The 72089-nt window shown below is 32.9% G+C and overlaps 4 protein-coding genes and 1 long non-coding RNA gene across 13 annotated transcripts in view; 3 read left to right on the top strand and 2 right to left on the bottom strand.

Moving 5' to 3' along the window:
- The window catches only part of LOC148609258 (tetraspanin-1-like), a 6974-nt gene extending 5562 nt beyond the window's left edge, over window positions 1–1412 (top strand). For both annotated transcript variants that reach the window (XM_088542299.1, XM_088542298.1), the window contains exons 7-9: window positions 1–64; window positions 674–757; window positions 1195–1412. The exon at window positions 1–64 is cut by the window's left edge and continues 29 nt beyond it. In XM_088542299.1, coding sequence (XP_088398425.1) covers window positions 1–64; window positions 674–757; window positions 1195–1254 — 208 coding nt within the window. In that variant the 3' untranslated portion in view covers window positions 1255–1412. The remainder of the gene's footprint in view (window positions 65–673; window positions 758–1194) is intronic.
- A 1720-nt stretch (window positions 1413–3132) lies between these two features.
- Window positions 3133–9626, top strand: LOC148609257 (uncharacterized). 7 transcript variants are annotated; one of them, XM_088540636.1, is made up of 3 exons: window positions 3348–3534; window positions 5889–6077; window positions 7781–9626. In XM_088540636.1, exon 3 carries the CDS (start codon window positions 7854–7856, stop codon window positions 8727–8729), a length of 876 nt encoding a protein of 291 aa, XP_088396762.1. In that variant the 5' UTR covers window positions 3348–3534; window positions 5889–6077; window positions 7781–7853; the 3' UTR covers window positions 8730–9626. The 7 variants fall into 7 exon arrangements, with proteins under 7 accessions (XP_088396766.1, XP_088396762.1, XP_088396764.1 ...); XM_088540640.1 differs by lacking the exons at window positions 3348–3534; window positions 5889–6077 and adding an exon at window positions 3133–3198; XM_088540638.1 differs by lacking the exon at window positions 5889–6077.
- Window positions 9627–25432: 15806 nt separating this feature from the next.
- On the bottom strand, window positions 25433–26243 carry LOC148609256 (U7 snRNA-associated Sm-like protein LSm10). Its single transcript, XM_088541952.1, has one exon. The coding sequence runs from the start codon at window positions 26169–26171 to the stop codon at window positions 25710–25712; it is 462 nt and encodes a 153-aa protein (XP_088398078.1). The 5' UTR covers window positions 26172–26243; the 3' UTR covers window positions 25433–25709.
- A 1563-nt stretch (window positions 26244–27806) lies between these two features.
- Window positions 27807–55654, top strand: LOC148609254 (uncharacterized). 2 transcript variants are annotated; one of them, XR_015914426.1, is made up of 3 exons: window positions 27807–27897; window positions 36474–36578; window positions 55256–55654. It is a non-coding gene; the product is annotated as an uncharacterized LOC148609254 (long non-coding RNA). The 2 variants fall into 2 exon arrangements; XR_015914427.1 differs by lacking the exons at window positions 27807–27897; window positions 36474–36578 and adding an exon at window positions 53546–53627.
- Window positions 32814–53466, bottom strand: LOC148609255 (uncharacterized). The gene is made up of 6 exons (XM_088540387.1): window positions 52688–53466; window positions 40133–40958; window positions 39587–39639; window positions 38722–38853; window positions 36033–36231; window positions 32814–34871 (listed from the first exon to the last, which is right to left on the bottom strand). The coding sequence occupies exons 1-6, from the start codon at window positions 52739–52741 to the stop codon at window positions 34627–34629; spliced, it is 1509 nt and encodes a 502-aa protein (XP_088396513.1). The 5' UTR covers window positions 52742–53466; the 3' UTR covers window positions 32814–34626.
- Window positions 55655–72089: the final 16435 nt, after the last annotated feature.

Raw genomic sequence — 72089 nt, 5'->3', positions numbered from 1 at the left:
TGCCAAAACATGCCAGGCCAATGCTAAGGACAAAAAAACAAGTTCTTCCGCTTTCTACTCAAAGGTAATTAAAGCCATAATAGCGAGCACAGCTCAAGCTGTGGCGTAGCCGCAATGAGTGGAGGCACGAGCAAGTTAGCGGGGTAGCAGAATGATGAGAACAAAATTCACCGTCCGGAAGTGATATGTCGCGCGAAGAGAATGTAAAATAACAATAAGTGTCTCCGACAAGCATTTTAAAATCTCAAACGACTTCTTAAACGTCTAAAAATCTAACTTAAATACTTAAATGTCTAAATTTTGACATGGAGATAATGTGAAATCAACACTCTAATAAACTCGACATTTCAACTTAATCATAAAGTCAAAATTTTGAATTTACATAACTCAAAGTTGCGACTTAAATAAGCCCTATACTACCCGAATCGGGCGTGAAATTGTCATGCATACGTCTTTTTATGATCCATGGCAACTATTCACGCATGTCGCATGATCATATGCTTTTTTTCAGTAATAAATCCGATGTTTAGAAAATAAAAGATATAATGAGCAATGATTACACGTAACGTTTCTTCACGAATCAATATAGATATGTGGTCTTCAAATGAAGCACGTATTTATATTAATCGACTGCGTGGTTTCTCATTGGTTTTTACTCCATACTATATTACAGGGATGCTACCAGCAAATTGAAGACCAGATAAAAACTCACGTGACTCTGTTGATTGGTGCAGGAATCGGTGTTGCTATGTTCCAAGTGAGTTAAAATGAAAAAAAAAGTACACGTACCTTAAATCTGCTTAACCAACTAGACAAAACAAACCAATTATATATTACGCTAAAGCTAATTTAATAACGGGTTTTCTAAGATTTGCTTTACACACTACAGCTATAGTGTGTTAACTTTCCTGAGCTAAAGTATTTACTTTGAAATAATCTAATAAACACTCTACGATACCTTCCTTTTATACATAGTATACCTTACGCAGTAGTGTTGAGGTCTAAGGTCTTTTATCGTCTTTTTACGTTTGATGTACGACCAAAGCGGTAAAAGTATGAGAATTCTTGGTTCGGAGTAGATAAAAAGACTACTTTTTTGTTTTTATACACTGGTTCATTTTTAGGAGACCGTAAGTTTTTTGATAAAAATAGGATTAGAGTTATCGTTCTTACAATTCTTACAAACTTTTTCAGTTACTAGGAGTATTTCTGGCTTGTGCAGTATGGAAGCGTGAAGAAAGTAAAACTTATTGAATAATCTGAATATCTAAATTTGTGTCGGATATGTCACTCATTTCACCGAGGAAGCTTCTTGATTGTCATTGTGGCAAAATGCAATAAAATGTTTATTATGAAAATGATTTATGTTTTTTTTATGTAATGAGATACCCAATAAAGAAATGGAACATGAACAGTCTACTTATCATATTTTATTCCACCTGGTATTGAACTCGTTTATTGAATACAAATGCAAGCTTATTATAACATGTTTCGGTTTTCTTTCTGATATTGCTCCTATTTTATTATATGGATCTGAAATTTGGGGATTCGAAAACACAAATTCGATAGAAAAGGTTCACTTGAAATTTTGCAAGCGCATTGTTAATGTTAGAAAAAGTACGCCGAACTTCATGGTGTATGGAGAACTTGGGCGATTCCCTTTAGACATAGATATAAAACTGAGGATGGTGTCATTTTACTCTCGCCTCCTCAAAAACGAAAATAAACTAAGTTGTATTGTATTTAAACTTATGTTTAATTTACATTTTGATAATGTTTGTAATTTTAAGTGGATCTCGTTCCTGAAGTCAATATTTGATTCATGTGGATTAGGCTATATATTCACCGATCAGCAATTTATAGATTTTTCTTTATACAAACAACTAATTAAGCAGATATCGCAAGATCAATTCGTTAAAAAATGGCATAGTGACATTGATAACTCCTCTAGAGGATCTTTCTATGAGTTATTTAAGCAAAACTTTGGTCTTGAAACTTACTTACTTCGTTTACCCGAGAAATTAAGAATCTGGATAACCAAATTTAGATCGTCCAATATAAAATTTCCTGTAGAAACTGGACGATGGCACAATATACCTGGACATGAACGAATATGTAGCTTATGCAACGAAGGTTTATTAGGAGATGAGTTTCATTATTTATTTGTATGTAAAAATTCTATTGTTGTAAATCTTAGGAAGCTATATGTACCAAAGCATTTTTCATCCCACCCATCAATACAAAAGTTCAAGGGTATGTTTTCAAATTGTCATACAACTTTGTTATCTAAAATTTCCATGTTTATCAAAAAAATGTCAGCTATATTGTAATTTAATGCATATATTTTATGTAATTTTTGTATATCTGTCTACCTTCCATTTTCATTAATTGTATTTGTATTTGCCTCATGTTACACATAACTTGTGTCTGAGTGAAATAAAGAATCTTGAATCTTGATATCCAGACGCATGTTTAATGTGAGGAACCGTGAAATGCTGTGATTCATGTTAAATTATTAAAAAATTCAAAGTGCATAATATGCTCAGATTTCGGATTTTGAATAAAAAAAAATCTGGGAATGTATAATAGGAAGTCATAAGATATAATCGAGATCTTTTTTTGTTTTGTCAGGCCCATAAAGGGAATACCCATGTGCACCAGTTAGACCACTGATCGTTTATCTCCGCTTTTCAATATCTTCCTTCATTCACGTCTACATATAACCAATACATGGCCCAATATAGCAAATATTGACATTAACTTCAGAGCTTCACAGCGAGAAGAAGAGTCACCGCCATCATAAACGTCTCAGACTCGTCATATCATAGAACGGTTAAGGTGGTTCTAAAATAAGAGATATGTACACCCCCAAATTTAAAGAAGGGAGGCCTAATGCAACCTACAGTTTCTGTTTCTTTTAGACAAAAGTGGACATGCAGAATTCAGTGTGAAGCTATGAACAATTGTAAAATGGTAACTAAATATTCACATGTGATATCGATCTATACAACGCAGGCTGTAATACCAAACATTTTTCCTACACAGGACCAAAATAAATTCAAAGCTGTATCAAATCTTGTTATGATATAATATTGTCCAACAGCTTGTATACAGACGATTAGCATATTTTAAACGATTTTTACATCCAGTACTGTATATCCATATCAAGAGGTTTCGAAGGACGGGTGTAGAAAGAAGGTAAATTACATTTTGTAGTGTACTTAAAGTGATAAGAGACACAGGGCGTTGCCAAAACGAATAGAAAGATAATTTATGCAAGATATTAAAATTTATGTCCTAAAAAGTCATTAAAGATATCATCTCAGGTAAGTTATATACCTAGTACCACAAGGATAATGTATGCATTGCACAAGTAACATATGTCGCGATATATCTTTAAGAAAATGGCAAGCAAATAAAATAGTTCTTGACGATGTTAACATCATCTGAAATAGTTCGTGTACAACAAATTGGGGTGGCCAGGTGTGCGAATAGGGTAATAATTAGTGTTACGAATTAAAAGGACCAATCACGGTAAGTGAATAATTCAGAATTATTGCTCTTTCTTTCAATATACAATTTATTTGTATGGGAAATTCACGTGTGAAATAAACTAGAACTGTATAACGTCGTTGTACTTAGAAAGATCATTAAATAAGCGTCATAAGCTACTATTGAAAAATTCGTCTATTTTTTGTGTACCAGTAATTTTTCATACAGAGAATAGTTTTATGCTTTAAGTTAGCTTCATAAAACCAAGATACCACTACTTTATAAACGATAATCTGTAATGCACAATATACGGCACCCTCAAAACAAAGGAATGACAAGCAGACCGACACACCAAAAACCATCTTAAAATTCAAATTAATTAAATTTCAAGTTTGGAGTATCAACATTCAACGATTAATATCAAACTACACTGGTACATTAGTATATTGACAGTGGGGATTTAACATTGGTCCTCCAATATGTCTACCTGGCCCCCCTGTAACACACATCAATAACGACCTATACTGGTGATTGATCGCGTTTATTGATCACCAGGTAGGACTTGTTTTCACCACTGAAAAATGTTCAATGACCCCTGAACCACTGACACAATACTAAAGATCAATAACAGTATACACAAGTAGCAAATTCTACACTCTAAACTTTTAGAAGGCATTTTAAAACCAAGACGGAGATTTTTCAAGTTTCGTCGGAGGATTTTAAGTATTTCACCTGGATGTACAGGTAAATGGACTGGTTAATGAGTTGATAGAGATCATAGGGCCTACAGGTCAGTAGGTAAACTAGACATCATTTATAAGCGATAATATAGACTTTAACTTCCGTTTTATGTTCGTTTTAAACTGTTTACATAATCGACTTACGACTACTATTTCTGATATTTTTATTGAGGATTTTACTACTAATTAAGGTATGTATTTGTATACATAATAAGTCGTCTTATTTCCTTCATACCTCTCGTGTTCTGCACTTTATTTGCCTCATTTGCTGCTAAGTAGATTGTGATACATGTAATTATATTGATTATACTATATGTAATCATTTTGATAAAGGTAATGATGAAAATGCCGATTTCATGTCACCATCTTGTAGTTTGAAACTTGCCAGCTCAATACATGGTGTCACGTGCATGGTACAGTGCCTGTGTTCCATTTTAGCATAGTCCGAATTTCCTCTGACCCTGCAACGCTCCTCTTTTTTATTTGGATATTGATATGTCGGGTTGGACCTAGCTCTCTGTTGGGGTGTCGTACTTAGTAGAGCAGCCAATATTGAGACTAAACCGTTCGACTAGTAGATTTGTCCGCTGCAGACGGACACAACAAATTAATCCGTCATATCAATATCCAGATAAGAAGGAGAAGGGTTGCAGGGTCAGAGGAAATTCGGACTAATTTTAATAATGTCCGTCATAAATCTTTGTTTTTATCTTACAATCGGGACAATTCATAGTACATATTGTAAATGTTATAGCTCCGTCATTGTTCAACCAAACCATGCACTTAACATAACAAAATAAAGACAAAACGAGAAACCGAACCGAAGAAAATGTCGTTATAGACCTGCAAAAGTGTAAGACCAAAAATAGGTTCTTTAGCATCTGTTTGTATGCATATTATCCCCAATTTTTTGAGTGAAATTTGAATGAACCACAGCAAATTTCGGGATCTTGATGTACCATCGGGCACTGATGCATATTTTCTCTGTGTGGTTTTGGTGTACCAACTACCGGATAGATATGCTAATATGATAAAAACGTGTTGTACATCATAAAAAGTACAAATTGTTCCGGGTCAATGGGAAACTACAAAAGTACTGTTTTATAACATAACAAAGTTTGTTATTAACAGTTACTATTACTGTTTCGTATTAATAAGAGGAAATTATTTGTATTTCTGTGTTGACAAGGTAAGTTTAAGTTATAGTTGTACACACACATGTACGACTTTACTATAACATTTTGAAGTGTGGTAAAATGATGTTTTGCTACAAAAACGATCATTGTCCACCAAAGAAAACATTAAAAATATGTAAAGCGTCTTAAATGAAACTTTTGAAAATAATATGATAGGATTGAAATTAAAAGAAAATGGGAAGGCATGATATAGGGTAAAATTTGTGATTACTCGTCTAAATGAAAAATACTTACTACATACGAAGTCACTTTTCGGGATAGGGTGGGGGAATAAGGGAACTCTATAGCCCCGCATTAAATTCTGAAGACGGTTCAATATACATTTTGTGTTTCTCATAAGAAAAGTTTCTTCTTGTCCCAATCTACTAGGGCATTCTTCGACATAAATACGTTTAACCTCTTAATGAATGAATCTTGGCAATAACCAGATCTACTAATGATATACTAACATTTATCACAGGAAATTACCCATTCTAAATCTACAAAGGGGATGATCATAGGGACAGTATATAAATAGTATCTTATGACGGTGCAAAACAAAACAACGTGCATATGACTCGTTATGTAAAATATGAAATCGAACTGTGAACAATCTATAACAATATTTTGTGGCATATTTTCACCCTGGAGATTTATAGACCAGAAAAGTGTGAGTACAGTTATAGTGTAACTTAAAAGCTTTTTTCGAATTTTTGTGTATTCTTTAAATTAATTTTGAAGTCGAACTGTAACTTAATCGTATGTCTATATCCTGATCGAACAAGACTCCTCTCGGGAAAATTTTTTAATAGAAGTCTACCTGGGTCCTTACTGCTCTCTGCCAAACATGTGGTGTATGAGTAATGTAAATGTATATAGTAGCAACTGGTCTAATAACTGTCCGGATTTTTTGACATATCTTCGTATGGGATGTTGATTCTATCACATAAAACCTGGCTCAGTGAGCCGTCAAGTACAAAGCAGGGTCTTTTCACGTGAGCCTTTTCAGTCGATCAAATATCGTTCTCGCCCTTATAACTGCATGAAATGCCAACAAATCAATAAACCAACAATCCATGTATTTGTTTAGCACATCTATCTGAACTATGCTCTTACTTTACAACGTAACTTCTTTAAATGGTATCTATAATTTAAAATTTGACTCATAAAACAATCTTTTGGCAAAAAAAATATACAAGTCGATAAGCGCCACACTTTCGATTGTTGCAGAACATGGTCTGTTAAAATAGTTGCATTATATTGATAAAGATACAAAAAGAAATAAGTCTTAAAATCTGTAAGGCTGTATAAACAATATATAGATCAAAAGTCAGTTAAAAATGATTATATACCAATGTGCGCTATTAACTTATATAATTGATATCCCGCAAGGATATATCGGAAGTGGCACGAAAAGTAATCTTGAGAAAGATTATGATTAAGTCGATAAAAATATAATTTATATAATTTTCTGATAACGTGACCAGGAATAAGATCAGTAACCATTGATACACCTGCGCCTGTTAAAGAACAGAAAATCGTTGGCAGATTTGTTGGAAACATACTGATACCGATGCTAAGATTAGCAGGTCTCTGGTTAAAATTTCCCTCGAACTGCCAACTACTGCATGAAAACGATGATGTAATGACAATATAAGTTACTATTAGAATGATTTTGATAAGGTTACGAGGAAGTATTTATTCTCTACCTCCATATTATGGATGATGGCTGTATGTAACACAACCAAACGACATTCCCGGACTATATCGCTCGGTCGACTAGTACTGTCGTCAGTTTTTTCTTCTTTCTTAAATTTTGCTGTTCAAATATCTTCCAAGATTTATTTTTAGCATTCACACCAAGACCGGTTGCATTTTTTGCAGGACTGTCTTGTATCGCCAGGCAAGAAATATCAATGATTAAACGCGTTTTCCGTTAAACGTGAAAACAATGCTTCAAAAACCGTAGACTTAAATAGTTCACTTGAAAATAATTATGATTGCAAATGTCGCCTTATTACTTCCTTCTGACATATTTTGTATGTTATTTTCATGACATATACAGAGGGTCTCTGCTGTCATTTTACAAATTCCGACGTGGCAAATTGTATTTTTGTTGCTCTTTGTACTGTACTTTGTGTGTAGCCTATAAAAAGAACCATTTGCCTCGGCAAGCCATTAATCATTTAAGAAAGTCATACATGTTAAACTAATTAACGTTATATATGATGGTGGGACATGCATGCTGCCTTAATAATAATACAGTATACATGTAATACCTGTCAAATTTACACCCCAGTAATTATACACATAACACAATGGTAATTTGTTCATTAGTCACGTGTTCCACTTTCTGTTTATGTTTTCGTCTAGGTAAATTATTTTTGAAAGCAACCTACTCTAACGGCAACCTACTCTAACGACAACAGTTTGTCGTTTAGCCAAGATGGCAGAGGACCAAAGTAATGACGTGTTGATCATGAAACAACAACTGTTAGAGAAGACGCAAGAAGTACAACGCTTAAAGGAGGAGAAGGAATTATTGGAAGAAAATCTGGACGAACAAGAGGAAGCGACGAATGAAGTGAGGAAAGCACTACAAAAACGCATAGATGACCTAAGAAACGAAATCGACGAGAAAGACGAACAAATCGATGCTTTAACAGGTGAAGTTAATAGTCTCAAGAACAATAATCATATATCAGATGTAGGTAATGCCACTGTACAAGATGTTGACTCTCTCAAGGAACAATTACTTTCTAAAGACGCGACAATAACTGAAATGAAAGATAAGTTGAATAAAGGTGGCATGACTATAAACAATTTGCATATGGAGATTCGCGAACTTAAAGAAAGTTTGTCTACTGCAAAGGATTCCTTATCGACTAAATCAGAAAAGATTAGAGAAATGAGAGAAGAAAACACAAAATTACAGACAACTGTGAGAGAACTTCAAACTCAAGTAGAATCTTCAGACAAGGACATCGAACAAATATCAGAAGGTCAGGTGAACATTGTTCAGTTAGAAGTGTTGAAGAAAGAAATGGAGAGAAAGAACGAAGACCTAAACAGTGCTCGAATTCAGTTAGAAAAATGTCAAAAACAGTTGAAAGATTCTGACAAAGGCTCAGTATCTGCAGAAAATACAAGTGATCCGAGCAAAGAAACAGACCATGCTTTACAAGAGGATCTAAAACAAGAAAGATTAAGAACAAGTGATCTTCAACTGAAGTTAGAAAAATCACAATCAGATTTCCAGAAGGCTGTTGTTGGCATTGCTGTCTTATTTATAGCCATTATAGTTGCAAAATTTGTATTCTGAGATTCGGACCACTTGCCAGAATAGTTGAACAGTCCCCCTTTTCCAAATTTTTTATCAGGTGTAAGTGCAATATTCCATTTTGATTTTTTGACCAATTACATAGATCTATCCGTTATACGTATATTTCAACATTGTTTTCATTTTACCCTCACACCACAACTCAACACGTAAACCTTATATTATTTTTGTTCTTTTGAAGCAAATGCTATGATTATTGTCTCGAAATACTAGTTCATGCAAGGTAAACCATCCAGCTAATTACCGAAGTATTTTAATATGATTTAATAAGTTTTAGTTGTTGTGGTTATGCTATGGCTATTTATTACACATAAGTTACAAACATACAAGTCGCTAAATCATTGGTGACCATTTTACTAGTTTCGTTATGATTTAACACTGTGTGAAAAAAAAACTGTACTTCAGTAGATGCCAATATTATTGTGTCTATAGCTGTTCTTTACATTTTACAGTACAGCCTAGGATAATAAATGCGCATGTATGAAATTTTTACAGAGTTGTAGGAACTTGGGAAAGATAAAGGCAACACACAATCTAACTTTTAGTAGTAAAATATACACCTACTTTTCGGAAAAAGTAAGTTTTCCACATTACTATATTTTTCGGCAAATTGACCAGTGACCTTTCGTGCGTTTATCCAAACGTAATAGAATTGCAAAAAGTTGTCCTATTCCCACATTTTCTTATCGACATCTAATTTTCTATGTATTAGAAGTAATTTTAAATGGAGTATAATGATGCTGTGATATTCATGAAATAATATTCCAGTTTTATCTATGCAGTTATTTTTATTTGTTATTACTGTTTATACAGATCATGTACAGCTGTGAGTTTTTTTTCATAAAGTTATAATTATATTTAACTTGATGCAAGTTTCAATTATGCGTTTGATGTCTTTTATTACGAAACACAATTCTGTCTTTAATAGCTTAAGTCCCTCCATCCTCTCAAGTCAGGGTTTTGAGTCCACCCTCGCTCCCTCAAACCCCTCGCATCACTCATTCATATTTTGCGGTTGTCGTCCAGCGCCATCTAGTGAGTTACTTAAATTTAACCCGGATCCAAAATCCAATCAAATCACTCGTAATAGAAACTCTTCGATATAACTTACAAAAAGGCTACATATAACGTCATTTTTTTTCAGTAAAGACTCTAAACAGAATCTACAATTATCATTTTTGCTCATATTGCATCATTTGTGACATCATACAACTTTCAGTTACTATATCGGATCGTCCATTACCTCGTATTATTGTTTACCTTTCCACAGACATTCTATGTTAAATCGATTTTCATTGGTGCTTCTCACCCGGAGAAGCAACCAATCGGAATTGGCTGGACGATACCCGCTAAATATGAATGAGTGATGTCAGGGGTTTGAGGGAGCGAGGGTGGACTCAAAACCCTGACTTGGGAGGTTGAAAGCACACCACGTAGAGATTTTTACATTAGTCCCTGACCTTCTTTCGGGATCCATTGTCCGGAGTTCCGAAATAATTGTTCGTCTCTGGCCCCCTGTGTTAAACGGTCAAAGTTTAAATAACAGTATGATTTTTGTGGTATACAATATTTTGAAACAATACCATACAAGTAAATGCTTTTGCTGGAGTTTCATAGTTAAATGTTTTAGCTATTAATTCTTTAACGTCCAAAAATCAATATAACATCTTTCCTTTTCTCGTTTGGAAAAACTGCGTCTACAGATGACGACGACACGGTACGGTAGTGCCATACCATTAAACGACCGCATATGTTTTTGTTGTGTTCCAAAGATACACACACACACAAGCCATAAAAAAACGATACAGCACAAAACAAAGCACAAAGCCAAAACAAGGAGACAAGTACCATCTGCTTGAATGTCATTTAAAGAGGGTTATGAAGAGTCAAGTTCGAACTAAGATTAAGATCACATAGCCACCAAAGAATGTGCGTACATATACAAGTATAAAAAATCTAATTCTGGATCAATATGCATGCTTGCAGTTCCATTAACATTCTTTGATACAAGCATAAAACACGTACATAATCCTAACGGTCTTGGAAATGTAAAACGTTAACTTGGTCGCACAACGTAGAATTTTCCTAAGATGTATATACATTGTGTGTATATGATATTGGGTATTTAATGTTTTAAAATTAGCGATGCACACAAAAAACAGTCAAGGAAGAAAATAAGCTAAGAGCCAAAGAGAGGCAACTCTTGTTCAATCTCACGAAATACAAGGATACAAATTTCAGTGACCAACTAGGAGCATTGTACAGAGTGGACATGAAAAAAAAAAACAAAAAACAACGGTTACAATGAGAAAATAGAGTTAATGATTGAAAGTAGCAACGCACAAACAGAATATATTGTGTGTACAATTAAATTATTCTCTAAGTGATAAGTCCTTTGTTTACAAGGAAATTTCTTGTTTACAATTCATATTCGTAATAATTAGTAGGGGGTCTGAATTTATTTCAAACTAGAGTGTCATCTGAAGTATCTTCCCTGCAAAATGTACCAGGTGACAATGCAAATTGTCCAGTCAGCATCTGTCCAGTACAAGTACTGAACAAAATGTTGACCGACCGCCTGTGCTTACTTTAGAGAAAAAAAACTGTTTTACAGATTGGTGAAATAGAATCAACTAAAATAAAATATATCATATTTACTAATTCAGTACCATAGACATCAGGTGACGATGTAACATTACGGACTGATTTATCAGGTGGTTATTCCTGTGGTTCATGTAAGAAATTTAGGGTCACAGATTTTAGTAAAAACTAACAAAAAATTTCAAATTTAGAAATAAGCCAAATCAAATGAGAAAAAAAAACAATAATGAAAATTCAATCATATTCCACACTTCTTTTTATCATGTTACTTATTTGACAAATAACTTATGATCTTCAACGTCTTGAGAACATCAAAATTTTTACTGGAGTGTTTAACCAACTGTCGAACTACATGACAATCAGTTTCAAGATTGCTACAGGAAATGTTTTTCATCGTCAATATGATAGGAATTTCATCTGAGACCAACTGCAGATATGAATGCAAAGTTTGCGTATTTTTTTATGAACACTCAGTATGAATCTACAGAATTTAATATGGAGTTGCTCACATGATAAATTAAAATATATATCTACTGAGCTATTGTCAGCTTTGAATTTGGATGTAAAGGGTTGAATATACCCCATATCTCGGAACCATACAACAAAATAGGTTTTAATCAAAGAATTTCAGAGATGTTTTGGATTAAAGATTTTTAGCGAAAAACTCTACATAACTTGAAGTAATTCTAAGAGACTTCTGGTATTTAGCTCGTTTTGTGCAAGAGAGGAAGGAACTTGAGACACAGAACCATAAACCGAGATACTGTAATTAGACCATGGGCCAGCATACGTCTCCCCTTAGAAGGATTTTTATAGACCTATAAATTATGTTGTGAACTGGTCTTTTCAGGGGATGAAACTGATTTTTCCGTATTTAACTCTTTTTCAGAATCCGAATCAGAATATTTTATTATAGTGTCACATACCAATATAAACACATATGTATACATATAATATTAAATATTAAATAAAACATCTAAATAAAAAAATATTGGTACCCAGCCAAATATGGTTTATGAGACACTTTACTCAGATAAAAAAAACAATATTTTTATTCATCAATGAAATTCATTAAAACAGACGATATTTTCTACGATAAAACATACTATATAAAGTTTTCGCCAAAAAAGGTTGAATCTTTTCATTTATCATGAGAAAAATAAATTTCTCTCTTAAAACAAAATCTGAAAAACCTTCATCAATTTGACAAACTTTCTCAAACACAACATCTCAAGTCAGAGTAAAAATCACAGTTTAATAAAAAGTGCATTTCATCTTCTATACAGATTGCATCACAATATATACAAAAACGCATCCTCCCAAGTCAGGGTTTTGAGTCCACCCTCGCTCCCTCACACCCCTGACATCACTCATTCATATTTAGCGGGTATCGTCCAGCCAATTCCGATTGGTTGCTTCTCCGGGTGAGAAGCACCAATGAAAATCGATTTAACATAGAATGTCTGTGGAAAGGTAAACAATAATACGAGGTAATGGACGATCCGATATAGTAACTGAAAGTTGTATGATGTCACAAATGATGCAATATGAGCAAAAATGATAACTGTAGATTCTGTTTAGAGTCTTTACTGAAAAAAAATGACGTTATATGTAGCCACTTTGTAAGTTATATCGAAGAGTTTCTATTACGAGTGATTTGATTGGATTTTGGATCCGGGTTAAGTTTAAGTAACTCACTAGATGGCGCTGGACGACAATCGCAAAATATGAATGAGTGATGTGAGGGGTTTGAGGGAGCGAGGGTGGACTCAAAACCCTGACTTGGGAGGATGACAAAAACGTTGATCTAAAGGAATTTTTGGCTCGGCATATCTCCCACTTGCAACGTTTCCATGTTAATTATTAAACATGTCGAAAAAAGACCTAAAATGGATCACCTGAACAAGGCGATCACAATACTAGCTGCTCGGTAGTGGAGGCGGATTGAGTACGCACACGCGTAAGAGCTCTGAAGAAAAAATGTAAATAGATGTGTTTTTAAATGGAGTCCAGAACTCTAGATTGTTACTGGAGCTCGGAAAAATACATTGAACCTAAAGTGTGAGACAGAACTGTAAAAAATGTGTTTTGAATGGCAAGAAGGAAACGAAAACGAAAATCAATAACAACACAGACACCACCCAATATGGCCGCCCCCATGATACTTGATGTAAACAACAGCTCAAATGAACTTTCACAAGTTATAGCAAATACCAATGAGTCCATTTATGGAAGCCAAACACAACCTAAATTCTTAAACCCTCAATATCAAAATCCTCAACAATTTCATCACAGTACTCCAATGACAATGAACTCTCTAATGTTAAATGGTCAACCATCCATACATATGACACCAGTCTAACCTCAACATAATGGTGTAATTCTACCAGATAAACCCCCACAGCTGCCTCAACCAATGCAAATTAGACCTCAAGCAGTTTGTGATAGTGGTACCCTTCAAATAATACTAGAAACAATAAACAATATGAACACAAGGTTGAACAAACTAGATATGTTGGATGAACTGAATGGTAGAATGCCGACTATAGAAAATCATTTCACTAAAATAACAGATGAAATAAAAGAAATAAGACATGATCTTAAAGAACAATCAGAGAGAATATCAATAGAAGAATTCCAATACAATATTATTGATGAGAGAGTTACAAATGTTGAGTCTGAAAAAGACAAGTTACTTTTTGAGAATGATCAATTGAAACAAAAACTTTTAGAAATGCAAGCCCAATCAATGAAGTACAACCTGATCTTTAGTGGCATTGCAGAGGATCCTGATAACCCAGTTGAATATACTGAGCATATGGTTAAAGGTTTCATTTCCAAAGAGCTGAACATTGACACTCAAGAAATGCAATTCTGTAATGTTCATAGGCTAAGACCAAGAAACGATGGAAAGCCTCGCAATATTATAGCAAAATTTGTCAAATATGAGGATCATGAAAAGGTCAGATCAGCAGCTATCGAAAAGCTTAAAGAGCGACGTGATGTTTCAGTCTATCAGCAATATCCGACTGAAATAAATGATCGCAGGAAAGAATTAATCCCAAAGTTAGCGAGTCTAAAAAGATCTGGTCACAAGAATGCTCGAATTGTGCTTGACAAACTGTACATTGGTAACTGACTAGCTGAACCGTCCGACTTTGCAAATCCTAATGATCAACAGTTCCTTGGGCCGGGTAATGGGCCTCGGTTCGCTGGACCTCCACCACCACGCTTTGATCCCCCAAGATATCATGGGCCTGTCAACAACGGACAGCAAAATATTCCACCTTTCCGTGGACCGCCGAACTTCGTACCACAATTTAACACTCCTAACGGACCAAATAACGGGCCTCTGCGTCCTCAAAATGGCAGATAGGATGGCGCTCACAGGAGACGAGCTGTTCCCCTCTCTGAAGAAAAGAATGATATTAACATTTTGTTCCTGAACGTATGTGGACTGAAGTCGAAACTCAATTGTCCAGAGTTTATCGAACTAGTTAAGTCTCATGATGTAAACATTTTTGTAGAGTCAAAAACAGACGAACTTGATGTATTAAATTTGCCAAATGGCTATTTATGTAATTCAAAAATAAGAACAAATTGTAAAAGAAAATCAGGTGGAATTGTGGTGATTTATCGAGAATATCTCAAACATTTTTTGAAATTCATTAAGGTAATTTTTTCATCTGATATTATGAAGTTAGATAAAGATCTTCTTCTTGGATGTATATATTTACCACCGGAAAATTCCAAATATGCATCTAGTGAAGCATTTAATGAAATTGAGGATGAGATGCTTGACATCTAAAACAAAAATAGTTGCTGTGTTTGTACGGTTGGTGATTTTAATGCAAAAACTAGACATTTGAATGAAGTAGTAATTCCTGATGATTCTCTCTTTGATATTTTGGATGACATAGGAGATGATGATGATTTTAGATCATATATCTATGATTTTGAAGAATTGAAAAAATTATATTTTCCTCTTTCGAGATTCTCAGAAGATATTTCACCTGCTAATAATTATGGTTACAAGCTAATTGATTTTTGTAAGAGAAACAACCTCTATATTGGTAATGGTAGATTAATGGGTAATGACTATATGATTGGTCAAAAAACATGTAAAAATGTGTCTTTAATTGATTATATTTTATTGTCCTCAAGTGCTATTCCAATTGTAAAAATGTTTAATGTATTAGAGTTCAACCCCCTTTTCTCTGATGTACACAATGCTTTACAATTTACTTTCCACGCAACAATGAATAATTTTACTACACATTCCAACGATACACACCACGAACAAGCTACACGAATTCCTAGGTGGAACACAAACAAAGAAAACCGGTTTGTTGAAGTAGTGCAAGATGACATTGAGATAATCAACGAAATCAATAAAAAATTAAATGACCAGAATGACGCTGGTCAAGATGAAAAAACATAGTCAATGATATTGTTAACTCCATTGGTGGCCTGTTCAAAAAGGCAGCGACTCATGCATTTAACAAGAAACACAACCACAAAAAATATGCACCACACAAAACATTTCAGGTTTGGTTCAATGGAGAATGTCATGAATCATGTCAAAAATTTCACGATGCTCGCAATCGCTACAGCTTCATCAAAAACCTACACAACAGAAATGAGCTTAAAAAAGCGAGCAAGGAATACAAGCAAAACATGAATAAAGCATACAATAACTACAAACATAAAATGGAGGCTGAACTTAGAAAAACCTCCAAAACAAATCCTAAAGGTCTGTGGAAAATATTGAATAAATTAAAGCATAACAAAACATCAGACGAGGCTAATATTTCAGTTGATACTTTGTACAATTATTTTAAATCGTTAAATGAAATTCCAAATGATGATGATGAGTTTGACATTGATCAAATGATCGATCCAAGTATTGTAAATATGTTAGATTTTGATATAACTGATGACGAGATTATTTCTGCTGTAAAAAGTTTGAAAAATTCTAAAGCAGCTGCTGAAGATGGCATTGTTAATGAATACATTAAGAGTACGTTAAATTTGATGTTACCGACTTACAATAAGCTTTTTAACTATGTATTTGATAGTGGTACAATTCCTGATGCCTGGCTCACAGGAATTATTAAACCTGTCTATAAAAACAAGGGTGATAAGAATGACCTAGATAATTATAGAGCAATTTGTTTAACGTCAAACCTTGGTAAAGTTTTTACCTCTATTATGAACACTAGACTTAATACATTTGCTGATGAGTTAGAACTTATAACTCAAGCACAAGGTGGATTTCGAAAGGGATTCTCTGTTCAAGACAACACTTTTGTTTTACACTCTCTTATACCTTTGTATCTTTCTTCTGGCAGAAAACTTTTTTGTGCCTTCATAGATTTCAAGAAGGCTTTTGATACAGTTTGGAGGGTAGGGTTATATCAAAAACTATTAAAATCGGGTATAGATGGGAAGATGTTCAGATTGATATATAATATGTCAGATATTAAGTCATGTGTTCACTATGGAGAATCAAAAACTGATTATTTTACATGTGAAATTGGTGTACGGCAAGGGGAGAAATTATCTCCCTTTCTTTTTTCCGTTTATCTCAACGACTTAGAAAGTTATCTAGATGAAAATTCTTGTTCCAATTTACAATTCCTAGATTCTGTATTTTTTGATAGACTTGGTGAATATTTGAAACTTTTCATTTTACTTTATGCAGACGATACAGTTATTTTTGCTGATACGGAAGAAGAATTACAAAACTCACTTCGAGTGTTTGAATCCTATTGTACTTCCTGGAAACTTAAGGTTAATACTAATAAAACTAAAATTGTAATTTTTTGTAATAGAAGATGTCAATGTAATTTTCATTTTACCTTATTTAATGATAATGTAGAAAAGTGTGATTCGTACACTTATCTTGGGCTATTATTCAATTTTAATGGTCGTTTTTGTAAAGCCCGGGATAAACTTATTAATCAAGCTCAAAAGGGGATGTATGCTTTATACCATAAAATACGCAACTTGCACATTCCAATAGACCTTCAACTTAGATTATTTGATGCTCTAGTTACCCCTATTCTTACTTATTCTTCGGAAGTATGGGGCTTCGAAAATCTTTCAAGCATTGAGAAAATCCATTTGCAATTTTGCAAAAAGATACTTGGCGTGTGGTCTTCAACGCCAAATGTTATGATATATGGAGAACTTGGAAGATACCCTCTAGAAACTAATATCAAGGTGCGTATGGTTTGTTTTTGGTATAAGCTTATGATCAATAAAAATAAGCTTTCTGAAAAATTATGTGACCTATTATATAGTTTATACGCAAACGGTAATCGTTCTTTGAAGTGGATTAGCTTCGTAAAATCTATTTTTGACAATATTGGCATGAGTGAGATATGGGATAATGTAAACTTTTATACATTGAATGCTTTAAAAGATATTGTAAAACAGCGTCTTCAAGACCAGTTTATTCAGAAGTGGTTCTCTGATACTGATAATTCCTCGAGAGGGAAATATTATTCCAATTTCAAGACTGAATTTTGTTTTGAGCCATACCTTATACGTCTTAAAGAAGCAAGTAGATTATATATATGTAAGGCAAGAACTTGTAATTTAAAAATCCCTATTGAGACAGGGAGATGGAATAGAATTCCAGAAAATGAACGAATATATACACTCTGTGGCTCTGATATTGGAAATGAACTCCATTACATTGCTCATTGCTCAAACAACTCAGTCACTGAAATACGAAATGAGTATATACCCCCTATTACAGAACGAATCCTACCCCACATAAGTTCTACGGTATGTTGAAGTATTGTAACATTAAAGTTTTGACTCACATTTCTATCTTTTTGCGAAAGGTTGAAAAGATATTGTCCACATCCAGGTAATTTTCATGAATACACTGTTTGTTCCAAAACACTGACAAAATGTTACACAAATAAATTTTAGAGAATATTATCCTTTTTTATGTAAACCCATATATATATATATACAATGCACATCATAATATTAAATTTCATGAATTCCGTTAATTTCACTGTTATAGACTTCTTTCTGTGGTACGTACGCATGTACCTGTATAACGTACGGTAATAAAGCTCATTAATTAATTCATCCATAAAAGGTGTGGTACCGCCCATCATACCCCTCTAGGTCACATGACTGATGGATAAGTAATTGATAAATTAAAAAGTAGTTTAATTTTTTTCACTTTTTTTATTTTTTGTAATCGGCGTGTTGTACTCATTTCGCTTCCTTGACTAAAATACTATAGGACTTCTAATCTGATATATATCATACTAACCAATCATGTACTTTATTGTATTGTAAATTTGTGTGAATTCATCATTTCATTTTCGCTCCTGTAGCGCTTATCAAGCGCCTGAGTGTTTTCTTGAATAAAGTTTCTGGTATACCAGTATTGTTAACAATACTGGAACAAAATTTTATTCCAGTATAGTCTCCGAGTATTGTTCCAGTATTGTTGATTATATATTGTATTGTTTGGTTAATTTACATTACCAATCATACAACGCATTGTAAGACCGGGATCAACAGTGTACTCTGACCAGTGGAAAGCCTACCACCAAATACAAGAGCAACTCAATTTGAACCATGCTACAGTCAACCATTCTTTGAACTTTGTAAACCCTGAGACAGGTGTCCATACACAGGCAATTGAATCATACTGGAGTAAAGCCAAATACAAGCTCAAAGAAATGAAAGGCGTCTCTTCTGATTCACTTCCCTCCTACCTTGATGAAAGGATGTGGAGAGACCGCTGGGGTAAAACACTAGATGAAGCTTACAGAAACATCATTCTACATATAGCAGAACAATACTGTGTGTGAAATGAACTCTTTTATGACTATTAATGTTTATTTGTGTTATGTGTTTGTGTTAAAAGTGAACAGTTCTGTGTGTAAAATGAACAATGTTTGTATTGTTGTGCAATTTATAAATTGAAACTATATCACATGTATGAATAAAAAGTTACGAAAATAAATAAATTTGATTTTATTTAATTCCATTCTATTCTTTTAATAAGAACACCTGATCAAACAGTATAGAAAGATTTCCAATCATAGTCAATTAATTAATTAATTAAATAAACAATGGAATACATTATAAAATGACACATTAAACCATTTTAAAAAAAAAATTACAATACTAGAATAAAAATTTAAAAATTCAATATAATAATTTTCAACTTCAAATGTGAAATTAGGAAGCTATATCTCAAAACTTGAAAGAAAAAAAAACAACTAGTATAATCGAAATCAGTCATAATTTTAAGAAAACTTAAAACAGACGATGTTCAACCTATACACATTTAATTTCCACATAGTCAAGTAATAAAAGTAAAATGTGTACCACTTAAAAAGGAACCTCATGAGGTTAATTAAAACTCGATATTTTGATAACTCATAATAAATTCATGAACTGATGATATGTTTTCTTTTTAAATTAAGTATTGGTCTCTGATAAGAGGAAAACTGATTATGATGATAATTCATCAATACATTAACTGTTTCATCTATGTGTAATCTAGGTCTACCCTGGTTATACATCTCATTTAGTTTTTTTTATTTTGATCATTTAAACAGTAATTCAAGTAAGTTTCAGAAGAAGAAAACAAGTTTATTTTGTGGATATCACATTTAAAAAAAAAATGGAAGAACTGGTGTCCAAAGAAAAGGGCTTAAGCTGTTTATAGTAAAGATTATCATTTAAGAAATTAACTGATTGATTTTGATATGCCTCATTAACATTTATAGAGATAAATGGGTTTTTTAGTTTCAACAGATGGATACAAAACAAAATTTTCACTAATTACTGGCTTTTAACATAAATTCTTCATTCCCATATGTGTTTTAAGACTTTCCAAAGTATTTAGTATCCATTGCAGATACTTTTAGTTGGAGCCTTGTGATTATGAAGCATGTTTTCTCAACTCAGTAAACCAACAACGAAATTATAGTTTAAGGAAATTTCTATTATTTATAAAATCCGAAATTTCCAATTTGATGAAGAATCCATAAAAAAAAATATCGAGTACCTTATGGTAAATTTTAGTTTTAAGTTAAAAGCTATACAGAAATGTGCTAAAAACCTTGAATAAAGGAGTTGGAATACATTGGCGTGTATACTTGTGAGAATCAATCATGTTGTGTCGGAAACATAATTTTATCATTTAAACTTGATAAACAATTACTGATGGAATTTATATGTTATATCATAATATATATCTTTGCAGTGCATTTTGTGCTGTATGATCTTATGATCATGTTACCTTAATTGTGTCTGAGTGTATCAATAAAATCTTGTTAGAAAAAAATTAATACATTTGGCGGCAAAACGAAACTAAACCGTTCCATCAGAAAATTTTTATAAATCTAAAAATCGCCTAGTCTATTTTTCAGGTTTTGTGGTCACAAATTTTTTCACGGAAATAAGGCATTTTCAGTCCTTCAAATATTTTCTGTTGGACTTACTAGTAATTGTATTATACTCATTCATTTTGTTTTTACTTTTAGCATATGTTAGCCAAATAAATCAAACTGTTTGGTCTTTATTAAGCAATTTTTAAGGGTGTGTTTTAAAATTCTTAATTTTATTCCACTTTTTTAAAAGAAGTTAGTAACTTTCTTGTATCCTAATAGTAAAGAGGAATATTTTGGCTTTTTTCTGATGACATTTGTATAAATAACAGTCATTTGTTTGACTTGGATGGAAGCTAAATTATTCAAAGATAAATATTTAAAAATGATCTTGTGGCCTACTCTTAGACACTGTTTTCCATTAATTTTTTTCAAACTGGCGATTTTATGTTTCTAATGTACATATCCATCAACCTATTTAGGTCTGCAAAATATCCCTCTGGGGGAAGGGTTTCCATACCTGACCCATGGACTTTAAATGATTTCATATGAGTAAAAGAATGTTTAATTCCAAGATAATTCAAATATAAATAAATATCAGACAAATATACAGGTTGAGTCTGGGGTTGGATCCCTCCCCCTTTCATAGGAAAATTTGGTCAAACTTGCTCTAATCTTTTGCAAATATGAGCAAATTATTGCTTTCATAACTTTCTGATCTGACACCCACCCCCATCCGCCCCTAATTTGAAAAAAAAATTGAGCAAATTATAGCATGTAACTGATCATTAATGACTTGTTTCATACACATGGTTTCATATAATGAACAAGAACAACACAGACCTCAAACCACATGCACACATGGGTTTGTTCCCGTTCTGCCCACTTTTTAAAAATTATATTCTCATTCTGCCCACTTGTCATAAATAAACAATCAGGTACAAGTTGTTGTTTTAGTAATTATGGTCTGTTTTTAATATTACATGCAGTTCTAATTATCTTTTTTATAATTTCCAATTTGTACTTAGATGCATAAATATTTTTTTCTTTTATAACAAAATATCTTTTTTTTGTTTTACATGCAGTTGTAATTTTCTTTTTATAATTTCAAAAGATGCATAAATATTTTCCTCTTTTATAATAAGATATTTTATGTTTATTACAAAAATGAAATGCTTTTTCTTTGTGCAGTAAGCTTGTAAATAGCTATTTAATTTTATAAAAAATTTACACTACCCAATTAAGTTAAACATTAATTTTATTATTTATGTGATTAAAAAATAAATTTATCTATTTATTCATATTCAGTTTTAAAAGTAAATTAATGACGAAATTAATACGCAAGCTTGGAATTATAATTCCTACCCAAGCTAAGCACTTATCACCAAATGCAGCAAGATCAAAGACCATCATGACACTGACTTGATGTCAAAGCTAGCTTTCATATAAACACTCCAAGCTAAGCACCTCTATATATTATGTAGCACCCTTCCCGAGCAGTATTAGTAAACCAATGCAGTAGGATGGCACACGCTCAAATACAAGTACAATTTATCAGAAATAAGTATGGGTCTCAGAATTTAGCATATAATGGCTACATATACAGTGTAAAAAACAACCGTGGAGATAGGACATATTGGAGATGTACCGTTAAAGATTGTCCTGCAACACTTAGTACCCACAACAACATACCCGTTAGCTTTGGACGTCATCAACATAACCACAACTAGAACCAGACTAACATCAATGCTAAGCAGATAATACACAACATACGCAAGAGATGCATAGATGAAATAAAACCAATCCCCTCAATCTATGACAAGGAAGTGACAAAACTCAGAGATAGTAACTGGAATGATGACACACATCAGACCGTAGAACATCTACAAACTTTAAATTCTTGCAAATCTAGACGTAAAGTCACACTAAGATTACCAACTACCAGAGCCGATATACAACTAGAAGGTGTATGGACACAAACAACAGCTGGTCATGAGTTTCTTCTGTTCGACGACAATAACAACCAAGACATGCGCATTATTGCTTTTGCAACATCAGAAAATTTGATTAACTTGGCAAATGCCAACACCTTATACTGTGACGGAACTTTCTATACATGCCCGTCTTTATTCAAGCAGATATATACTATTCATGCCATGGTGAATGACCAAATGTATCCACTTCTCTTCGCATTTTTACCAGGGAAAAGCACCGACATCTACTTCAGATTATTCACGCAACTCAAAACTACTATGGAACAACTTCAGCTACAACTTCAACCAACTTCAATTTTTATGGACTTCGAGACTGCCGCTCATAATGCAGCTACAAGTGTATTTCCAAATGTGACGATAAAAGGTTGTTTCTTTCATTTCACTCAAGCTGTATGGAGAAAAACCAAAGAGACAGGACTACAACCCGCATATAAGAACAACGTTGACATTCAACAACTTGTCAGAAGAGCTGCTGTGTTGCCACTCGTACCACTAGACCAAATTGAAGATGTCTGGTTCAATGCCTTGAATGAACTGGAAGACATCGATACACCTCCAGGAACTACTACATTTACCGATTACGTCACAACACAATGGGTAGAAGGTACTCCACAGTTATGGAACCACTTCAGCAATGACGGTCCTAGAACAACAAACCATTTAGAGGAGTGGCATAACAAATTGAAGAAAAAAGTCTACAACGCACATCCAAACATCTTCACCGTTATCCGTATGTTCAAAGATATTCAGGCTGCAAATGAGATCAAGCAAATCCAACACAACGCCGGCGGAACTATTCGACCAAAAACCAAAAAGTATCGTACAATTGACAGCAGATTAGTGCAGCTGAAAGAAAGACTCACACATGGTAATATCACAGTTATTCAATATGCTGACGCAGCATCACACCTTCTCCATTTAGAGTGATATGTGACATTGACTTTAGATACTATTTGTGACATTTAAGTTCTTTATATATGAAAGTCTAGTGCAGTATGTCTAATTGTATGTTTGTGCTACTTTATTTATTTCAATGGTATGCAATTTTGTTTAAATTGTTGGATATGAATACTTTTGTTACCATGACTAATTTAATTAATCATAAATGTATGTGCTTTATCAGTGCTTATTTCAAGTTTAATGTTGTTGAATAAATTATATATATTTCCACAAAGTTTCTTTTACTCTTTTGACTTGAATTAAATTGATCAGTGGACAACAGGAAGCAGATACTTAATACAAAATTATGGAGTAAAAGCACATGAGACCACAATACAGAGTATATAGTTCTTTTAACCGACATTTCCAAAAAAACAAAACGGTTATACCAAACATAGCCATTTAAAATGACAAGAAAAACACATTGAGTTGCACATGAGACCACAATACATAGTGTATACTTATTTTAATGAGCTGACATTTCCAAAAACAAAACAGTTATACCAAACATAGCCATTAAAAAGACTAGAAAAAATCACATTGAATTGCCAACAAACAATAAAACAGACTATAGGTAATTATCTATTGTTCTCTAATTAGTGTCATTACATCTGCATTCCCATTCTGCCCACAATATTTTTACCTGTAAATTTCAAAAGTGGGCAGAACGGGAACACACCCACACATGAATATCAATCTAAGTAACTAAACCGGTGTCATCCCAGTTGTCCCACATTTTATAATTACAGGTAAAAATGTGTGGGACAAGTGGGAATTGTGTACATGTTAATTAGTTGTTTTCACACCCTTATTACAATAGGTAATTATGTATAGTCTTTTTCTGAATATTATCTAATTGTATTATGTAGTATCTATAGATAAATTGTTCCTGAAGTATATTTATTGCTATAAAATATGTAACTTATTATAAAATAAAATAGATCTTTTCCAATCCTTTGTACTGATGCCTGGTAACAGAGGGAGATATTCCATGTGGATAGTTTGAATGCATTTTAAACTGTGCTTTTTGATGATGCTTTTTCCATATTAATATTTTTCTAATATTTATTAATTGCTTTATGATATATTTCAATATTTATGAAAATAACAAGATTCACAAAAATTAACAGAGAATGATAATAATGCACTTGTTCTGGATTCATCATGGTCAAAGTGGTTCCAGATTTGCTGATCAGACTCTACCCATTGCGTTGTTACATAGTCTGTAAATGGTAAACGATTCTTTACCTGGAAACGGTAATTGTTGTGAACAAGACTTTGCCCACCTCTACTGTTCTCTATGAATTCTATGTTTAGCTGTGCATTAGCCATTTTGACTTTGATTCAAGTTGACATTTTTACTTTCTATATATACCTCTTTTGAGATGTGTTCACATTGATTTCAACAAGCTGAAGTGGCATGTTGCTCATAAGCAAGCCCACTTAGAAAGAAATTGATTAGCCAATTAATGTGGTCAGTTATTAAAAGTTATTATATGACTGCTGGTTTAATTAGTTAAAATAATTAACTTCACTTATTATATTTATTATTATTATTTTTTTTAAATTCCAATCAAAAATATGTATCTACATGTATATGACTAGATGGTGATAGTGGAGTGCTAGAAAAAGACTATAACTTTGTCAAAACACTAATTAATTATTTGTTGTTATAAGAATGTTGGACAACTGGGAATTTAGTTTTTTTTCAAATGTGGGACAAATGGGAATAAACCACTAACCCATATAATTATTTCAAATACAACAATTGAAATGATAATTAAATCTTTTTATTGATAGAAGTAACAAATACATGTAAGAAATAAAACGGCCTATAAATATGACTTGTTCAAAACAATAGCTTTTTTTTCTAGCATACACCATCCTGTAATTGTTTTTGCAAACTTCAAAATGTAATACTATCAGGTGAACACTATCCAGTCATGCACTTCTTATTGTCTCTACAGTAATGAATGGCAACACTGCCAGTCTGCAACTGACTTTATATTTTAGTAGGATGTAAGCCTTGATTGAATAACCTCATGACTCCCTCACGAATCTGACTTCACACAGTCTTTAGAAATACTCTGGGCCAATTCTTTTGCCTCTTTCTGTCTGAGTTCTTTCTGTTCATTTTTAATGAACGTTTTCTGTCGTTTCTGCATTTTTTGCATTGCCGCCTTCCTTATCCCTCTTTGGATCTGCAACTTCCGAATTCTTTCCTTGTTCACTTCGTACTCCATTGCTTTTCTCATATTAATTTCGTCAGGAATTTGAACATATCGAATGTTTTTCCCCTGAATATAGAAGGACTCGAAGTTAGCCATTCGTCCTGACAGTGTTTTAAAGCAAACATTTGACATAGAAATACACATAAAACCGTCCACTTCGTCAATCTGTCCTGTTATTGTGTTCTCATTCCTCAACTCGACTGTTGTTACTCTACCTTCTAAAGCTTTCAACAGACATACAAGGGTATTCTTTACAAGAAACTTTTCTCTGCTACTGGTCATATCTCTAAACTGCTAAAATAATTCTTTGTTTTTGGGGTAAATTTCAGCTGGGGAAGGAAACGCTGTGTGTAAATGATAGGAAATTGATTACCCCCCTTAGGCCAAGGAGATAACTGTAAAAATCTCCCTATTTTTCCCCTAAAAATAAGTGAGATATGCATCTCAATCACCTGTGTTGATATACCAAATGCTGAACGAATTTACTTGTTGACCTTTTTGGTATTTACCAATAGTTAAAGACTTGGAAAAAAGAAGACTTTTATAAAAAAAAAAAAAAATAAATAATAATAATAATAATAAATAGGACCCACCTATGTTAATTTTGCAAAGCTGTGCACCAATGGTGCTGCATATTTGATAGTGGGAGAAAGCCCCTGTATTCAGCAGTAAAAATTTTTAAAAAATGATGAAAAAAATAATAAGGAGAAGAACAAGCAATTTTCATCAGTAGGTAAATATTTCCTACAATATAGATGGCACAGAATACCAAAAAAAAAAAAAAAAAAAATAGGTAACTACTTGTACGGAAAAAAAGCGTTACCAAAACATTTGATGTCGACAGTGTGTATGTGCATGTTTTTTTCCATATCTATCAACAGGATTATACCAAGGTTGTACCGTCATCATATTTTAATTTACATGTAAGTCTGGCATGCATGTCATGTCACGGTCATCTGTGCTATAAATAACATTTACTATGTTTTGCAGTGTAAGCATGTAAGTAAGCGACTTTAACCGCTTAGAACTGATTCGAACTGTTCAGTACTGAAGTATTATAATGAAAAAGCAGATATCAAACAAATTCCTCCCCTGGGTGACCATTATAGATTAGATGAACAAGACCAACCTCATATATGTATACTTCCACAAGAACTGGTAATCATAACCCAGATCGATTGAGCTATATCTATTGATGGTGATCTCAAAAAAAAAAAAAGAAAAAAAAAGAAATGGAATGAGTCATTACATTAAATAAGACAGTATAACCAGAATCTAAATTGTAATATTTCGGTTTGACACAATATTCGAGTTCAAATTTAAGGCAGATTTTATACATGCGGTCCAGTAGCTGTTCACACATTTTTACGTACATGTGTCACCCAGTCATTCATGAAACCCCCTCCCCCCGAAACTAAGAAATCTTTAATTACATATTGGTTAAAACGGACGGACAGAAGTACCTGTGAGCTTTCCTTGTATTGATTAGAGTTAAAGTGTCTATTGAAATGTCCAGTTCTCTTTCCATTAGACCTACATTGCATACCGTATATCACAGGCGGGGGGGTGGGTGGGTGGCGGGGGTGCGCCCCTTAAAATTTGCAAAGCATGGGTTGTCAGGCTTAGATTTAGGCGGCTTTAGGTTGAAACTTTAATTTCTCGCTAATTTTACCACAAAAGATATATACAATGCACTCACTCTAGAAGAATATTTCAAAAAATTAACCTCAAATATTTTTCGTCTCGCTCCGCTCGGCGAAATTTTAACTATGCACCCATAATCTAAAAACCTGGATCCGCGCCTACACCATAGTCCTATATCGCATAACATATATCACACCCTAGTCATATATTGCATACTGTATATCACACCATACGAGATACTGGCCCTTCAGTTGATCAATATAGATGTCTCGTGTTGATACCGCATGTGATAGATTTTGACATGTTATATTCAGTATGGAATTGAAAGAAATAGTTATACAATATACATGTGTATTACATCCATGTAAGTCATAACTGATTATCAATATGGTTCTTTTTTAGTACACTGTCAAGATATACCCGATACATATATATATTAGAATGTATAAAATAAAATACAGGATTTTCATGACTCAGTCAATTATGTCAGAAATTATATGTCCATGAAATTGCATTGAAAATGTGTTGGATATCAAGGCACCCAAAAGTAGGCCTTTCTTAAGAGCTGATTTTCAGGGACATTCATACAGAACAAATATACTATGTACTAGGTAAGTGTAGAAGATATGTATGTATTGTTTATTTATATACTTTGTATGTAAACAATGATTTAAAATTTTCAAAAACTGGTGAAAAGGCATTTTTTAAACATTGCTAGTGTAAAACAGAAGTCATATATCTTAGCAAAAAATTGCAGTTTACATTTGTATGTCTGAGATAAGGAAATTTACACTGAAAACTACAAAAATACATGTGCTTGTACTCTAACTATGGTTACTGCATATGTAGTACAGTATTAACTAAAGATTTCATACTTGAAATTATGATATTTGTAATATAGTAATACATATATCTAATTTGTTTTCTACTTTTCAGTGTAATTGCTCATAAATAAATCAACATACAGGGATAAATCCAGAGATTTTGAAATGGGGTGGGGGGGGGGGGTTCCAGACATCATTATAAATCATCAGGTAACTAGAAACCATACTTGGAAGAAGCCTTCAAGCAGCATCATTAGCATACTCCCAAGTCAGGGTTTTGAGTCCGAAGGTTGACCGAAGGTGGACTCAAAACCCTTGCTTGGAAGGGTGTATTATTAGCAAGCTTTCCATTTTCTGCATTTAGAAGACTTTTATGATCTTCTTGTTTATGAGGCAATGTTGTTTTAACAATGACAGGTGAAAAGTAACCTGTTCTACTCTTACTTATGTAACAGTTATTGAAACAGAGATGTGCCCATGAAGTACACTGTACATTTTTGTAATGTTTATTATGTTTTATTTAAGATAAATTTGAGTCAATTTAGAGAAAGAAATGTTTATTTTTTCTTGATTAATACAGCTGTTCGTGATATTTTAAGAATAAAACTTTAGTAGAGCACTGAAATATAGTAGATATTTATTATATAGACATTTTTTAAAGGTAGGACAAAAACTATGAACAATGACAGAAATTTTGTTTGCAAAATTTCAATCGACTAGTATTGACCACTGTGGGGATATTGACCGGGTGACTTAAAACCAGCAAAAACCTGAGACGTTTGTGACCGCCCAACATTTATTTATGCCTGATTTACACGAAAGTTTATGTACATGTAACAATATTTCCCAACAAGAGGAGGTTTCTTCCATATCATATGATTAAAATACTTTACATTGTAACATATTGCATATATCAGACGCTGTTATGATTTTTCCTTGATTTCTTTTCAGTGGTTATGACTTGATTTCTTAGCGCTTACATATTTGCAAAACATAAGAGTTACTTGTATTTTTATCTTATACATATTTGTGAAACAATCATGCAGAAGAAATGAAAGGAATGCACATACATTATTGAATGCAGACATGTATAAAACACTCATCTTAAGCACAATAGTGATTCATCATATAAAGTGGTATTCATGGGGTATGGATTCACTAGTAATCTTTTTGTTTTGGAGAGAAAAAGATGAATTTATACTATATTCTATATGATACAATATCTTATTCCCTGTATTCGTCACATCTCTATATCACTGACTTTCCAACTTAATTTGGAACCTTAAATTGCTCAAATCTATGAGCTGCAAAGTTGTTTTTAGCTATAAATTGCTTAGTAGTTTTTACAACAAGAGTTTGTATCCTTGTTTGAATTGAAAAAAAAATATAGAGAAAGGTAATCATTTAAATATGTGCACATTTTCGACTAGGTAAATCCAGGGCCTAATCTAGACAACAATGACAAGGACAAGTTTTAGTAAATTCTGTTTGAACATTAACAATATTGACACATTTGGACAGTTAATTTATTACAAAAAATAATCCACGTTAAAGTGAGCACAAACCAGGAGATGTTTTTAGCTTATTTCTCCCTTTAGATTAGGCCCTTGTTCAACCTCCTCCTGTCTGCGGGATTCATTTCTACTCCATGAATGCATTTCAACCCGAACTTTCAAAGTGTGGATCTATTTTTACTTTGAAAATTCATCTGATATTGATAGTCAGTGAGAATTCATATTTTTGAAGAAATGCTGATTTAAGGGTAAACTGTCAAGGAATTTGAGGACATTAATGTACACAGCCAGGGATACCAAAAGCAATAGTACAAAAGAATATAAAGAATACTTTAATAAGCAGGCATAATAATTATGCTTTGCATTAAAAAAAAAACATGGTTATTCTTTAAAAGGACTTAAAAGTTTTGATCGGTTTCTTTGGCTTACAGTCTGGTTACATGAATATGTTTGATTAATTTGATTAATTTGAGGTCTTCATTGACTCAGTGCCTCAGAACTTTGATTATACTAACCCTTGCATCCTATCTTTATATTACTCAATTGATCATCCTAGATTTTTAGACCATACATCATCGTCCTTCCTGTTTATTTCAAATAAACTTGGCTCAAATATTTATTACTTGGGTTCGTTAGAAAGCTAAGACAATATATAATTGTATTTAAATATACAAAAGCTTGTTTGAAGTACGTTATTTGAAAGAAATTGCCAATTATAGAGGAAATTGAAGAAAAAATGAAATTCCGAAAATTCCCCTTTTCTGAATAACTCAATATTGTCTCATTGAAACTGAAAAAAAAACGCGCCTGAAACGAGAAGATATGTTGAAAATATCGTTAATTAAAGCAATATTACCCAACATGTCTATTGTACACCGTTTATATGCCAAAAATCAACATTTTACTTCATGATGAGGCATTTTTACTAGGAAGTCACGTCAGTGGCTTCGAGCATTGTAAGTATAAGAATGACAAAAAGGCTTCCGGCAGATAACTTCACGGACGGAAATGCTTTCTTCAAATTAATGCGTGATTCTCTTTTAAACATTTCACCGATATCCCAACTGAATGATATTTCAAACATTTTAAGTGTTAATTTTCAGCTAAATATTGTCGAAGTGGTAAATCGAGACGCCAAACTATTTTTTGCGCTTGGCCGCGTAGTAATTTTAAAGAAGATAGTCAAAAGCCAACACAATTTAATTGGAGTTATCTCTCTTTTAGTGGTGTTGGATTTTAACTATGCCCCGTGAATGGTAATATAATCAAAATCATTTTTGTCAAGAAGCGTCACAGTCAACATCATCAGCTACCTTTTTTTCAAGTTTAAGGTCTCAAGAACGTAAATAAATGCAATAATCTTATTTTCACGATATTTGTGTACTTCTTTGTTTTGTTTTGCTGCAGGTTGTAAGGGAAATATGGGTTCAACACTAAAACATTCTCAAACCTTAGTCCATGTCATGACCGGCACTCTAGCGCATTGTTTAAAAGATAAACATCGGGAACCTATCTTGCAGGTTGCACTCCAAGCGACTTCCGAGTGTCAGCACCTTTGGTGCTTTGATATAACAATGGTAAGGGTGGCAATTTTCCACCTAACTTGACTTGAAAAGTTCAAATATTTATTACTTGGGCTCATTTTAAAGAGCTAAAACACTATATTAATGTATCGTATCACACAAAAGCATGTTTAAACTACGGTATTCTGACAAAAAGACAATATCGGGTGATATTCTGAAATTTCCTATTTTTCCGATTTTATAGTAACTGTCATCCCAAAAGGAAAATCTAAGCGCCTGAGTCGATGAAATATGTTGGATACCTCATTATGTTAATTATGATCGCCTAAAATATGAGTTCTACATTGTCAGTATGCTATGAATGAGAAATCTGTTTGATACTGAGACCAGTTTTCTAGGAGTAGGGGTAATATTTTTAATATTTTTGGAAAACCCTTTATTGAAAATTAGTTTTTCGTGATTTATTTATGTCGAAAATTAAATTATCTATCAAATGATACCAAATTTGAGACGTTTTAGTCGAGTAATAACTTGTAGAGTCGAATTTATGTGACTTTTACCGAAAAAAATCGAAAATCCCATTTTTTGAATTTTTTGATAAATTCTGACGACGAAAATTGCCAAAATTGATCAAAAGAACCCCAGAAGCATAATTTGTGATAATAATACACAGAAAATACCAAATAAGCCATTTTTTACTGAAGCATAAATACTATAGGGGTTTCGACGTAGAAAAATATGTAGATTTTAGCGATTTTTCGGTGGGGTAGGGGTACATTTTTTTCATTTTACCGCAAGACAATCAGTATTACCGTAACTTTCTTGATACCATTATAAAACTGAGACATTGGGTTATACGATGATACCTAAATGTGTTTAGTTTGTTTACACAGGCTCTCACAGGAAGGCTTAGACGCTCAAACAATTGAGTCATAAAAATCTTGGTTTTTTGTTTGTGTGTTGGGGTTTAACGCCCGAGCAGCAATATTTCAGCTATATTCAGGCGATGAACATGAAGTGGATGATAAAATGAACATGAAATGGCTTTTTGACTCAGTGGGGTACAAATATAGGATTATACTGAAAACGAATCCGAGAATATCCTTTGACGACTAATTGATTCGGCAATGGGAGGTATAAAGGTACCTAAAAATCACCATGAAGTTGATGAGTGGTGGTGCACGCTGGACCCTTCCAGCCCATGGACTATTATTTTGTCTCTGCGAATTAACACATGGATTTTCGTTATTACCATTTAATGGACTGTTGGAAGTGTCACATGATATGCTAATTACTTAACTTACAAACCTTTTATTGTATTATGACTGTGTTGTGGTCTTTTTGACTCCATTATATTTTTTGGTTGTATATACACCGTGTATATAATTTAAGTAATTCAAGCTAACTAAATGACTAATGTTGCATGTTTGATTTCTTTATTTACATACTAAAATGAATTTGTATACAAACTATTCATAGCGAACACATTAAAACAATACTGATTAATTAACAAAATCGAATATTCAAATACTTAAATCAAATAAAATGAATCATATAAAAATGAATTTGCACCATTAAGTTCAAGTGAAACGGGAACATACATCTTAAGAAATATGACAAATTCTGAATACTAGCAGCTTTTGACTTTGAATGAATATATTTGTTTGTTAACTTCAGATGTTTGACGACTGCATGTTTAAATATATACTATGTTTAAGTTAATTCAACCGTCACACGTACCGTTAGAGTGTTCTACAATAAACTTTCATTAATTGTTAACGATGTCATTGGCATTTCGAGTTTGGTTTCTGAAGACTAAAACAGTTGTCCAATACTAACTGGTTACCGTAACTATATATATATATATTCGTGCAGAAACATGACATGATATTATGATTTGGCTTGCAATGCAACACTCTCAGAAAAAAAACCATTAAGTATAGGAAAGCCGATGGTATCCTCAACATCTAAAAAGTTTTGTCTCAGTGTAATCTGGATGAGACACGATGTGTACAAAATGTACCATTAACAAATTGTAAAATAAAGATCGAGGCATGCTTTTAAATTAAGTTATTTTCCATGTCTGGTCTTTGTCCCTGGATTACATTCTTTTGATTACCGCTATAACCTTGGTTCCCTTGATTACTCTTGCACAAAACTGACTAAAACGCTATGATTGTTGGTGTATGTGATATCGCGGTACTAAAAAAGTCTCAGAGGTGAAATTGACCATTTAGTTGTTGGAAACAAAATGTCTCGCAAAATCCAACCTGATGACTGAAATGGTTTAGCTGGTGAGTCATACATTTTAAGGTGAAAACTATATTGAGACATAGCATAAAAATCTACAACACAAACAATGACCCTACATATTCTGAATCATAGGGCACACTTTGATAGCGTTATCTACATATCTTTATATACATGAGAATAACATTTTATGAATCAAAAGCTGAAACCCTGTACAAACGAGATCCGTATTAAATACACCATTCTCCATCTACTGGTGGTTGATAACATAGAAAAAAAAAGAACATCAACGTTTGATTCGTACGATGTAAAACAATTTTGAGACAATAAACATATTCATCAAAATGACCAGAGACATATTCATATAGAAAGCACTTAAATAAAAACATAATTGTGCAATATTCTTTACCATCAAAGTAAAGAAATTCAAAGTAATAAGTTATAATATTGTATAGCTAAAACATCACAGAGTAGAAAACTGTTGTCACGCCTACTCTATCAAATACTGATTTAAACATTTAATCTTTATAAACACATTACAATTGAAAAAAAAAACAGAAACCGAGGTTTCAACCCTTGCTCCTGGTTCAAATACAATCGAATTAGACTGAGTCGTCCAAGAGTTTTTTTCTTAAGTTATATACACGTATCATGTGAAGTTGTTTGTTGAATACCAATTTCAAAATTCGTTTACTTGATAAACAGAACAGCTACCAACTCTAAAAAGCCACATAACGTTAAGACACATTCACACAATATATAATTTTCTCTTGACATAATTTTGGTCTTTATTTCACATGTATATTTATTTACATTTTTACATGGTTATTTTAACTACACTATCACATTTTATAACTTTGTTCGAGATATTGCACTGTCAGAATGCCTTGGAGGCTATAGAGCACTACATGCTGCATTGTCCATGCAATTTGATTCACACTAACCTAGAATTTGTTTGTTCAATTCTTTTAAACGAAAATTTTCAAGATTTTTCCATTAATGCATCTGTTTCTTTTGGTAGCTCTTGGTTGTTCTCTATCTCAGACTGAATTTCGTTCATCATTGGGCTAGATTCATCAGCTATTTCCTCCGGTACACCAGGGCAGTCTAAGTTACCGTCACCTGGAGGCGGAGGAATGACGTCATCAGACGCCTGTCCCAAAAGTCTCTCGCCTTCTTTGTTTTCAGTCTCATCGTCTGTTGTTTCATCTATAAACTTGATTTCATCTAAAATTAACAAGACAATAAGGAAAGTCGTTAATGTTTATTTGATCTTTGTTAACCCTCAATTAGATTAACGGCTGGACAAACATAAAGTTAACTTAAAGAAATACAAATAATGACCGTTGGGCGATGTGGCTTCATGAAGTAGATGTCATCTGATTTGATAAACCATGTGTTTTTGCCTCGTTTGGTTCATCGTCATCATACCCTGAAGGGTATTGAAATTAACATAAACTTTATCACTGTGGGTAAACCAAATTAAGGTGCAGCTGGTCTTACATTCAACAACCCACGTTAACCCTTAGACAACAATAAACAATTATACCAAACTTTGAGGAAAGCATAGATGTTGCGTGTTTTAGCCATTTATGTCCTTGTGTAAATGGATGTTTATATAATAGCTCATAAGAGGCATTTACTAGTACCATTAGAAACTATGTGAGAGATAGCGTGATTGGAGCTAATCATTATCACGAAGAAAAGTTTAAACCAAGTTTTTTCAATTGACTGCTTTGCACATGTAGAATCTCACGGTCATTTTTGTATACTTTGTCAAAGAAACAAACTCTGAAATGATTATAAGTCCTTAAAATTAATGATAATAGAACAATTACTTCAATTTTGGCTTAATTCTTTGAAGTACTATGATACAACATATCTACAGTCTCCACATTTAGCAAGCAATATTTTGAGAAATGTACAAATTTTATATCCTAACAAGCTAAATATCACAACTTCATAAAATATTAGTAGATATTACACTAGCTATCATTTTCTTTATTCCAGGAACTTAATTTTTACCAAAAGAATGATTATACCGATCCAAATATAGAACACAGAAGCATTTGAATTTCTGGCGAAACATAGCATATAGAGGCCTGGCGTACTACAACAAAATACATACATACATACACCTGGCACACAGAGCTTGCAAACCACAACAATATATATAATAACATCTTATACGAATACTTTACACATCAAAACAACATACAAATAACTTGACACACAACACCACATGCATATATTTGCATTGACACACCACAGCAACATATTCATATACTTGACACGCCTCAATAACATATACATGCACACACACCTGCCGGTGCACCACAAAAATATATACGTAACTTGACCGCTCATCACAGCAACATATATACCTACCACTAGTCGGTGTCTTCTTCGTCTTGTTAGGAACAGCATACACGTTTTCAGCGTGTACTGGCACTATTTCATCCAGTTTAGAGGAACTACAAGTGCCGTTTGGTTCTTTCCCTATCTCATCATAAATACCACTTGATTTGTAAGGTTTGTTATCTACGATGATTGGTATACTGCCATTGTGATGACCGTTCTGGCTTTTCTGGAAAGAAATGAGACATGCGATATGCCTTAGTAATTGTTTACATGATCATCTTTGGTACTCAATCCAAGTCTGCTTTTAGACATGTTGCGTATTATACGATGACCTTATAAGAATTAACCTCTGTTTTCAACATACTTGAATAGTGTGAATCTATAAATGGGCTGTGTACTTTTTGTATCTACCTACATGATACTTATTTGTATATGTAAGTCAAACGTGTACTATTATTTCTATTGTAGGTAAGAAGGAAGAAGATAGATGGGATGTATGCTCTGTCATAAAGCTGTTCATGGGAGAAACAGAAGTCACACAAATTTTATTACGCAACTCTGCAGTAATTATAGGTATTGTATTCTAACCATATTAACACTTGTTTCAAATGTCAGAGAGCCATACATTTCCCATCACACGATCTCATCATAAATTGTATGTTTTAATTTTACTAAGAGCAAGGTTTTATTGTATCAAATTCGATTGTAAGTGGTCTACTTGTAGTTGGGATTTCAATTTGCATTAAAAAAAACACACCGTAAAACCAGGTTGATCGATACCAAATATGAAGAACTCTCGTTGGTTATTTGGCTCTATAACCATGTACGAGCGTACATTCCTTAGTTTGTATAGAAAACTTATTTTGGTGCACTCACTCTGATGATCATTCATACCATATGCTAATTATACATGTATTCCCATCAAGACACTCGTTCTTAATTTTAATTGCTATTCAAATTGCTTTTCGAAAAAAGAGTTTTTTTTCCAATAAAATACAGAAATCTAAGCTAGAACAAATACGTGTGCTTTAATAAAAGAAATTTGCCAACTGGTTATTAGTTGGTAAAATAGTAAATTTAGCATGATAATGAACCACCGTGAGCGCCTGTATTTCACGATCCCTAAAGAGTTTTCTTTCACCACTCCCTTCGTTATTACAGTATCATCTAAAACTCTGAATAGTATAGAATAGCACTACGTATATATATAAGTGGGTGAATTTTATCACCTACAGCACTATTGAGAGTAGTTCAAGATTAGGTTTAGTTACACGCTGACTACCGTGGGGTTTCCGGTACTTAGCTATTAGTCACCTTGAATGAAACAAGGACTATTAGGTCACACTAGGTTCCAAAACACATATAATGTCTGGTGAATTACATTAATTTGTCGGCATAGCCTGGTTGCCAAAGAAAATCTTAACATAAGTTGAATGGATTACATCACAACCAGTAATAAATTACTTTTAAAATACAGCAACTTGTGTTTAAACAGGACATAAGGTGTTTCCTGCACCTTGTAGGTAAATATTGAATGTCGAATGCAACTATATACCAAAAATAGATCTTATGAAGATTTTGAACACATGCCCATTCTAAACGTAGAATTGGCTTAGAGATGCAATGTCCTATGCTAACACACAGTAAAAAAGAGACAAACACGAGCTGGAACGTGTGCGCTTCATAATTAAGGTCAATGGTGAAATACGGATCCTGAGAATGACCTGATTTTTTAAGCTAGAGATTTATTATGGAAGTATTTTAAGACAATGCAAGGAGATAAATACATGATGTGACCAAATAAGGGAAAACCTGATAGCAACAATTCAATACGCAAAACAAAATAAATAAATTAATTAATAAATAAACCCAACGATAAAGAGCAATAAACACGTACAATAAAATTTATCACGTGTCTTGGTCTTTCCAAATTTAAAAATTACTAATTCAACATACAAATAAACCATCTGTATAGGTCAGAGTCTGATCCATCAGTTGGCAAATACTTTATAAATTGCTGCGACATTTACATAAATGTAATTATATATAGATATCTAGACAGAAAAAAATGACATCGGGTCACCGCCGTCCAAACAGAATAACCCCGTGTAGAAGTTATCCATATTAAAAAAACAACTCCTATAAAAACGTTTGATCATTCAAGTTCCCTAAGTAGTTCTTAATTTTTTTTCCCAAAACCGATTTTTTAACATCCGAATGCTCAAGAATATAATACCTAGTTAAAGAATTGCATTACTTCAGAATTGCAGATATTTCGAACTAAAAGGTCAGCAGATTTTTTTTCGTGTCAGCTTTTCACCGTAAATTCACTGTTTATGTGACATCTGAGTAAAGCTCATTTTATTTTTTGTCTAATTGTGTGTCCGTTCCAGTTGTTACCATATAGAGATATTTAATTCATGAATGTAATATTTGATAAACCCCGTCACAATTTTGATTTTTCTTCAGATTAAAAACAGCAGTTGTTCTGATGTCTCTTCCAGAGTTCATCATTTTTCATCATATCAGGGGCGGATCCATACATTTTGAAAAGGAGGGGCGCCAGCCGAGGTTCCTCAGAAAAAAGAGGTCTGCTAGGACATTATTTGCAATTTTTTGTCAATTTTACACATGAAAATGACAAATTTTCCTATAAAAAGGGAGTGTCAACCCCCGCACCCCTCTGGATCCGCCAATGCATATCGACAGAACTTACCATATGTTTCATTGTGCGTCGTCGTCGTCGGCAGTATTTTGCGGCAATAAACCCAATCACGAAAAAGACGAGAGCAGCAATGATGGCAACTGCTATCACAATACCAATTGAAACTTTATCACTGTCGTCTGACTGCAAGTATAAAACAACATTTTAATTCAAGATTTTTGTTCATTTCACTTTTCATTGCTTTTAAGGTTCTGTTAAACCGTTAAATTTCTTTCAAAACAAAATTCTCTTTTATTTGCGAACACATTTGTTTCAAATTTATCATTTGATACTTTAATATAGAGAACTGTACACATCCAGATATTAACCAATGACTTACAGTTTTTTTTTCTATATAAAACAACCGAACGTTTCGAGAATAAAGGGGGCTACTCATTCTCAGGCCTCCGCCTATGCTAAGGAACATTCACAGTAGCGTGCGTATTATACTAGGTTTGCGGACCAGGTCTATAAAAAAAATTCCTATCGAATACAATTTTGGTGTCCGTCCCATTTTCCATGACCATTTGAACCATACGTATAACTTAAAAGGTTGAAATTCCACTCATTAAATGGGTACATTATGGATAATGTGTAAAACTGCCATTAAATCATTCAATCCATAAATATTTAATAATATATATTTGACGTACATAAATATTGAATTATTTTCATAAAATTAAAGTGTGTTACAGGTATTAGCTCTTGATTTTTACGACATCATTATTTTTATATAGTTTTTCTCCATTTGGCAAAACCTGAATTAATTTGCATTTCAATACAATTTGTAATAATAGAAAAAGCAATGAGTAAATTTTCTTTATTGAACCTACGTAACATAAAAAAGTGAATTATGAAAAAAACGGAACTAACTTACCATAGCGGATTTTCTCTGAGCAACAGCGGACTCTAAAGGTGTCTTGGTACTGGCTGAAAATCCATTATATTTTCATTAAGATGAAATATTGCTTTAAAACAACAGTTAAAAGAAATGTTGAATTATCACAAAAAGTGTACTATTGATAAAGTGATATCATGTAGCTATAACAAAGATATACCATCAGGAGTATTGGGATCTGTCAGTTATTAATCTAATGATAAATTGATTTTACATACATACAGCAAAAGAATTGTTCAGATATGAGAAAAATGTGAATAAAATTTCTTGACGGGATAGTTGACGATAGCGGGCTATATTAATTTTTCTACGTCGAACTTTGAAGTACGTGAATACTGGAACATGTTTTGCATTAGCAATCACACATTTATTTTTCGTGATTAAATGCACAGAAAGTCAGCCCTATATCTCAAGGGTAAGCACACAATAACATTACGTTTGATTAAAGCATTTTAGCTATGCTTTGAAACAGACAATCCTGATTCGTTATAGTGAGTGACATGGATTTCTAACATCAATAGTTACCTTTCAACGTAGTTTTCTCCAATGGCTGGACTATAACATTTATTTCATCATGCACCTGTGGTTGTCCATCATCCTTTATACCAGTACCTATACCTATATCAAGCTTTCTAGCTGTTGTTGTCACCAACTTTTCAGTTGTTGTTGTTCTTGTTGTTGTTGGCCTGGTTGTTTTCACAGTTGATGTGCTGGTTGTTATTTTTGTTGTAGTAATAGGTTTTGTAGTTGGCGCCGATGTTGTGGGTTTCTGTGAACGTGGTGGTTCGGATACAGGCAAAAATATATCTTTCTCATCGGTTAAATTGTGTAAAAGAGATTTAGTAGTTGTTGAAGGTTCTATTGTGCTGTTATTAGTAAGAACTATTTCATTAACGGAAGGAATGTCCAATATCGTTTTACCACTTCCGTCGTCTAGTTCCTCCTCGCTTATTATACTAATGTTAACTTTCGGTAATATCGTGTTAACGTCTTCTATACCAGATCCATTTTCTTCTAAAGAATCAATTTTAACTCCTTCACCTATATTTAGTTTCGAATGCTCATTATTTTTACATGAAGTCCTGAAGACATCGGAATCTGATACTATGTCACATGATGTGCACGTTGTATCTGACGTAAGAGAACATGAAACAGTGACGTAAGTTCCAGATGGACAGAGTTTACATTTATCACATTCTCTAGCATAGTTATCGTCCATGGCCATAAAATGACCGGAAGTACATGGTGCACATATAGTATCATGGTTTGTGTCACATGATTGTTTAACATAAAATCCAACTTTGCATTTTCTACAATTGCTTGTGGGATCTATGGCGTATACTCTGTGTACCTGGACAGGGAAGAAAAAAAACATTAAATCATTATACGATCTAGATTGCCTATTCATGATTTTCTGTATGGTGTTTCGTGGGGTTTTGTCTGCTGTAATGACAAATGCCTATCTTACAGTATTTCAACAAAATCATATCCTATATTTAACTAGTATGTCTTTTTTGTTTAAAACATATATGCCTATGACACATCTAGGAGCAAATAAGACGTTTAACATCACCCAAAAAAGATCAAAAAATCAAATAAAAAAGAAATTATTCTATGACAGGCAATGACATCATTCTTGTATAAGGATACATAAAAATGTATGATTAACATTATATATAGTTGTAATATACAATGATTAACATATTATTTATCGATAGAAAGACGATAAATTTTTGTAATTTCGTTTGTAAAGTAGTTGTTTTGGAATAAGGAAATAACGGCTAAATACAAATAATTTAATTTGGGTCCTTATTTTTGAGAAGAACTTATATTGACTTGTTTGATTATTGGATGCGAGTACTTCAGAAGAATTTAAAATAAACCAAATATTAATACATATAAATGGTATAGAACGATGTTGAGCACACGTTGGTTTTTCCCAGAACTTTGAAACATCTTATCATACTAAAGACGAACAATATAGAGGTTAAGATTCTAGAGGAAATCAGAGCTTTAAAGATCAACAAGGTTCTCCATAATATAATTAATACACTTTTTATTATATCTCATGTTTCGGTGAATCTTTTGATAAGGAAAACACGATCTACATCTTACATGATAGTTTCGTATTGTTAATAATTCTTTTGATGCATAATATTAGTCAAGATAGACTTGACTGTCTCTCTTTTATTCACCACTGTACGAGCATATACAGCAAAGATTGTATAGATATACTCTACCGGGGTTTTCCATGCCATAATATTGTGATTTAAATGGTTACTAGATTAAGAAATAGTTTAAGCTTTTTGAACTTCTCTGACCCAGTTTGTCCCTGTTTAAAGTATTAAGTAAATTAACAACGCTTACATACGGAATAATTCTTAACTAATTATCCTACAGTTCAGTCTTGATCTGTGTAAAGGACAGCTGTGAAAATCTGGGGAAAAAACGGCAATGAAACTTTTTTGTGAACGGTTCGTTAAAAGTAGAGTGCAACACTGTTTAGAAGTGGACAAATGGTCAGTCTGTTCTTTAAGATTAAACAAGAGGTTAAGTCTGAATCGTCATCTGCATCAACATCAAAGAAAGCTTACAATCTTCGTGTGTGATATTTATAAACTGATGAGTGACCATATACAGCCCAATAATTAGTTCTTTGGACAGGGTAGGTTATAAATAGTCTTATTTTTATAACATTTCTAAGATCCTGAAATCAAGTTTGAAATCAATTAGAAGCAGCCTTATGTCAATTCTAACAAACGCAAGCCTATTGATTGCATACGAAGTGACAATTAAACTGCAACCAGTTGGTCTGTTTGTGTTGGTTTTTAATGCTGCACAAAAAAAAACATATCATATCAATAACATAAATTACTTCGTTTTTATTTTCAAGTATTTCCTGTTCGTTGAATTTGAAATTACCAAATGATTGATGAAAATAAGAGAAAATTGGACCTGTTAAACACAACAGTTTATAGGCCAATATTAGTAATATAAATAACTAAATTTTTTTGCATTATTGCAAAAAGATAAAAAAAAATCGCATATCTGAATTACAGTTCGTTTCCTTAAATGCGATTATATTTAATTTTATATAGCATTATTTTTCACGTTTTAATCTGTTTTTTTTTATAATAAACCTAGATGAGGTGCACCCATTCTATATCAAGCGATACTTGATTCAACCAGACACTATGACAGGATAAACTGACATTTACATGGTCCCATAAATAAAACACTTTAATGCTGAAATATGCTCCCAGAGAGGCTCGATCTCGGGAATAATTTCCTGTCTGTGTTTCTGTTTGCTTCATTTACTGAAAAGTACAAACCTCAATGGCAAGGATATTTTCATGACTATAAGGACTAATTACATATAGCGCCTTTAATGAGTTGTAGCCAAAGTTTGTTATTCTTGGTTCAGACTTCAAAACAAGTTTATCTATCCAATCTATTAAAGATATCTAACAATGAAATGCAGGCTTTTGTATACATTTTTTTTTAAAATGGGTCAATCAAATAATTTTTGTGACCTCTACATTATAGACGGTTTGTTTATTTTCAATGCGAGGTTGTCCTTAAAACCAGACGAAACATTGTGCAAGAATTGATTTTTGGAATGATTTATAATATAAAGGGTATACCATAATGGCTTTTAATCACAAACTTGTGACGCAAGAAACCATAACAAACAAAACTGCTACCAAAAAGTTACAAAAGCATAGTAATTAGCTTTTTTAATAATTCTAATAGAATTGTGCCATACAAAGAACGACAAACTTTAACACGATTGTTTTTGATACCAATTATTAATTATGAGGTTCAGTGACACATTTAGTGGGATGAACTCGTAAAAGCATAATATTTCAAAACAACCAAATGAGTTCAAGTTTTCGAAACCTGTATGAAACATAGTCCGAGTAATAATTATACACTTTTCCTGCGTTCTATTATTAAAATGGTAAGTAATACTACATTTGACGTGGAAGTTAAAAATTTAAAAAAAAACATTGTAAGTTTGGAATACGACTGACTATCTATACATAAGAGATGTATTAAACATTAACCCTCGCGTTGTACAGAATAAAGAATACTTGCTATTTTGACAATTATTCTTCAAAAGGTCAAAAGGTTTAAAAGCTTGAAAGTGCCTCAATGTGGAATCCGTTATTTAAGACACTAACAAATAAAATTGATGATTTACTTTCCCAAGAGCCAGAACATGTTCTCACACTGTCTTCCGTAGCAATAAAACATACCGGGGGATAATAAATACATGCAGAATATATGACATCGGTATGGCAGAACAAATTAAGGTGCACTCGATTAGTGTACATACTAGTAATAAACGAGGCTCCCACTTGTTCCTCGTACTAACCAATGTCAATGATCCATGTAACAAGACAACTTGATTTGCTACATAAAATGTTTCTTAAGTGTTACATAATTCTATTAACTACAAAATCGGGGTTATCTTTGTTGTTTATTTTACTGATAACATCAAGACAAGTTCCTTATAAAAGTAGCAATAAATTTATCATACAACAATGCTTTGTTGATACCAACTGAATTCAATCTTAGTCAGACTTTCAGAAAACTCATTTGAAACCTGCTGAGAGTCTCGACATTGATGTCGACTTGCGAACAGGACAAAGCTGTTTTGCACATAGCGTATCTACTCAACCAGTACGCCATTCCAAACTCTGCTAACTGACAGTCCAACTTGTGTGTGATTTAGCCAGTTGGTTCCCACTACGTATCTGAGATTCAACCCCTAGCGCGCAATCCTTATTATATATTAACTTGTACAGAGTCTTTCTAGTTCTAGTTGTCCTGATTTACCCGAGTATCAAGGAAATAAAGTGCATTTTATACCATACATAACACGTGTCTACTTAATCATTTTTTCTTTGCATATATCTAGTTAGAGCAGAACAGCTGTTACTAAAGATTGACCAGTCAGATTTGCTGCCATTAAAGAATTTCAATGAGTTTCTCATATACCTTAAATGATCTAGCGCTCTCCCTCTCTCTCTCTCTGATAACATTTTGATTGTTTTTATTTTTGTTGTTAATAAAGCATTGATCATCCATCATGCCAAAGTCGCTGGTCTTTCACCTTTCATCCAGTATCACGGCCATTTTGATTCATGCGGTTCCGGTCTTTCTGATTTTTAACCTGACGTCAATGAATATTTCATTCGTTCGATTTCGGTGTATTGATCAATGTAAAAACGCCATTTAAAAAAATCATATTTTTATCATCTCCATACATAATCTTGCCTGCATCAACACTGAGAAGTATATAAAGTCTAAATGAACGGAGCATGCGAAATGTATTTTATGACCTGCAGACTTTGGTCAAACTGATATTCATCCATTGTATATTATAATATAATAATTGATACAGAAGATTCTTTATTTTGTTTTTCTAAAGGAAGTGGAGTGTCAAAAACGTTCATAACACAAACGCATCAAAACTATGAGAAAGGCTCGTGATCTAATTTGAAATAATTGAAATCTTCTTGCACTGAATTAGGCTTAATTTTAAAGTGTTTATAGCAAACTAAGCATGACGAATAGAAGAACTGTTGAGTCAAGACTTGTAATATAAGCTGTACTGCTGACATCAATACCACTGATTTTATCAGTGTGCATTTCTGGAAGCCCACTTTTGACATCATCATCATAATTAATGTCTTTTGTTATAAACTATACCAGTCCTAAATACTAATGCCAATAGAACAGGTTCGGAATTACTTGAAAGCTTGGAGAATAAATAAAGTTTTGATAAAATGTCTAAGAAACAGCCAAGAAACTAGAAAGGTTAAAGTGTAAAGAAACAGAGAAAGGCCAATTTTGGTCCAAATTAAAGGCATTCGAATGGCGACAAAACCGCCCCACCAAAGGCCCATGGCTAGAATGCACATCTTGTGTGTACAGTACGTTGTAGGTTTCCTTAATTTGGGGAAGACGAACTATGGTCGTCAAATAGCAAAATAGGGAATGCACCGGGTATGAAGGTTTATTAGGTATATGACATTGGTAAAAGGAAATTTTAATTGTTCTGTGGTAAAACCAACCTCTCACAGCCCTTCATAACAACCGCATGGCTGAATTTATTCCGTATCATAAATATTTTTGATACTTTCACCAAAATACAACCACTAAACTCGTCAGTCAAAATTTTGCCTTCTAAAAATAAATTGTTCCTTATAGTCAGTTACATAAAGGTGACATTTACTGTCAATGGAAACACTGAGTACAATTATGTCTACCTTGTATAACATTAACCTATTTTGATGAATATGTTTCTATCCCCTGGCGTATTCTGAACATGCTGGAAACCACAGTGGAATTAATTTTACAAGGCCTTCAGTGTTTGATTTTTAATTTTTGTTAAGCACGGACAACTTGGTGTATCATGAAATGCGCGAGTCGGTGTTCAGCAGAAACATGGGATTCGAAACGGTCATACAATTATTTATACAATGTAGGCAATAAAAATCGAATACAACATTTCAACTATAAAATTCAAACGATTCTGTTTTACACATTAACTAAGATTTTGAAACCAGAGAAATGGCTTTGTAAATGAAATGAGAAAGTTTCGTTAGTAATTGAAACATTATTTTAAATGCGCCCTCATTTTTGATTTGTCGACACAATTTTTCTCATTGTTGCGTGCACAGCATTTTTTAAGCAGTAGCCGGTAACTCAAATCATTTCAAATTTCATAGCATATCATTAGCGGATACGGGGGATTCCATGGGTCAGAACCCCTTGTGCAAGAAAATATTGTTAATTTCGTGCAAAATTGAGCAACCAATCTCTAGATCCGTTCCTGGCATATGAACCAACAGACCAAACATCAGCGTTGACAAAGGCGTAAATACGAGTAATTGAGTGGGTAAAGTAGATAAAGTAGAGAAAAATCTGAAGGTCCTGATTGAAAAAAATAGCTTTCTAATCATGAAATATGTCAATACACATTAAAAGTTAAACATTGACTCCTAGAGCTGGTTGTTAATTGCCTTTCAATGAATTATCAGTTGTCGTGATACAGAAAACAAACCAGTGATAGCATTTCTCAAATTTTATTTCATCGATTTCAGTGCCATAAAATGCTTTTATTTCTGGAATTCCATAGATAGACTTTCAAAAATAGAAAATCCTAATTTGCTGCGTAACTGCATAATGTAAAGGCACTTAAGACTAATTTGTAGGAGCTAGTGCTGTGATAGAGTTTGAATTGTAAATGTTAGTCTACTCTACCAGGTAGGCGCTTTATTTCAGGTGGGAAGAAACAGAAGTAGCATTCCGAAACGCACAAAACTGTTTTGCGATTTCCTATGTTGAAAAAAGGAGATTGACTATGGCGTAAATAACGCAAGTCAGCTCTAAGTAGTTGCTGGTTGAACTATGTACAAGCTCCAAATGAATTAATGTTTAAGAAACTAGTCCGTCTCGTCTATGTATTTTTAAGTCAAATTTCTAAAATTACACTTCAACAATTTTTGAAGACACATACGAACTAAAGTGTGTTCGCGACAATAAACCTGTTGATCGAGATTCTAAAAGTGCATATAAACAAGACAAATGTGAAATAGATACCTATGCGTGTTGTTTTTCAAAGAAATATTTCGAAGTACACGGGGAACTGTAATGGAGACCCATCTTTGTGGATGTACCGAGACGGTAAATTATCAATTAAAAAAGGCAGTACGATAATTATCTGACATGCATAGATGGTAATGGTAGATATAGTGGTAAGTGGACTCGAATGATTTAAACTCTCATGCAATTCTATAGAAAACATGAAAGACTATAGATGGATATTTTTATTATTTCCCGAGCTTCCATGATTGTGAGAATTGTATTTGCGCGAGAAACACACATACACACACAAAACCCACCATATAGGGCTCTCGTGCTGACGATCGGATCTTCAGTTGGTTACCGGTGACATAGCCTTGCAAATTACCCAGTGATAACCTTATAACCGCTCGAGACGTTGGGTATAGACATCGGGTGTATAAATTATATTTTCTTTGAGAAAAAAGTCAATTGATTTCTCATTTGTCTTGTTAAAAACCCGGTTAAAACATGGGCTAGTTCAAATGACAAAACACTCCTACAGAATATTACAGGTGGTCTAATTCTTTGTGATATTTCATGAATGAAATCGGGTTATTGTAAAATATGAGTTAACTCGAGCTTTTAAACATTCGATAATTGTAAAAGAAGTACTGCTCGGCTTACAGAGATATAATAGTTCTGTTGAGTCTAAACATTAAGTTTGTAGGTGTGTAATAATTCTTCATATATATAGACTGTGTTCTACTCATGTTTGGTTTGTATCTTTGTATTCAGTACAACAATAACTCTTTACTATAAAATGAACACGGCATGTCAAGATTTGTGATCACGGTTCCTTGTCTACAAGAATTGATCGCACCTTCAGAATCCCCGAAGTCCCCGTTCTTAGTCTTTAAATTGACCCAATGTCTGTTTTCATTGCAATTGAGCGTGTATTAAAGTAAGTCACTCCTACTAACAACTATTGTATTCATAAGAGCTCAACAAATAGTGCGAATTGAACATCTCCAAGGACTTATTTAACAAAACAAGAGTATGTTTAACCTTATCCTACAGATAATGTGTTTATGTGTAAGCCGAAGGGTAAACCTCAGATGTCAATTTATACGTCCCTTAATCTAGAGATCGAACAAGATATAACCATTAAAATGAATTTCGAAATGTTGACCACAGATTAGTATTCATAAGAAATTCCAGTGACGTGACCTCTTAGGCTTTGGTATGTGAGAACTGAACTTTGTTACAAAAAGAAAAATTGAATTTACAGGTGTTATATTTTTATCATCAAGAGAAATAATCTTTGGTGAAATACACGTATTGAGGAAGTTTCATATAGTTGTATTCAGATTGATGGTCTCCGCAGTTATACTTCGAGCTTATCCCATGGACAGTCTTCCAACATGTTTTTTAAAAGGGAGCAAGTACTTGCACGGTGCTTTGGCCGTTCCGTGATATTGCAACACAGTATATAATAAGTGAAGGTAGTGAATCATCCAAAATACATGTACATGTATTTAGTAAATTTGTCACGTTTTTCGTTGACAATGGGGTTGTATATAACGTGATCACTTAAGGGTGCAGTTTGATAGATTATAACGATAAGTTCCATAGATTGATTATGTTTATAATAACACGACTGCATTTATTTAAATCAATGATTTAAAAAGATATTTTTGTATGAAATTTAAACACCATGTTTACTATGGTGCTTTAACATACATAAGAATGAATTGACAAAATTTCTTATGAAAACCCAAAGTAATTATGTTTAAAAACTAGACTTTTTAAGAATACTAATCTAGTTTGGCTATCATAGATAAAATTATGCTCCAAAAGGCAAATCTATTCATTTTCCGGTATATATATATATATTTCCTTAAAAAGTAACCGGAAATGAATAAGGAATCCCGGAATTGGTTTTGCTAACCAATGGCATGGCGACCTTCCAATGACCCCAAATATCAGCCGGATATCGGACGATTGTATGCACACACCCACACTAATAACTAGTGGAAATCTAAATGGAATTCGTATTAGATCTTTAATAATGGTTCAATTACACATTGTTGGTGAAAGTAACGGACTATGTGTAGGCCTTAGTTCACCACAAAATGTCATTTCTCTGAACTCATAAAATAAGTTTTCATAATATAAAGAAAACTGACTCGATTCGGAAAGACCAAAACAGAATCAAGATCCATTAAATCATTACTCTGGCTATTTGTGAATAACTTAGTTGAAATGTAAGACGTCATAAGTGCTATTGAATGTTTTCAGGCTTTCTTGCGTTATTCAAGGCTGAAGTTAAGAAACAGTCAGTCATTAAATGGCGTTTTGACGTAAATCAACTTACTCCTGTTTTACACAGAATGAAATTGTTAACGAAATAATATTGTTTTGTTCCCACCTTTGCGACAGAAAAAACATCAAATTGAAAATGTTGAGTACAATTTATGCAATTACGTATGTGAAATGATAATATCGTAAATGTATGGGGAACAATTTTCTCATTGTTGACACAAATGATATTGTATATAACCTGTCTATGGTTGTCCCACATGGATTAATGAAACCTAAATCAAGATGGTGGTTACCGATTTTTACTGATCGTGACTTTTACTTTATTTTATGCACTAAAGTGAATAGGACATCACGATATCTGTCCATATGGCTAGTATACTGTAAAGTTTTGTTTTATTTGTCATATAGTAGATCATTTTACTGTTTAGACCACGTGACTGTAGAGTCCGACATAAAACATAACTGGTATCATGAACACTGGTAATTCATCATACTAGTAACATAAATATGGGTACATCAAGTGTATTACCAGTATCATGAACACTGCTAATAAATATCATCAGTATCATCAACAACGGAAGTACATTTCACCAGTATTATGAACACTGGTAGTATAACACACCAGTATCGTGAATACTGGTAGTAAATCTCACCAATATCATGAACACTGGCACTATATTTCACCAGTGTCGTGAGTGAATACTGGTAGTAAATCTCACCACTAGAGTGAACACCGGTTGTAAACCCCACCAGTATCATGGACACTTGTATATCTCACAAGTATAATTAAAACTGGTATTGTAATGGTATATTTCACCCGTATGATGAACAGTGGTATTCTGGATGCTATTTCACCAGTACCATTAACACTGTTAGTAAATCTCACTAATATCATGAACACTGGCAATATATCTCACCAGTATCATTAACACTGTCAGTAAATCCCACTAGTATCATGAATACTGGTAATATATCTCACCAGTATCATTAATACTGTTAGTAAATCTCACCATTATCATGAACACTGGCAATATATTTCACCAGTGCCGTGCGTGTATACTGGTAGTTAATCTCTCCAGTAGCGTGAACATTGGTTGGATATCTCACCAGTATCATGAACACTGGTAGTGTAGTGGTATTTTTCACCAGTATCATGAACAGTGGTATTCTAGTTGTTTATTTTATTAACACTGTTAGCAAATCTCACTAGTATCATGAACACTGGCAATATATCTCACCAGCTTGATTAACTCTGGTAGTAAATCCTACCAGGATCATAAAAAACTGGCAGTATATCTCACCAATTTTATGAACTCGGGTAGTAAATCTTCCCAATATCATGAACTCACCAGTATCATAAATACTGGTAAGATATCTCACCCACCTGTTTTATGAACTCTGGCAGTTAATCTCACCAGTATCCTAATCACTGGAAGTATATCTCCCCAGTATATACATATTTCTTTCCGCTGCATCGTCTACGTTAAAGATTCAATAAAGCCGCCCTTGAGGGGAACATATCTTTGTATTTGGAAAATTATTTAGGTAATGTTTGATATTTAATATTGCAACATTTATCCGATATAGATATAAAAACACGTTGTTTTAGACACTGTGACAGTTTAGACACTAAAACGGAGTTTTGCATGTTTAACATATATTGTCATTCTATCTACATGTCACATCCTGTTTCGTGATGGGCATGCATGATACATTTTCACTATACGTACTACAATATACTGCAAACCTTATTAAAATTCAAAAGAATTAGAAGGCAATATATGAAGTAATCGTAGTAGTCCGTGTTGACTTGTATACAAAACCTTGCTCCAACCTACGGTGTAGTTAGAACCCAGGCGCGGATCCAAGGACTGGCGTACCAGGCGTACGCCCCCCTTTAAATCGGTAAGAAAAAAAATATTCACCACAAGTTTCACCCCATAATATTTTTTGCCTTGCTTTGCACGGCATTTAATTTGATTTACGCCCCCTCCCTAAACTCAAGTCCTGGATCTGCCCCTGGAACCCTATGAGTCAACATAACCTTGCTACGAAGTACGGTATAGTTTGACATGTATAAGTCACCTAGTACCGATGTAGCGTATATTTTGAACCCTAGAAGTCAAATAAAAAAGGTCTCCGAAGTACGGTATCGTTTGACTCCTATAAGTTAACGAAACCTGGTTCCGAGGTTCTAAACCGAACCTCGGTTTAAGGTGACAGGAAAAGACACTGGTTATCTTAAGTTGTTATCAATAAATTGGCCTTCTGTTTTAACATAAAAAAAGTTCTTGTTAGTTTAAATTAGAGTTGAAAAATGAGTTCATCAATATGTAGGACGTCCTGTCATTGACATTCTGAGTTTCCTGTTCATGGATTTTCGACTGAGAACTAATAAAAAGTAAACAATGAAGAAACAATATTTTTTAATATCTCTTCTCTGGGCCATATTTCTTTTCATATCAATCCACCCATTTCCCGTTCTTCGTTCAGACATTTTCCGCAAATAATTCACGAACAGCAAACTGTCTTGTCTTTTTTTCCCTAGTTCATGCAGTTTGTTAATCTCTTGTCTCGGTCTCTGGTCGTTTCCGGATTTGAAATTCCCAGAAACTGTTTCATTTTCAGCCCTTAATGGTATCCTCATTTGTCTTCAATGATCTTCGTTTGACAATGAAACCGACTTTTAGCCAAAAAATGTTAGTCATATATTCAACATTTTAGATGCGTTAAAATGTTGAGTTAATATTTCAGTTGCTGTACAACAAAAACATCTTTTTATTTAACTATCCGTACATAGCTTTAAAGAATAAAATAAGTGTCAAATCAATAGCTACTGCAATTTCTTATAACTTAAACACTGTTAAATTGAGCAACCTCTTACTTTGTCTGAAAGCAAGAAACTTCATAACATTTAAAGGGTTTTTGAATGTTTCAATAGATGATTTGTCAACACATGCACAACATCAAAGGTACTGACTAAACTAGAAATGCATGGTTTGTTTGTATAATTTATCAAATAACTACATCAAATTAAATAGGTGTATCGTACATATTGTCTTCGTTGGCACAACAAAACTGACCATTAAAGAAATAGAAGGGCATTGTAGAAGGTATCAAGACTTAATCAATCAATAAAAAAAATCATTCTATTTTTATCGTCAATATCACAATACTTACCGAAAAAATCACTACCATCAGACATAAAGCGTTTGTCACCATTTTATCTCCCATGTTAGTTATACAGGTGGTACACAGTGAGAAAGGCACGAATATCCTCAATAATCAATATCTTAAAAATAATAGAGTGCAAATAAAATCTGACAATGAAAAATCTGCGTTAAACGTCGGTCTGTAGAATGATGTACCTTGGTGAAATCAATAACCACCGGTAACTTTCTCCTGTCAATCAAACACAAACGGACAAGTGTAAAACAATTCAACTTGATTAATGCGTCCTGAAGCACAACCCATCAACCACGTAACTTCCAACTTATTAAGTTAATTTGAATAAAACATATTAACGTCGTTTTCATGTGAATGAAGTATATTAATTTGTATTTCTGTAATGTATTTCCTTGATATGTCAAGAAACTGTTAAAATGTACTCAGTTGTAAATCCGTCTTTTCGAAACGTACACTAAACTTTTTCTCAGTTAATTTTCTAATACACATAAAACTTTTTTTTACAGAAAGTTGTAATCGATTTGACGGTAACAATTTACACCCAATTATTTTGAAATTACAGTTAATGAACAGAACATAAACTCCGGACAGAACGTTGTCAACCTACTTTAACTATTAGTTTAACTTCACAACAATTGAAGCAAATCATTACACGTATTTTGACGCATTTGAGTGGAATTTAAAGCTCTATTGTTTCCTTTAAGACCAATGACCGTGTCATTCAGTTATTGAGAAAAAGAAACACCACATTATTTCTTTATTTAAGTCATGAATATGCATTGACAGGATGTGTAGATTTTCATTGATCAGTTTCGAAAGTGAAAGTTCAAATTTCTTATGAAATGATGTAATACGGGTATTTACATTAAATTTACCCCGATCTCCTGTTCTGGCTAGTTCTAGTCGGAAGCAACCAATAAACTGGAATATTCAGGTACAAGTATTTTATATCAAATCTGTTTAAACGGTAGTTCGTATATACTTTATACTGGGAGCCAATCCAATTACGCCTCTATTCTCTTGGAGGGCAGTGTAGTAGATATGAAACACTGTAATTCGGCTGCAGTCTTCAAAATAAATGAACTACTGTGCAACAAATAAAACCTGCTTAAGTAACGATGTATGTATGGTCAAACAGGCTTTTTTTTATGCCGATTTGGAGTGTAGCGTGATATGTCTAAGACAGTGCCCTCGTAACTGTCGAGAAAGGTGTTGTTTGATAACTCGAGCGACCCTTTTATGGTCGGAATCATAAGGTCACATTGAGAAAGACATAAGTTTTAGGTGAGAGTTAAACTGTCAATTAATCAAAATGACCCCTTGATCTGCTAACCCTGACAAAAGGAAATGGACATAAAGGAGCTATTTTTTTGTTCTTTTATGTGATATTATTTCTTTTTAACATAGATTAGTATACATATGATTATACCGTGATTGGAACATAGGGTAATAAGATGCAAACGTTGGGAAATGTAACAGTTATTAGAAACGTGGTATTAGTTAACGATAAGCAGAAACTTGGTATTGGTCAACGGTTAACAAATATTTGACAGGAACAGGCAAAGTTAACAGTTGACAGAAATTTAACATTTGGCAAAACTATCAGTTGGCAAAAACTTGATATTGGTCAATGTTTTCTGCTGATAGACACTTGACAAACATCAAAGGTCATTGTAAGTTTCATTAGCCTCTTTCCATTTATCAAACTTCATTATAAAATATATATGAAAGACACACATATATATATATGTATGTTATGTAGGGTAGAGGATCAAATCTTCCCTTATCAATTTGATCCGATGCATGTAGCAGTGTAGCGAATAGAGTCGTCACATTCTGAGACGTTTGTATACTATAGATTTGTTGTGACATGTATTGTTAATTTGATCCTCTATCCTACATCACAACACCTAGATGAGCTGTACCTTACTACTATACATCTTGTACTTTGTTGCAACCCTAGATTTATCCTACGAGGAAAAATGACCCGGCAAGCGAAAGCTATATTTTATTATAAAGCCTAGCTGGCCGAGTGGTCTAGGGCGATGGATTTTGTGCAGACGGTGTTGCCATAGATGTTACAGCGGTACGAGTTCGAATCCCGAGGAGGAAACGACCAAAAATTTGCTTCACAAATTTGTCAGTTCTAACATCATTGGGAATTTTCAGAACCTAATATGCTTACATTATCAGAACCTTATATGCTTACATTATCTTCCTATATTTATATGTACATGTATATATATTATCTGCCCATTGGAATTAATTTTAGCTCAAAAACAGATCTAATGGACAATAAAATCAAATAATTAGCATTGTCATGTCATTTAGCATTGCTTTACTGACAGTAACAAGCTCGAAAATGTTTCATCGCCGTACAATTTTGTTAATTTTGACAAATGACTTCTATTCATGTGATAATTATCAACAAAGAATATAATAATATCTGTTTTACAATAAGAGATTTATAACAAAAACAACATAATTTATGTAATTACTCCCACAGATTGATATAAGCAAATATTTGGAGTTTTTTTAAATAATATTTGTTTTTGCTTTCAGATATGAAGTCGGTTATCATACAGTCGTACTATAGTACATTGGTCATTGTTTTCGGTGGTGAAAAAATAATATAACTAAAATTGAAATACGCATTGAACTTGATATTACATGATCGTGACAGATTATGACGAAGAATCCGGTACGCCACTGCCACTATTGACGATGGTATTACACACTGTATCATCCTTAACATACACCAACTGGAACCAAGCTGTGTGTGTGTCTGTCTGTTAACATACATCGTGTTCTGCGTGAACTTTTATCATATGAAGTTTACTGAAACCGTTCTATTTTTTAAAAACAGTCAAATTATGTATACAAGTGATGGCACTCAGAAATGTCACTGATTTTTATAACGCTATTGTATTGTTTCGCAAAATTATTAAAATCGTTCATTTTCTACCAGATCTTTATTGTTACAGAAAGTCGAACAACAGACTCTACAAACGTTTGATGTATGAAAAAATCTGCTAAAACCGTGAAAATGCATTTTTCGCTCTTTAAAGGACTAGCACGTAACTTAGAACTACCGTAAAGTTTGTGTTTTGGTTGGTGCACTTTTACTAGAAACTTTCCTCCCTACGTTCAAACCGTCACAGGCTCACGGTCATGACAAGAGATAATCAAATTATAATTTTTGTATTGATTTCCTGTACTGAGGTATACTAATCCCGTCTGGTCTAAATCTCTTCCGTAATTCAACGATCAAAGAAATATTTGTTTTTTCAAAGTTTTGCTCAGTACTATCGATTCCGATAAATCTAAATTGACAAAACAAGAAAGTTTCTAAACACTATATCGTATTAGCTTGATTTGACAACCATACACTTACGAACTCTACATACCAATCCTGCATTCACATAGGCGTCAAATCTGCAGTTTTGATAATATCATAGCAATTCATGGACGATCTTTACCATTTTTCAGGAGAATAAGAATTTCAATATGTATATAATTAAAGGAAAAACTGAAACCAATAAATCAACAACACATATTCCTCTGACAGAAAAAAAAAATCCTTCTTTCTCATCGCTTCAAACAAAGATGTATAACCTGTATAATTATCAATAATCGATTCAAGGTTTGTCTTTGATGTAAACAGCAAGAGGTGTTTTCCTTCTTTTATATTAATATCTTCCGAACAGCAAGAGGTGTTTTCCTTCCGACCTTTTGGTATTTTTTTCGATTTATCAATTCTTAACAAAAATACGATTGGAATATTGTCTTTTAGTTCGACTTTAAATCGTGTAATAACCTTTAGTTCTGTTTACTATCTACAATTGTATTATTTAACATGACATGATGAACTATCCAGCAGGAAATGTCCAGCTAGCTCAATAGTCCCATTGACCGTAATATCTGCGTTATTTCTAAATCATGTAAAGTAGATGGCACAAACCGTAAATAAAGGGTAGTAACAAAATTACTGAACTGATAAATTCTATGCAGTAGTCAAACAGGAAAGTCCGTAAAGCGAATGGCAATATCAGGGCAAAAACCGGAAAGTTGAAAACCCACCGAAATGGTCCTGACTTGGTAGCATTTCAAAATAAAGGGTGGATGAAGCTAGTTTTTGAAGCGCTAAACAGGTTACAGACCACCAATTCAACCAATGAGCATTTGGAACGTACGCAAAAATAGTCCTACGCAGAAATTACCCCTGTTCCTCATAGTGCTGTGAAAAAAGTTCTCATCTTATTTTAAAAATTTAAACAGTTTCTGAAAGGAAAAACATTTCTGTACATTTTATAGGTGCATTTTGCTTCTTGTGATGTGAAGCCTAATCTCCATAATGATTTTTAAATATACCCCTATCTTGTGAAAACACTGGGATTTCCCATGCTATTTATAGACCCTTCACTTCCGGTGACCAGTACTGCACTGCAAGTCTGCTAACCCCACATGCCATTCTGAGGATTGTGAGCTGACATATGTAGAATCATGCTGATATATAGTCATCTGCAGGTTAAAGTTAAGGTAAAGTCCAGAGAAGCCATTGAATATTGTGAAATTAGCATAGAAGCCTATGGGAAGTGGAATTAGTGGTTTTTAGCCTTAAGAAGAAGCCATGGCAAAATGAAAAGTTTCTTGAAATAGCTTTAAACTACTTGAAGATCTTGTTAACTTTGCCATGAGAGGAATACACTACAAAAATCCTTCAAAATATGCATTTTTTTAAGTTATAGGTCCAAATTATGGAAAATTGGTCTTTTTGGCTGATTTTTATGTCCTATCTTGTAAAAAGTGTAGAAAATTTAGTAAAAATATCAAATATTAAACTCTGAGGGCTATATTTACCTAAATATGGTAGTAATAAGCACTTGAAATCAAGTTTTGTGTAGATTTGAGCAAAAATTAGGTTAGAAATGAGGAAAAACTCACTTTCATTACTGCGGTTAAGGCCATATAAGCATTCCCCTATGGCAACATGGAAAATCCATTATTGAGCACTTTTTTTGCTTTAGGTGCCCTTTACTGGTCATGTTTTAATGTGAAAACACTGTATTTACAAATTTAAAGCCAAATATATCACCTTTTGTGAAAATTTAAAGATTTAGGATTTTTGACATGTGATCAAGAAAAAGGGGGAGGCATGTCAGAAATAAATTTTTAAAAATAGACCAATTTCTCAGAAAATGATTACTTTTAAAACTATTTCTTCATTAATATTGTTAAAAAACAAGTTGTGATTGATATTTTTTATTTGAAAAGTCAGAAAAAGTTCTTTGCAAATATTTAATGCATTTCAGTATGGTAGAATATTTTCACTTTTTTGCTCGCACAACTTGGTTACCCTATATTTAAAAATCAAATATTTAAAAAAGTGCTTGTCACATTTCACTGAAACTTTGCAAATGCATTCAGTATGTGTGTAGGAAGATACCTGTATAGTTATTTATTTTTTCTAAGACAAAAAGTGACTCTTTAGGTTACAGACCACCAATTCAACCAATGAGCATTTGGAACGTACGCAAAAATAGTCCTACGCAGAAATTACCCCTGTTCCTCATAGTGCTGTGAAAAAAGTTCTCATCTTATTTTAAAAATTTAAACAGTTTCTGAAAGGAAAAACATTTCTGTACATTTTATAGGTGCATTTTGCTTCTTGTGATGTGAAGCCTAATCTCCATAATGATTTTTAAATATACCCCTATCTTGTGAAAACACTGGGATTTCCCATGCTATTTATAGACCCTTCACTTCCGGTGACCAGTACTGCACTGCAAGTCTGCTAACCCCACATGCCATTCTGAGGATTGTGAGCTGACATATGTAGAATCATGCTGATATATAGTCATCTGCAGGTTAAAGTTAAGGTAAAGTCCAGAGAAGCCATTGAATATTGTGAAATTAGCATAGAAGCCTATGGGAAGTGGAATTAGTGGTTTTTAGCCTTAAGAAGAAGCCATGGCAAAATGAAAAGTTTCTTGAAATAGCTTTAAACTACTTGAAGATCTTGTTAACTTTGCCATGAGAGGAATACACTACAAAAATCCTTCAAAATATGCATTTTTTTAAGTTATAGGTCCAAATTATGGAAAATTGGTCTTTTTGGCTGATTTTTATGTCCTATCTTGTAAAAAGTGTAGAAAATTTAGTAAAAATATCAAATATTAAACTCTGAGGGCTATATTTACCTAAATATGGTAGTAATAAGCACTTGAAATCAAGTTTTGTGTAGATTTGAGCAAAAATTAGGTTAGAAATGAGGAAAAACTCACTTTCATTACTGCGGTTAAGGCCATATAAGCATTCCCCTATGGCAACATGGAAAATCCATTATTGAGCACTTTTTTTGCTTTAGGTGCCCTTTACTGGTCATGTTTTAATGTGAAAACACTGTATTTACAAATTTAAAGCCAAATATATCACCTTTTGTGAAAATTTAAAGATTTAGGATTTTTGACATGTGATCAAGAAAAAGGGGGAGGCATGTCAGAAATAAATTTTTAAAAATAGACCAATTTCTCAGAAAATGATTACTTTTAAAACTATTTCTTCATTAATATTGTTAAAAAACAAGTTGTGATTGATATTTTTTATTTGAAAAGTCAGAAAAAGTTCTTTGCAAATATTTAATGCATTTCAGTATGGTAGAATATTTTCACTTTTTTGCTCGCACAACTTGGTTACCCTATATTTAAAAATCAAATATTTAAAAAAGTGCTTGTCACATTTCACTGAAACTTTGCAAATGCATTCAGTATGTGTGTAGGAAGATACCTGTATAGTTATTTATTTTTTCTAAGACAAAAAGTGACTCTTTAGGTTACAGACCACCAATTCAACCAATGAGCATTTGGAACGTACGCAAAAATAGTCCTACGCAGAAATTACCCCTGTTCCTCATAGTGCTGTGAAAAAAGTTCTCATCTTATTTTAAAAATTTAAACAGTTTCTGAAAGGAAAAACATTTCTGTACATTTTATAGGTGCATTTTGCTTCTTGTGATGTGAAGCCTAATCTCCATAATGATTTTTAAATATACCCCTATCTTGTGAAAACACTGGGATTTCCCATGCTATTTATAGACCCTTCACTTCCGGTGACCAGTACTGCACTGCAAGTCTGCTAACCCCACATGCCATTCTGAGGATTGTGAGCTGACATATGTAGAATCATGCTGATATATAGTCATCTGCAGGTTAAAGTTAAGGTAAAGTCCAGAGAAGCCATTGAATATTGTGAAATTAGCATAGAAGCCTATGGGAAGTGGAATTAGTGGTTTTTAGCCTTAAGAAGAAGCCATGGCAAAATGAAAAGTTTCTTGAAATAGCTTTAAACTACTTGAAGATCTTGTTAACTTTGCCATGAGAGGAATACACTACAAAAATCCTTCAAAATATGCATTTTTTTAAGTTATAGGTCCAAATTATGGAAAATTGGTCTTTTTGGCTGATTTTTATGTCCTATCTTGTAAAAAGTGTAGAAAATTTAGTAAAAATATCAAATATTAAACTCTGAGGGCTATATTTACCTAAATATGGTAGTAATAAGCACTTGAAATCAAGTTTTGTGTAGATTTGAGCAAAAATTAGGTTAGAAATGAGGAAAAACTCACTTTCATTACTGCGGTTAAGGCCATATAAGCATTCCCCTATGGCAACATGGAAAATCCATTATTGAGCACTTTTTTTGCTTTAGGTGCCCTTTACTGGTCATGTTTTAATGTGAAAACACTGTATTTACAAATTTAAAGCCAAATATATCACCTTTTGTGAAAATTTAAAGATTTAGGATTTTTGACATGTGATCAAGAAAAAGGGGGAGGCATGTCAGAAATAAATTTTTAAAAATAGACCAATTTCTCAGAAAATGATTACTTTTAAAACTATTTCTTCATTAATATTGTTAAAAAACAAGTTGTGATTGATATTTTTTATTTGAAAAGTCAGAAAAAGTTCTTTGCAAATATTTAATGCATTTCAGTATGGTAGAATATTTTCACTTTTTTGCTCGCACAACTTGGTTACCCTATATTTAAAAATCAAATATTTAAAAAAGTGCTTGTCACATTTCACTGAAACTTTGCAAATGCATTCAGTATGTGTGTAGGAAGATACCTGTATAGTTATTTATTTTTTCTAAGACAAAAAGTGACTCTTTAGGTTACAGACCACCAATTCAACCAATGAGCATTTGGAACGTACGCAAAAATAGTCCTACGCAGAAATTACCCCTGTTCCTCATAGTGCTGTGAAAAAAGTTCTCATCTTATTTTAAAAATTTAAACAGTTTCTGAAAGGAAAAACATTTCTGTACATTTTATAGGTGCATTTTGCTTCTTGTGATGTGAAGCCTAATCTCCATAATGATTTTTAAATATACCCCTATCTTGTGAAAACACTGGGATTTCCCATGCTATTTATAGACCCTTCACTTCCGGTGACCAGTACTGCACTGCAAGTCTGCTAACCCCACATGCCATTCTGAGGATTGTGAGCTGACATATGTAGAATCATGCTGATATATAGTCATCTGCAGGTTAAAGTTAAGGTAAAGTCCAGAGAAGCCATTGAATATTGTGAAATTAGCATAGAAGCCTATGGGAAGTGGAATTAGTGGTTTTTAGCCTTAAGAAGAAGCCATGGCAAAATGAAAAGTTTCTTGAAATAGCTTTAAACTACTTGAAGATCTTGTTAACTTTGCCATGAGAGGAATACACTACAAAAATCCTTCAAAATATGCATTTTTTTAAGTTATAGGTCCAAATTATGGAAAATTGGTCTTTTTGGCTGATTTTTATGTCCTATCTTGTAAAAAGTGTAGAAAATTTAGTAAAAATATCAAATATTAAACTCTGAGGGCTATATTTACCTAAATATGGTAGTAATAAGCACTTGAAATCAAGTTTTGTGTAGATTTGAGCAAAAATTAGGTTAGAAATGAGGAAAAACTCACTTTCATTACTGCGGTTAAGGCCATATAAGCATTCCCCTATGGCAACATGGAAAATCCATTATTGAGCACTTTTTTTGCTTTAGGTGCCCTTTACTGGTCATGTTTTAATGTGAAAACACTGTATTTACAAATTTAAAGCCAAATATATCACCTTTTGTGAAAATTTAAAGATTTAGGATTTTTGACATGTGATCAAGAAAAAGGGGGAGGCATGTCAGAAATAAATTTTTAAAAATAGACCAATTTCTCAGAAAATGATTACTTTTAAAACTATTTCTTCATTAATATTGTTAAAAAACAAGTTGTGATTGATATTTTTTATTTGAAAAGTCAGAAAAAGTTCTTTGCAAATATTTAATGCATTTCAGTATGGTAGAATATTTTCACTTTTTTGCTCGCACAACTTGGTTACCCTATATTTAAAAATCAAATATTTAAAAAAGTGCTTGTCACATTTCACTGAAACTTTGCAAATGCATTCAGTATGTGTGTAGGAAGATACCTGTATAGTTATTTATTTTTTCTAAGACAAAAAGTGACTCTTTAGGTTACAGACCACCAATTCAACCAATGAGCATTTGGAACGTACGCAAAAATAGTCCTACGCAGAAATTACCCCTGTTCCTCATAGTGCTGTGAAAAAAGTTCTCATCTTATTTTAAAAATTTAAACAGTTTCTGAAAGGAAAAACATTTCTGTACATTTTATAGGTGCATTTTGCTTCTTGTGATGTGAAGCCTAATCTCCATAATGATTTTTAAATATACCCCTATCTTGTGAAAACACTGGGATTTCCCATGCTATTTATAGACCCTTCACTTCCGGTGACCAGTACTGCACTGCAAGTCTGCTAACCCCACATGCCATTCTGAGGATTGTGAGCTGACATATGTAGAATCATGCTGATATATAGTCATCTGCAGGTTAAAGTTAAGGTAAAGTCCAGAGAAGCCATTGAATATTGTGAAATTAGCATAGAAGCCTATGGGAAGTGGAATTAGTGGTTTTTAGCCTTAAGAAGAAGCCATGGCAAAATGAAAAGTTTCTTGAAATAGCTTTAAACTACTTGAAGATCTTGTTAACTTTGCCATGAGAGGAATACACTACAAAAATCCTTCAAAATATGCATTTTTTTAAGTTATAGGTCCAAATTATGGAAAATTGGTCTTTTTGGCTGATTTTTATGTCCTATCTTGTAAAAAGTGTAGAAAATTTAGTAAAAATATCAAATATTAAACTCTGAGGGCTATATTTACCTAAATATGGTAGTAATAAGCACTTGAAATCAAGTTTTGTGTAGATTTGAGCAAAAATTAGGTTAGAAATGAGGAAAAACTCACTTTCATTACTGCGGTTAAGGCCATATAAGCATTCCCCTATGGCAACATGGAAAATCCATTATTGAGCACTTTTTTTGCTTTAGGTGCCCTTTACTGGTCATGTTTTAATGTGAAAACACTGTATTTACAAATTTAAAGCCAAATATATCACCTTTTGTGAAAATTTAAAGATTTAGGATTTTTGACATGTGATCAAGAAAAAGGGGGAGGCATGTCAGAAATAAATTTTTAAAAATAGACCAATTTCTCAGAAAATGATTACTTTTAAAACTATTTCTTCATTAATATTGTTAAAAAACAAGTTGTGATTGATATTTTTTATTTGAAAAGTCAGAAAAAGTTCTTTGCAAATATTTAATGCATTTCAGTATGGTAGAATATTTTCACTTTTTTGCTCGCACAACTTGGTTACCCTATATTTAAAAATCAAATATTTAAAAAAGTGCTTGTCACATTTCACTGAAACTTTGCAAATGCATTCAGTATGTGTGTAGGAAGATACCTGTATAGTTATTTATTTTTTCTAAGACAAAAAGTGACTCTTTAGGTTACAGACCACCAATTCAACCAATGAGCATTTGGAACGTACGCAAAAATAGTCCTACGCAGAAATTACCCCTGTTCCTCATAGTGCTGTGAAAAAAGTTCTCATCTTATTTTAAAAATTTAAACAGTTTCTGAAAGGAAAAACATTTCTGTACATTTTATAGGTGCATTTTGCTTCTTGTGATGTGAAGCCTAATCTCCATAATGATTTTTAAATATACCCCTATCTTGTGAAAACACTGGGATTTCCCATGCTATTTATAGACCCTTCACTTCCGGTGACCAGTACTGCACTGCAAGTCTGCTAACCCCACATGCCATTCTGAGGATTGTGAGCTGACATATGTAGAATCATGCTGATATATAGTCATCTGCAGGTTAAAGTTAAGGTAAAGTCCAGAGAAGCCATTGAATATTGTGAAATTAGCATAGAAGCCTATGGGAAGTGGAATTAGTGGTTTTTAGCCTTAAGAAGAAGCCATGGCAAAATGAAAAGTTTCTTGAAATAGCTTTAAACTACTTGAAGATCTTGTTAACTTTGCCATGAGAGGAATACACTACAAAAATCCTTCAAAATATGCATTTTTTTAAGTTATAGGTCCAAATTATGGAAAATTGGTCTTTTTGGCTGATTTTTATGTCCTATCTTGTAAAAAGTGTAGAAAATTTAGTAAAAATATCAAATATTAAACTCTGAGGGCTATATTTACCTAAATATGGTAGTAATAAGCACTTGAAATCAAGTTTTGTGTAGATTTGAGCAAAAATTAGGTTAGAAATGAGGAAAAACTCACTTTCATTACTGCGGTTAAGGCCATATAAGCATTCCCCTATGGCAACATGGAAAATCCATTATTGAGCACTTTTTTTGCTTTAGGTGCCCTTTACTGGTCATGTTTTAATGTGAAAACACTGTATTTACAAATTTAAAGCCAAATATATCACCTTTTGTGAAAATTTAAAGATTTAGGATTTTTGACATGTGATCAAGAAAAAGGGGGAGGCATGTCAGAAATAAATTTTTAAAAATAGACCAATTTCTCAGAAAATGATTACTTTTAAAACTATTTCTTCATTAATATTGTTAAAAAACAAGTTGTGATTGATATTTTTTATTTGAAAAGTCAGAAAAAGTTCTTTGCAAATATTTAATGCATTTCAGTATGGTAGAATATTTTCACTTTTTTGCTCGCACAACTTGGTTACCCTATATTTAAAAATCAAATATTTAAAAAAGTGCTTGTCACATTTCACTGAAACTTTGCAAATGCATTCAGTATGTGTGTAGGAAGATACCTGTATAGTTATTTATTTTTTCTAAGACAAAAAGTGACTCTTTAGGTTACAGACCACCAATTCAACCAATGAGCATTTGGAACGTACGCAAAAATAGTCCTACGCAGAAATTACCCCTGTTCCTCATAGTGCTGTGAAAAAAGTTCTCATCTTATTTTAAAAATTTAAACAGTTTCTGAAAGGAAAAACATTTCTGTACATTTTATAGGTGCATTTTGCTTCTTGTGATGTGAAGCCTAATCTCCATAATGATTTTTAAATATACCCCTATCTTGTGAAAACACTGGGATTTCCCATGCTATTTATAGACCCTTCACTTCCGGTGACCAGTACTGCACTGCAAGTCTGCTAACCCCACATGCCATTCTGAGGATTGTGAGCTGACATATGTAGAATCATGCTGATATATAGTCATCTGCAGGTTAAAGTTAAGGTAAAGTCCAGAGAAGCCATTGAATATTGTGAAATTAGCATAGAAGCCTATGGGAAGTGGAATTAGTGGTTTTTAGCCTTAAGAAGAAGCCATGGCAAAATGAAAAGTTTCTTGAAATAGCTTTAAACTACTTGAAGATCTTGTTAACTTTGCCATGAGAGGAATACACTACAAAAATCCTTCAAAATATGCATTTTTTTAAGTTATAGGTCCAAATTATGGAAAATTGGTCTTTTTGGCTGATTTTTATGTCCTATCTTGTAAAAAGTGTAGAAAATTTAGTAAAAATATCAAATATTAAACTCTGAGGGCTATATTTACCTAAATATGGTAGTAATAAGCACTTGAAATCAAGTTTTGTGTAGATTTGAGCAAAAATTAGGTTAGAAATGAGGAAAAACTCACTTTCATTACTGCGGTTAAGGCCATATAAGCATTCCCCTATGGCAACATGGAAAATCCATTATTGAGCACTTTTTTTGCTTTAGGTGCCCTTTACTGGTCATGTTTTAATGTGAAAACACTGTATTTACAAATTTAAAGCCAAATATATCACCTTTTGTGAAAATTTAAAGATTTAGGATTTTTGACATGTGATCAAGAAAAAGGGGGAGGCATGTCAGAAATAAATTTTTAAAAATAGACCAATTTCTCAGAAAATGATTACTTTTAAAACTATTTCTTCATTAATATTGTTAAAAAACAAGTTGTGATTGATATTTTTTATTTGAAAAGTCAGAAAAAGTTCTTTGCAAATATTTAATGCATTTCAGTATGGTAGAATATTTTCACTTTTTTGCTCGCACAACTTGGTTACCCTATATTTAAAAATCAAATATTTAAAAAAGTGCTTGTCACATTTCACTGAAACTTTGCAAATGCATTCAGTATGTGTGTAGGAAGATACCTGTATAGTTATTTATTTTTTCTAAGACAAAAAGTGACTCTTTAGGTTACAGACCACCAATTCAACCAATGAGCATTTGGAACGTACGCAAAAATAGTCCTACGCAGAAATTACCCCTGTTCCTCATAGTGCTGTGAAAAAAGTTCTCATCTTATTTTAAAAATTTAAACAGTTTCTGAAAGGAAAAACATTTCTGTACATTTTATAGGTGCATTTTGCTTCTTGTGATGTGAAGCCTAATCTCCATAATGATTTTTAAATATACCCCTATCTTGTGAAAACACTGGGATTTCCCATGCTATTTATAGACCCTTCACTTCCGGTGACCAGTACTGCACTGCAAGTCTGCTAACCCCACATGCCATTCTGAGGATTGTGAGCTGACATATGTAGAATCATGCTGATATATAGTCATCTGCAGGTTAAAGTTAAGGTAAAGTCCAGAGAAGCCATTGAATATTGTGAAATTAGCATAGAAGCCTATGGGAAGTGGAATTAGTGGTTTTTAGCCTTAAGAAGAAGCCATGGCAAAATGAAAAGTTTCTTGAAATAGCTTTAAACTACTTGAAGATCTTGTTAACTTTGCCATGAGAGGAATACACTACAAAAATCCTTCAAAATATGCATTTTTTTAAGTTATAGGTCCAAATTATGGAAAATTGGTCTTTTTGGCTGATTTTTATGTCCTATCTTGTAAAAAGTGTAGAAAATTTAGTAAAAATATCAAATATTAAACTCTGAGGGCTATATTTACCTAAATATGGTAGTAATAAGCACTTGAAATCAAGTTTTGTGTAGATTTGAGCAAAAATTAGGTTAGAAATGAGGAAAAACTCACTTTCATTACTGCGGTTAAGGCCATATAAGCATTCCCCTATGGCAACATGGAAAATCCATTATTGAGCACTTTTTTTGCTTTAGGTGCCCTTTACTGGTCATGTTTTAATGTGAAAACACTGTATTTACAAATTTAAAGCCAAATATATCACCTTTTGTGAAAATTTAAAGATTTAGGATTTTTGACATGTGATCAAGAAAAAGGGGGAGGCATGTCAGAAATAAATTTTTAAAAATAGACCAATTTCTCAGAAAATGATTACTTTTAAAACTATTTCTTCATTAATATTGTTAAAAAACAAGTTGTGATTGATATTTTTTATTTGAAAAGTCAGAAAAAGTTCTTTGCAAATATTTAATGCATTTCAGTATGGTAGAATATTTTCACTTTTTTGCTCGCACAACTTGGTTACCCTATATTTAAAAATCAAATATTTAAAAAAGTGCTTGTCACATTTCACTGAAACTTTGCAAATGCATTCAGTATGTGTGTAGGAAGATACCTGTATAGTTATTTATTTTTTCTAAGACAAAAAGTGACTCTTTAGGTTACAGACCACCAATTCAACCAATGAGCATTTGGAACGTACGCAAAAATAGTCCTACGCAGAAATTACCCCTGTTCCTCATAGTGCTGTGAAAAAAGTTCTCATCTTATTTTAAAAATTTAAACAGTTTCTGAAAGGAAAAACATTTCTGTACATTTTATAGGTGCATTTTGCTTCTTGTGATGTGAAGCCTAATCTCCATAATGATTTTTAAATATACCCCTATCTTGTGAAAACACTGGGATTTCCCATGCTATTTATAGACCCTTCACTTCCGGTGACCAGTACTGCACTGCAAGTCTGCTAACCCCACATGCCATTCTGAGGATTGTGAGCTGACATATGTAGAATCATGCTGATATATAGTCATCTGCAGGTTAAAGTTAAGGTAAAGTCCAGAGAAGCCATTGAATATTGTGAAATTAGCATAGAAGCCTATGGGAAGTGGAATTAGTGGTTTTTAGCCTTAAGAAGAAGCCATGGCAAAATGAAAAGTTTCTTGAAATAGCTTTAAACTACTTGAAGATCTTGTTAACTTTGCCATGAGAGGAATACACTACAAAAATCCTTCAAAATATGCATTTTTTTAAGTTATAGGTCCAAATTATGGAAAATTGGTCTTTTTGGCTGATTTTTATGTCCTATCTTGTAAAAAGTGTAGAAAATTTAGTAAAAATATCAAATATTAAACTCTGAGGGCTATATTTACCTAAATATGGTAGTAATAAGCACTTGAAATCAAGTTTTGTGTAGATTTGAGCAAAAATTAGGTTAGAAATGAGGAAAAACTCACTTTCATTACTGCGGTTAAGGCCATATAAGCATTCCCCTATGGCAACATGGAAAATCCATTATTGAGCACTTTTTTTGCTTTAGGTGCCCTTTACTGGTCATGTTTTAATGTGAAAACACTGTATTTACAAATTTAAAGCCAAATATATCACCTTTTGTGAAAATTTAAAGATTTAGGATTTTTGACATGTGATCAAGAAAAAGGGGGAGGCATGTCAGAAATAAATTTTTAAAAATAGACCAATTTCTCAGAAAATGATTACTTTTAAAACTATTTCTTCATTAATATTGTTAAAAAACAAGTTGTGATTGATATTTTTTATTTGAAAAGTCAGAAAAAGTTCTTTGCAAATATTTAATGCATTTCAGTATGGTAGAATATTTTCACTTTTTTGCTCGCACAACTTGGTTACCCTATATTTAAAAATCAAATATTTAAAAAAGTGCTTGTCACATTTCACTGAAACTTTGCAAATGCATTCAGTATGTGTGTAGGAAGATACCTGTATAGTTATTTATTTTTTCTAAGACAAAAAGTGACTCTTAAGAAGAAGCCATGGCAAAATGAAAAGTTTCTTGAAATAGCTTTAAACTACTTGAAGATCTTGTTAACTTTGCCATGAGAGGAATACACTACAAAAATCCTTCAAAATATGCATTTTTTTAAGTTATAGGTCCAAATTATGGAAAATTGGTCTTTTTGGCTGATTTTTATGTCCTATCTTGTAAAAAGTGTAGAAAATTTAGTAAAAATATCAAATATTAAACTCTGAGGGCTATATTTACCTAAATATGGTAGTAATAAGCACTTGAAATCAAGTTTTGTGTAGATTTGAGCAAAAATTAGGTTAGAAATGAGGAAAAACTCACTTTCATTACTGCGGTTAAGGCCATATAAGCATTCCCCTATGGCAACATGGAAAATCCATTATTGAGCACTTTTTTTGCTTTAGGTGCCCTTTACTGGTCATGTTTTAATGTGAAAACACTGTATTTACAAATTTAAAGCCAAATATATCACCTTTTGTGAAAATTTAAAGATTTAGGATTTTTGACATGTGATCAAGAAAAAGGGGGAGGCATGTCAGAAATAAATTTTTAAAAATAGACCAATTTCTCAGAAAATGATTACTTTTAAAACTATTTCTTCATTAATATTGTTAAAAAACAAGTTGTGATTGATATTTTTTATTTGAAAAGTCAGAAAAAGTTCTTTGCAAATATTTAATGCATTTCAGTATGGTAGAATATTTTCACTTTTTTGCTCGCACAACTTGGTTACCCTATATTTAAAAATCAAATATTTAAAAAAGTGCTTGTCACATTTCACTGAAACTTTGCAAATGCATTCAGTATGTGTGTAGGAAGATACCTGTATAGTTATTTATTTTTTCTAAGACAAAAAGTGACTCTTTAGGTTACAGACCACCAATTCAACCAATGAGCATTTGGAACGTACGCAAAAATAGTCCTACGCAGAAATTACCCCTGTTCCTCATAGTGCTGTGAAAAAAGTTCTCATCTTATTTTAAAAATTTAAACAGTTTCTGAAAGGAAAAACATTTCTGTACATTTTATAGGTGCATTTTGCTTCTTGTGATGTGAAGCCTAATCTCCATAATGATTTTTAAATATACCCCTATCTTGTGAAAACACTGGGATTTCCCATGCTATTTATAGACCCTTCACTTCCGGTGACCAGTACTGCACTGCAAGTCTGCTAACCCCACATGCCATTCTGAGGATTGTGAGCTGACATATGTAGAATCATGCTGATATATAGTCATCTGCAGGTTAAAGTTAAGGTAAAGTCCAGAGAAGCCATTGAATATTGTGAAATTAGCATAGAAGCCTATGGGAAGTGGAATTAGTGGTTTTTAGCCTTAAGAAGAAGCCATGGCAAAATGAAAAGTTTCTTGAAATAGCTTTAAACTACTTGAAGATCTTGTTAACTTTGCCATGAGAGGAATACACTACAAAAATCCTTCAAAATATGCATTTTTTTAAGTTATAGGTCCAAATTATGGAAAATTGGTCTTTTTGGCTGATTTTTATGTCCTATCTTGTAAAAAGTGTAGAAAATTTAGTAAAAATATCAAATATTAAACTCTGAGGGCTATATTTACCTAAATATGGTAGTAATAAGCACTTGAAATCAAGTTTTGTGTAGATTTGAGCAAAAATTAGGTTAGAAATGAGGAAAAACTCACTTTCATTACTGCGGTTAAGGCCATATAAGCATTCCCCTATGGCAACATGGAAAATCCATTATTGAGCACTTTTTTTGCTTTAGGTGCCCTTTACTGGTCATGTTTTAATGTGAAAACACTGTATTTACAAATTTAAAGCCAAATATATCACCTTTTGTGAAAATTTAAAGATTTAGGATTTTTGACATGTGATCAAGAAAAAGGGGGAGGCATGTCAGAAATAAATTTTTAAAAATAGACCAATTTCTCAGAAAATGATTACTTTTAAAACTATTTCTTCATTAATATTGTTAAAAAACAAGTTGTGATTGATATTTTTTATTTGAAAAGTCAGAAAAAGTTCTTTGCAAATATTTAATGCATTTCAGTATGGTAGAATATTTTCACTTTTTTGCTCGCACAACTTGGTTACCCTATATTTAAAAATCAAATATTTAAAAAAGTGCTTGTCACATTTCACTGAAACTTTGCAAATGCATTCAGTATGTGTGTAGGAAGATACCTGTATAGTTATTTATTTTTTCTAAGACAAAAAGTGACTCTTTAGGTTACAGACCACCAATTCAACCAATGAGCATTTGGAACGTACGCAAAAATAGTCCTACGCAGAAATTACCCCTGTTCCTCATAGTGCTGTGAAAAAAGTTCTCATCTTATTTTAAAAATTTAAACAGTTTCTGAAAGGAAAAACATTTCTGTACATTTTATAGGTGCATTTTGCTTCTTGTGATGTGAAGCCTAATCTCCATAATGATTTTTAAATATACCCCTATCTTGTGAAAACACTGGGATTTCCCATGCTATTTATAGACCCTTCACTTCCGGTGACCAGTACTGCACTGCAAGTCTGCTAACCCCACATGCCATTCTGAGGATTGTGAGCTGACATATGTAGAATCATGCTGATATATAGTCATCTGCAGGTTAAAGTTAAGGTAAAGTCCAGAGAAGCCATTGAATATTGTGAAATTAGCATAGAAGCCTATGGGAAGTGGAATTAGTGGTTTTTAGCCTTAAGAAGAAGCCATGGCAAAATGAAAAGTTTCTTGAAATAGCTTTAAACTACTTGAAGATCTTGTTAACTTTGCCATGAGAGGAATACACTACAAAAATCCTTCAAAATATGCATTTTTTTAAGTTATAGGTCCAAATTATGGAAAATTGGTCTTTTTGGCTGATTTTTATGTCCTATCTTGTAAAAAGTGTAGAAAATTTAGTAAAAATATCAAATATTAAACTCTGAGGGCTATATTTACCTAAATATGGTAGTAATAAGCACTTGAAATCAAGTTTTGTGTAGATTTGAGCAAAAATTAGGTTAGAAATGAGGAAAAACTCACTTTCATTACTGCGGTTAAGGCCATATAAGCATTCCCCTATGGCAACATGGAAAATCCATTATTGAGCACTTTTTTTGCTTTAGGTGCCCTTTACTGGTCATGTTTTAATGTGAAAACACTGTATTTACAAATTTAAAGCCAAATATATCACCTTTTGTGAAAATTTAAAGATTTAGGATTTTT

Source organism: Perna viridis, chromosome 8 (genome assembly GCF_037379345.1).
Source record: "Perna viridis isolate PV_CMFRI_1.1 ecotype Kerala chromosome 8, ASM3737934v1, whole genome shotgun sequence".
Classification (NCBI taxonomy): Eukaryota; Metazoa; Mollusca; class Bivalvia; order Mytilida; family Mytilidae; genus Perna; species Perna viridis.
The sequence above is the reverse complement of the archived record's forward strand: the minus strand, read 5'-3'. Positions and strand labels throughout refer to the sequence as shown.

What these genes read in the sequence shown, in the direction of transcription:
- LOC148609257 (XM_088540640.1), top strand. Translation starts at nt 7,854, where the DNA reads ATGGCAGAGGACCAAAGTAATGACGTGTTGATCATGAAACAACAACTG.
- LOC148609256 (XM_088541952.1), bottom strand. Translation starts at nt 26,171, where the DNA reads ATGACCAGTAGCAGAGAAAAGTTTCTTGTAAAGAATACCCTTGTATGT.
- LOC148609255 (XM_088540387.1), bottom strand. Translation starts at nt 52,741, where the DNA reads ATGGGAGATAAAATGGTGACAAACGCTTTATGTCTGATGGTAGTGATT. An exon ending in TGATGGTAGTGATTTTTTCG is followed by an intron (nt 40,959 to 52,687) that starts GTAAGTATTGTG and finishes TTCCCTGTCCAG; the next exon opens with GTACACAGAGTATACGCCAT. An exon ending in CTCAGAGAAAATCCGCTATG is followed by an intron (nt 38,854 to 39,586) that starts GTAAGTTAGTTC and finishes TTATACTTGCAG; the next exon opens with TCAGACGACAGTGATAAAGT.